This window comes from Salmo trutta, chromosome 39 (genome assembly GCF_901001165.1).
Source record: "Salmo trutta chromosome 39, fSalTru1.1, whole genome shotgun sequence".
In the NCBI taxonomy this organism is placed as follows: Eukaryota; Metazoa; Chordata; class Actinopteri; order Salmoniformes; family Salmonidae; genus Salmo; species Salmo trutta.
Genome location: NC_042995.1, coordinates 20,703,715 through 20,765,281, shown reverse-complemented (window position 1 = coordinate 20,765,281; position 61,567 = coordinate 20,703,715). Strand labels below are relative to the sequence as shown.

The 61,567-nt window shown below is 42.5% G+C and overlaps 1 protein-coding gene across 5 annotated transcripts; it reads right to left on the bottom strand.

Moving 5' to 3' along the window:
* Nucleotides 1-7,937: 7,937 nt before the first annotated feature.
* On the bottom strand, nt 7,938-51,110 carry LOC115179829 (activin receptor type-2A-like). 5 transcript variants are annotated; one of them, XM_029741648.1, is made up of 12 exons: nt 50,204-51,107; nt 49,967-50,111; nt 24,294-24,501; nt 23,306-23,427; nt 22,322-22,476; nt 15,532-15,681; nt 15,092-15,235; nt 14,122-14,267; nt 13,274-13,388; nt 12,856-12,994; nt 12,423-12,553; nt 7,938-11,583 (listed from the first exon to the last, which is right to left on the bottom strand). In XM_029741648.1, the coding sequence occupies exons 2-12, from the start codon at nt 50,019-50,021 to the stop codon at nt 11,389-11,391; spliced, it is 1,560 nt and encodes a 519-aa protein (XP_029597508.1). In that variant the 5' UTR covers nt 50,022-50,111; nt 50,204-51,107; the 3' UTR covers nt 7,938-11,388. The 5 variants fall into 5 exon arrangements, with proteins under 5 accessions (XP_029597508.1, XP_029597509.1, XP_029597511.1 ...); XM_029741649.1 differs by having other exon boundaries at nt 23,306-23,424; nt 49,967-51,110; XM_029741651.1 differs by having other exon boundaries at nt 23,318-23,424; nt 49,967-51,108.
* Between the last annotated feature and the right edge of the window lie 10,457 nt (nt 51,111-61,567).

The window sequence follows — 61,567 nt, the reverse complement described above, 5'->3', positions numbered from 1 at the left end:
ACTCGTTTTTCAACCACTCCACAAATTTCTTGTTAACAAACTATAGTTTTGGCAAGTCGGTTAGGACATCTACTTTGTGCATTACACAAGTCATTTTTCCAACAATTGTTTACAGACAGATTATTTCACTTATAACTCACTGTATCACAATTCAAGTGGGTCAGAAGTTTACATACACCAAGTTGACTGTGCCTTTAAACAGCTTGGAAAATTCCAGAAAATGATGTCATGGCTTTAGAAGCTTCTGATAGGCTAATTGACATACTTTGAGTCAATTGGAGGTGTACCTGTGGATGTATTTCAAGGCCTACCTTCAAACTCAGTGCCTCTTTGCTTGACATCATGGGAAAATCAAAAGAAATTAGCCAAGACCTCAGAAAAACAATTGTATACCTCCACAAGTCTGGATCATCCTTGGGAGCAATTTCCAAACGCCTGAAGGTACCACGTTCATCTGTGCAAACAATAGTACGCAAGTATAAACACCATGGGACATCGCAGCCGTCATACCGTTCAGGAAGGAGACGCGTTCTGTCTCCTAGAGATGAATGTAATTTGGTGCGAAAAGTGCAAATTAATCCCAGAACATCAGCAAAGGACCTTGTGAAGATGCTGGAGGAAACCGGTACTAAAGTATCTATATCCACAGTAAAACGAGTCCTATATCGACATAACCTGAAAGGCCACTCAGCAAGGAAGAAGCCACTGCTCCAAAGCCACCATGAAAAAGCCAGACTACGGTTTGCAACTGCACATGGGTACAAAGATCGTACTTTTTGGAGAAATGTCCTCTGGTCTGATGAAACAAAAATTGAACTGTTTGGCCATAATGACCATCATTATGTTTGGAGGAAAAAGGGGGGCTTGCAAGCCGAAGAACACCATCCCAACCGTGAAGCACGGGGGTGACAGCATCATGTTGTGGGGGTGCTTTGCTACAGGAGGGACTGGTGCACTTCACAAAATAGATGGCATCATGAAGGAGGAAAATTATTTGGATATATTGAAGCAACATCTCAAGACATCAGTCAGGAAGTTAAAGCTTGGTCGCAAATGGGTCTTCCAAATTGACAATGACCCCAAGCATACTTCAAAGTTGTGGCAAAATGGCTTAAGGACAACAAAGTTAAGGTATTGGAGTGGCCATCACAAAGCCCTGACCTCAATCCTATAGAAAATATGTGGGCAGAACTGAAAAAGCGTGTGCGAGCAAGGAGGCCTACAAACCTGACTTAGTTACACCAGCTCTGTCAGGAGGAATGGGCCAAAATTCACCCAACGGATTGTGGGAAGCTTGTGGAAGGCTACCCGAAACGTTTGACCCAAGTTAAACAATTTAAAGGCAATGCTACCAAATACTAATTGAGTGTATGTAAACTTCTGTTGCCACTGGGAATGTGATGAAATAAATAAAAGCTGAACTAAATCATTCTCTCTATTATTCTGACATTTCATATTCTTAAAATAACGTGGTCATCCTAACTGACTTAAGACAGTGATTTTTTTACTAGGATTAAATGTCAGGAATTGTGAAATACTGAGTTTGAATGTATTTGGCTAAGGTGTATGTAAATTTCCAACTTCAACTGTACACAGTATATATATATTTTACGGACACAATCTATTTTACAACAGTTATATTTTGTTTGTTTTTAGTCCTGGTCTCCCTCTATGTCTGATGTACATCCAGTTTGATTTCTATTTGCCATATATTTGTAACTGTGCTATTTCAAAAAAGTTCTGAACCTATATACATTTTACAGACCCTGTATGTTTTACATTGGTTCTCTTGTTCTTATTAGTCCCACCCTTCAGCTCCATTCAACCCCTCCCATCTATCCCTTAACACCATCCATATTGGATTTCTATTTGCCATATATTTTTCAACTGTGCTGTGATACTTCATAAAAGTTCTGAACCTTTCTATTCTCATTGTTTCTACAGATTGTAAATTAAAGATAACATTTTTTGCTAAAATAATTTTCATATTATTGATTGACTATGACTTTTTAAATCACCCAGTATTGCTATCTGCATGTCACGGCTGTCGAAAGGAGCGGACCAAAGTGCAGTGTGGTTGTAGTTCCATATTTTATTTAATCCATGAAACTTTGCAATACATAAATAACTGAATATGACAAAACAACAAACCGTGATGCAGCGAGAAACAAACACTGCTCAAAATAATAATAACCCACAAAACCCAGGAAGAAAAACCCCTACTTAAATATGATCTCCAATTAGAGACAACGAGGACCAGCTGCCTCCAATTGGAGATCAACCCAAAAAACAACAACATAGAAATAGAAAACTAGAACTAAACATAGATATAGAAAACATAGACAAAAAAACCACAAAACACCCCCTGTTACGCCCTGACCTACTCTACCATAGAAAATAACATCTTATTATGGTCAGGACATGACACTGCAGCGTTAGATCTAGGTAAATATTACAATTCTTCATCCATTCCTGGACCTGTGATCAAAAACGAGCTACAGTTCATATGGACAGTACCAAAATAAATTATCTAATGACTCTGCCTCCTCACAGCAAAATCTGCAGAGCTGGGAAGGTTGTATCCCGCATATAAATAACATTCTATAGGTTGCAAGAATTTTGTATAGTCATTTAAGCTGAAAAAGTTTTGGAATCCGGGTCCATTTTGTGTGTCAATTTATAAACCATGTGCCATGGAATTGGTACATCGAAAATCTCTTCCCAACTATTTTGCAATTTAAACGGTACAGCTGTCATTTATTTGGTTCTTAAATGAAACTGGTATATACTTTTAATTATCCCAATTTTCTTTAACCAATTTTGGTCTTTAATGCAGGGCCGACAGACAAGTTCCTTACTTTTTCCCCTTTCCACTTGCTTCTTCTATTTTTGTGGTAATGCTGCAATTAGTTGGCTGTAATTTTGGGTAGAGCAGACATTTCCATAAATCTGTGTTAGCTGCATGTGTGACATATAACTCTACCAGTCCCATTTATGATATAATTTACAAAGATTATACCTAATTTATACTTTTTTTGTGAAAAAAAAATATTCTTCAATTAGTATATTTGAGTTGAACCACAATATTTGTTAAAGAACACAGACACTGGACAGAGGAACTCTGCCTAGAAGGCCGGAGTCGCCTCCTCACTGTTGATGTTGAGACTGGTGTTTTGCGGGTACTATTTAATGAAGCTGCCAGTTGAGGACTTGTGAGGCATCTGTTTCTCAAACTAGAGACTCTAATGTACTTGTCCTCTTGCTCAGTTGTGCACCGGGGCCTCCCACTCCTCTTTCTATTCTGGTTAGTGCCAGTTTGCGCTGTTCTGTGAAGAGAGTAGTACACAGCGTTGTACGAGATCTTCAGTTTCTTGGCAATTTCTCGCATGGAATAGCCTTCCTTTCTCAGAACAAGAATAGACTGACGAGTTTCAGAAGAAAGTCTTTGTTTCTGGCTATTTTGAGCCTGTAATCAAACCCACAAATGCTGATGCTCCAGACACTCAACTAGTCTAAAAAAAGGCCAGTTATATTGATTATTTAATCAGAACAATGGTTTTCAGCTGTGCTAACATAATTGCAAAAGGGTTTTCTATTTATAAAATTGCCTTTTAAAATGATAAACTTGGATTAGCTAACACAACATGCCGTTGGGACACAGGAGTGATGGTTGCTGATAATGGGCCTCTGTACACCTATGTAGATATTCCATAAAAAAACTGACGTTTCCAGCTACAATAGTCATTTACAACATTAACAATGTCTACACTGTATTTCTGATCAATTTGATGTTATTTTAATGGATAAAAATGGGCTTTTCTTTAAAAAACAAGGACATTTCTAAGTGACCCCAAACTTTTGAACGGTAGTGTCTCTAAAGCTTAAATTGACAGATTTTTATGGTGACCTTTTTATCATGCTAAATTGATTTCAGCGGGGACGCGGACATCGACCCTAGGGGGTTTAAATCTTTTGTCTTGCCCAGTCACCCTCTGAATGGCACACATACGCAATCCATTCCTCAATTGTCTCAAGGCTTAAAAATCCTTCTTTAACTTGTCTCCTCCCCTTCATCTACACTGATTGAAGTGGATTTAATAAGTGGTATCAATAAGGGATCATAGCTTTCACCTGGATTCACCTGGTCAGTCTGTGTCATGGAAAGAGCAATGTTTTGTATACTCAGTGTATATTCCTCAATGTTGAAAGATGAAACCTGGTTGGATGACTCTTTGAACATATTCATTTTAACATTTAACATTTTAGTCATTTAGCAGACGCTCTTATCCAGAGCAACTTACAATTAGTGCATTCATCTTAAGATAGCTACGTAGGTGAGACAACAACATATCACAATCGTATCAAGGTGGACATTTCCGAGTTTCTTAGTTCCGACTAGTGGCATGAAAGCGGCATAAATAAGCTATTTGCAACTTCCTGTCTATTTATAATGTTATTTATAATGTTATTTGTCATTGGGGGGTTTTTTTCACTGCCAATTTCTCACACAATGTGTGCCACCAAAGCCCCATATATTACCCACCACTGCGACCTGTATGCTCTCGTTGGCTGGTCCTCACTACATATTCGTCGCCAAACCCACTGGCTCCAGGTCAGCTATAAGTCTTTGCTAGGTATAGCTCCGCCTTATCTCAGCTCACTGGTCACCATAGCAACACCCACCCGTAGCACACGCTCCAGCAGGTATATTTCACTGGTCATCCCGGAAGCCAACACCTACTTTGGCCACCTTTCCTTCCAGTTCTCTGCTGCCAATGGCTGGAACGAATTGCAAAAATCACTGAAGTTGGAGACTAATATCTCCCTCAATAACTTTAAGCGTCAGGTGTCAGAGCAGCTTACCGATCGCTGCAGCTGTACACAGTCCATCTGTAAATAGCCCATCCAACCAACTACCTACCTCATCCCCATATTTGTTTTTCTGCCCTTTTGCACACCAGTATTTCTACTTGCACATCCTCATCTGCACATATACCACTCCAGTGTAAATTGCTAAATTGTAATTACTTCGCCACTATTGGCCTATTTATTGCCTTACCTCCTTACTTAATTTGCACGCACTGTATACCGAATTTTCTGTACGATTGTTTATTCCATGTGTAACTCTGTGTTGTTGTTTTTGTCACACTGCTTTGCTTTATCTTGGCCAGGTTGCAGTTGTAAATGAGAACTTGTTCTCAACTGGCCTACCTATGAAGGTGAAATATATATATATATTTTTAAATAGACAATTATTTGGTTACAAATTTAACTGAGTTCCTAGTTCCGACTGGGAAATTTCACTTGATTGACCCTCCAAGTCAGAGTTACAAATGAGAAACTACTGTATAATGGATATGTATTTTAAGTATCATCTCACCACATCATATGTTAAAGCAATTTGTCAGTCTATGACACAGTCGATGACGTGGCATGCAACCATTGGTTGTTGCATCGTCTTGCCTTAGCTGTGGAACCATTTTTCTGAACGAGCCCTTTCACATCATGTCGGAAACACAGACATTTCTGACTTGCTTACTCGTTGTAGAAAGACGATACCCGAGTTTCCCACTTGGGAAGCATCGGAATCAACAAATAGGAAGTCACGCAAATAACTTAATTTTAACTCGGAGGTCCTGAGTTTCCGACATGATGTGAACGCGCATTGATATGTTTTAGGCTATTTTCAGATGTTAAGGAGCATCAGGTACTCCTGGAATGTCAATGAATGGCATGTCCATAATTTGGTGAGAAATTACACTGGTCACTCAAAACATTAGTAAAAAAGTATTAATAAAGTAAAGTATAAAGGCCACACAAAAATACATAACTAATGATTTAGTAAATGGTTTATAAGGACCTATATTAAATATCTTATGAATGGAGTAATACATTAACAATAAACGTTTTACTAATCCATTCTAATTGCTTTATTGTGTGGAGCTATTATAAAGTGCTACCCTTGTATATTTTGTTTATCATTTTTTTTGTTAAATTATAAACCAGTTGTACTTGCAATTCAGCTGTTGCTACAACTTGTACAATGTTTTGGTGAAGAACAATAAAACCCATTCTCTCTAAGGTGTCTGTGGAGAAGCATCTCTCTCCTTTTAAGGAAAGGTTTGTCTAAGAAGCTGTCAGCTCTTCTTGATCCTTACTTCAAGGCATTCTGATGCCCAGAGCAGGTAGGCTACCGGCAGTAACCGACTTTGCTCCACAACCTCCCCAGCCTGCCATTGCACAAGAACTACCTGCAAAGGCAAGCAGGTTTTTTGCCTTGTTCTTACCCCTCAACCCCACACCTGCTGTTGTCCCCACAGAGGTATCAAACTACCTCTCTGCTCCTTGCCTGCTGGAAATGTCAGATCCCCTTGTGTTCTGGAAGGACAACGCCCCCGTTACCCGAACCTATCAAAGTTGACTTCAATGTACCTCCATGTCCCTGCATCCTCAGACCCAGTGGAATGGGTCTTCAGCATCGCTAGTAGAACATTCAGGCCTGACCGTTGCTCAATGAGTGACAAAACATTTGCGATGGATGTTTATCAAACGCAATCACCATCTTAAATGATTAACCACCATCTAAATGTACCATTAAAGAACCATAGGATATGACCATGATGTAAAGAAATTCGGGAAGAAAAAAAATTCAACAATAAAATCTGTTTGGTTTACATTTGTATTACTTTCCATTATTTCAATTGATAAATGCTTGTTTAACATGTACATTTTTTCCCTTCTTCAATTTTCTTTAATCATTAAATATTTAATTATAGGCTATACATTAAGATTCATAACAGAAAGCCCTCCAAACCATGTGCTAATGATCATATATATTTTGAAATAACTTGCATATATTCAAATACCTTCAAATATGATTTATCTTTCTGAGAGGTATTCAAAATACTTTCAAATATTATTTCTTTTTCTGAGACCTGTATTCGAATATCAAAGGAAATAGTTGCCTTCAGTTGATTCTCTAAGTTGGCATTTGAAATAAACGATAAAATACATTTATTTTCTGCCAGGTCTGCTGTGTATGGTGGACTCCAAAGCAATCATACTCCATGGTCATTTAAAGCCTGCTACTAATATCACTATACTTTTCCCACCACTGCTTACTGGTGCTGTAGTTATGAGACAGTGAGCAAGACTGTGTTGAGCTCAGAACTTCAGAGTTATCATAGTGAATGAGTAAACATTGTTTTGGGGGGATTTATTCGAAAGATTGTGAGGCAGGGTTACTATCTTATTACACATCAATGATTTGGCCTGATTTTCCCCCCCAGGTCTGTCCATTCATGAACTTTGCCTGATAATTGCGATGAAACACTTGAATGACATCTACAAATGCTTCACGATGGTAAGGATGTATGAACAGAAGGCTACGCAAAAGCGGGCATATTATTGCTGGGAATTACAGTACATACATTTACGCCACATTTTCTTTCGTTTTGTAGTTCCTCCTGAGGAACTCCCATTCTATACATCATTTTGACAGGCAAGTTGTCATCAAGGTGGGGTCCGCATGACATTATCATCTCAGTAGAACACAATTTCCTACACACTATCCATCGTATGTTTTTATGTTTCTATAGATCATTCTTAAGGTATCTGAGTCAACAATGAAGAAAGGTCTTCTTTCAGTTTGAAGAGAGTCGATATATTGTCAAAGGTAATATTCTTTAATATTGGGTCCAGTTTGAGGGTTGGTTTTGGACAACCACTGAAAGACACGGGGCCCCAAACCAATCCCCTCATGGACTGACAATGAATGACCTGATCAAAATGTTTCTGGCATGTGTATATTCCCTGTGTGTAAATAAAATAAAACCTAAGACCCATTCGGTGCTAAATGCTGCTATCTAGTGGTTTGTTTTGGAACCAACATTATTAGGTAAAAACAATTCATAGATGATTTCCGATAGACAACATCAGCAATGAGCAGTCACTATACTTTATTTGAGGGACAATAGCATACAATTTCTCTGTACAATATTTAACATCCACTTCCAACCAGGCATCTGAAAAAGTTTGTTAAATAAACTTGCAAAGCATAAAAATTATTGGCAAGTCCACTTGCCAATAGAACAGTCATTTGTGCCAAGTCACACTGTTCGACTATCAGCAAATACAGAACCGAAGCTAACCTAGGTTTAGCTTTAGGGTTGTTTTGAGAGGAAGTGTGTTACAGAAAACACTGTCTGCTGGTCACATACAAGGGATAACATTCTTGCAACACTGCTGGAACATTGTAGCAATGGTATCTCAATGCTGTAGTGTAACACAAGGGTCTGAGCTAGGATGTCTGAGGTAAAACAATGACTATTTTCACACTACTGAGCCAATCCGAACCATACTTTGCTGGCTCTGATATTTTCCGATCACATTGTCATTTTCAGCTTTCTTCCAGCAACTATGGTGGATGCTTAACCAGGCCACCCCAGACCGACTCGGTTCGGCTTAGTTAGGCTCAACTCAGTAGTGTGAAAATGCTATAACTGTTGATTCAGGGATCCATTTGAGGGGATTTTCATCAGACCACCTTAGAAAGAAATTAGTCTCATCTGGGGAAGGAAGAGTGACCGTTTCGGGCCATTTGGGCCATAAATTGATACAATTTAAAAACATAGATATACAAAATAAACAGGTACAATCTTATTATTTAATAATTCTTTTATCAGGGATTTTTTTTCTTCTTTGTGATATATTCTAAAAACAATAGAAACAACCTCATGCTATATCCATCATCTACAATCTAAAAATGACATGTATATTTACATAATGTGCATTTCAATATTCCAGTCAATCTGAAGTCAAATGTTATTGGGCTTTCTGAAGTTTATCTGAAAGAAATCAACTCTCACAAGAAGGCCAAGGTCTGATCAACTAAGAAGATTGTAGTGTGGTTCGGGGGTTTAAAACGTATGTACAGTGAAATCAGCTCTGTACAAGTAGCTGTGGTTTAAAAATAAAATCAGGTACACAAAATTATACCCTCAAAATACCAGAAAGCATCAGAGGATCACAACATGGCTACATATTTTCTTCTTCTTCTCAGAAGCACATACGACAATCAAAATAATGCAGTAGTAGTGTAGTGATTGTATATCAGACTGTTGGTTCACCACTAACTGTTTGGAAACTGGTGCCCCTTCCACTCTTCCTCCAATGCCCTTTGCTTGCTAGTTGCTATTGCTGAGCACTACAGGGTTCCAGTGTGTAGCGAGGGAGGGATTCACAGTAACGGCCACCATTCTATGGCTTTCTCAATTCAAATGTCCTTGAATCTTCGCATCCCCTCTCCTCCTCCTCAACCATATTAGGCAAGGAGATAGGATGTGAGGAATCAAGGAAAGACGAATAGCGATAAGAGCCTACATCCGCTGCGAGACCACTGGCCAAATGCAGCCTTTACCCCCAAGAGTACAGACACAACCTAGTAATACAGTTGGGCCTTCCCTAAGTCCGTTCCACTGTCTTTCAGATAGAGGTAAAGTAATAATTGTTTGAGTTGGCACCTGCCCACCTGCTCTCTGTCTAATACCCAAAAGCTCAGCTCAACAAATCAATAAAACATCAATAGACAAGATGAACTGTTTAGAAAATGCTACAGTGGTGTGAAAGTCGCTCCTGCAGCAGCGCAAGTACGTACGCACTTGCGCGATTCTGTACGGGTTGCATATACTGTAGTAATTACTGAAAAGCATAGTATTGAATCCCTGAACGTTGTTGAAGATGTTGTAGTTCCAGTTAAAACACTGACTAGGTGTGAAAAGAGAGAACGCAAAAGATGAACGCATCATCATCAGTGTCAATGTCACCCAGGAGACAAGTCTGAGCTCATACAACAAGCTAGAAATGGAATATAGAACACATTCACAAATCTAATTCCGGAAGGACGACGAGAGACATCCTTGTTTGGCCCGGGGTGGGTCTACAGTAGTCATGTCGTCACACTGATTAAAGATGACAGAGAGGCTAGAAGTAGAGATGTTTTAACGCTATGGTTGAGATGGCGCCAGGAAGAGAGAGAGTCTGTGTGAAAGGTCACCCGCATCTCAAAGCAGAAGGGTAGTAGCTAGGGACTGGAGAGACAGAAGGGTAGTAACTATGGACAAGGAGAGACAGAGGGGTAGTAGCAAGGGACTCGAGAAGTAGCTAGGGACTGGGTGACGCAGATAGGTAATAACTAGGGAGTCAAGAGAGACAGAAGAGTAGCTTCCTGAGCTTTTTTTAAAAAAGAAGACCAAAGGATAACCAAAAGGCATGCTCACATCATTAAATACTCGGTTGACACAGCAAGCCAAAATAAGGAAGTGCTTTTTAAAAATCTTTTTCAATGAGTTAGGGGGTTATTGAAATACTCTTAAAATATAGGATTAACATGTTTTCAATAAAAACTAATTAAAACCGCAAGGAAGGACAAAATAATGCACCCAAAAAAAAGATTGCAAAGAAGATAAACAAGAAGGCAGATATACGTGTGTAAATGTATGGTCATACATCTCTTGGTGGACTAGTTTTAAAAAGTGTGGTGATAATGATTCTATTTTCACCTGCCACAGCTGTACAGTATACAGCTCAATAATACCAAAGTAATGATGTGGTTTACAGAGAGGTTGTTGTCGTCATAGAAATATACTTAATAGAACTAGAAACAATAGTAGTTCTGTTTCTAGAGTTGCAGTGTTGTAATGAAGATGGAACTGAGGTATACCTTGTTGATTTGAGGGAGGTCTATGGTTTTGCTTTCAAAGTAGTAACGCTTGGAAATGGATCCCCCCCCCCTAAAACAAACCTTGATTACCCTTGTTTTGATATTATGTACAGCAGAAGTACACGTGACATTCAGAAGCTGTTTCTTATTGGCATTACAACTGTCATTATCATGATCATATAAACACAGAGAGAAAACAGCAAAGGAATTTTAAAACAAGTTGCCCTTTTTTCTTTACTGAGCCGTGACAGTTCGTCTTGGAGAGGTCGTCCTCTTCCTCTTCTTTTTCATAGAAAACAGACCAGAAGTCTGTTAGGAGGTCCTAGTGTTTTCTTCATATATAAAATATCCCTTTTGCCCAACTCACAGGGTTCGTTACGACCTAGTGTTGTTCTTTTGAAGGATTCTGTTTTACAGTTTGAGGCTCGCTATGGGAGTCCAACTGAATCCAACACATGAATGACAGTAGTGTAGCGCCCAGCACTAAAACACACCACGCCATGCCAGCACGCCCATCTGAGGGGGTCAGGGGTCAGAGATTAACCCGGGATCATCCAGAGTTCATGATCCTGAATGGGCCACTCTGGTCGATCAATGTATACCTGAAAACATCCAATCAAAATAGCTCCATGTCCACCACCTGACGCGTCCAGTCAATGTCCGTCCATTCATAGGCTGGACTCTTTGGGAGGGAAGTCCACGTTGGTCACCATGGTGACGACGGTGACAATCTCCTCGGGGGCGATGATGTTGGTCTGGCGTTGCATCTGGATGATGCGCTCCTCCACGCAGCCCGCCGAGAGCCGCGCCTCGGCCTCGTGATCCCAGCACTCCTCGATGGTCTCACACAGCATCACCAGGCCCTGGGACAGGTCATTTAAGCAGAAGCTTTTATCCCAAGCATCTCACAGAACCGTCAACATTGACACACGCAGGACTTGAACCCATAACCCTGATGTTGCTAGCTCTATGTTCTAACCCATTGGTTTCCAACCTTTTTCGGTTACTGTATCACCAACTGAATTTTGCTCTGCCCGGTGTACCCCTGAAATATCCCCTCATGTGCATTTTACCAGTAAGCATATGGTCTCATGAGTCCTAATACACTTGGTTGGGAACTGCTCTAACCTACGGAGTAATTGGAACCACATGCTAATAAACAATGAATGATCTATACGTTTGAATGGTCATCCTATCCAGTAACACCCCCAGCAAACCCACAATACTCCTAGTGTGTACTTACTTCACTATACACTTTTCATGTGACAGTGTGTCCTCACCAGTGGTGTAAAGTACCTCTGTAAAAATACTTGAAAGTACTATTTAGGTAGTTTTTTGTGGCATCTGTACTTTACTATTTATATTTTTGCCAACTTTTACTTCACTACATTCTTAAAGAAAATAATGTACTTTATACTCCATCCATTTTCCCTGACACCCAAAAGTACTCATTACATTTTGACAGGAAAATGGTTTGCTTAAAATGTGAAACCATTTTTACTCTTAATACTTAAGTATATTTTAGCAATTCCATTTACTTTTGATACTTAAGCATATTTAAAACCAAATACTTTTAGACTTTTGCTCAGTTTTGACTGGGTGACTTTCACTTTTACTTGAGTCATTTTCTATTAAAAGGTATCTTTACTTTTACTCAAGTATGACAATTGAGTACTTTTTCCCACCACTGGTCTTCACTCACTGTGTGTTTCTGCCAGCACTCTCTGAGGCAGGGCCGTAGCTTCTTGTGGACGACCACCTCCTGCATGTCCTCTAGAGACGGGTGTTGGCCGACCTCCTCCTCGAAGGGCAGTGTGTACTCATCCACAGGACCTGCAACAAAACACACACACACTGCGTGAGAATACAGAGAAACCACACACACACACAAACACACCAGCAGAGAAACCACACACACACACACACACACACACACACACACACACACACACACACACACACTCCTTTGGGATCACATTCGGCACTGTAAGTATTCTGGTCACTTCCGTCAGCTCCACATGGAGTCAGCAGTCGGCCGTGTCCCCGAGTCACTGATCCTTACTGAGACGCACAAGGTCAACACACCCGCTGCAAACACACGAGGACACAAACACACACACACGTTTTTCTCTCACCGTCTGCAGCGGTGCAGCGAGCGGCCAGCTCCCACAGCACCAACCCCATGGCGTACATGTCTATCCTCAGGAAGGAGTCTCTCTGGAAGTTGATGGCACCTTCCAGCACCTCAGGGGCCATGTAGCGCCTCGTGCCCACCTGGAGAAGCACAACACAAGGCTACAAGGTTACACTCTGTCTCGTGTCAACAACACACTGCCCTAAGGTCATAGTTCACTCCGAAATCAACGGTTGTCCGATATTTACACACCTCTTACGGGCCTCAACGTGGGATATTACATAGATTTTGAAGTCTGAACATGTATTTGATTTTGGAGTAAACTACAGTATCACTACATTTGCGGATAATGTATTCACCAATTCTGCTCTTTTCTGCAGGTTAATACAGCATCAGAATAACCAGCGTCATTATTTTACCTGTCCGTGGGTGTCTCCTGCTGACTTCCCAGCTTCAAACTTCAGGGCCAGGCCGAAGTCCGCTATGCAGGCTGTCAGGTTGTTCTTCAGAAGCACGTTCTTGCTCTTCATGTCCCTGTTGGAGCCAGAAAGAGAGCGATAGAGAGAGGGATAAGTAAACAGCAGACAGAGGAACAAGGGGAGTGGGCCTCAATTATATTGATGTGATGGAATGTATTCATTCTACCAGCTGTAACATTTATGCCTGTGTGTGTTTTTGTCCCTGTGTCCTACGCTGGTGACAGACCCAATCCCCCCCAGAAACAATAACGTTTTTTTTTTGTATTTATTTATTTTAGTTCAACTTTATTTAACCAGGTAGGCCAGTTGAGAACAAGTTCTCCTTTACAACTGCGACCTGGCCAAGATAAAGCAAAGCAGTGCGACAAAAACAACAATACAGAGTTACACGTGGGATAAACAAACGTACAGTCAATAACACAATAGAAGAATCTGTATACAGTGTGTGCAAATGAAGTAAGGAGGTAAGGCAATAAATAGGCCAATAGTGGCGAACCAATTACAATTGAGCAATTAACACTGGAGTGATAGATGTGCAGGTGAGGATGTGCAGGTAGAAATACTGGTGTGCAAAAGAGCAGAAAAACAAATATGGGGTGAGGTAGGTAGTTGGTTGGATGGGCTATTTACAGATGGACTGTGTACAGCTGCATTGATCGGTAAGCTGCTCTGACAGCCGATGCTTGAAGTTAGTGAGGGAGATATACGTCTCCAACTTCAGCGGTTTTTGCAATTCGTTCTGTTTTTGATTCAAGGTAGGGCCGGGACGATCCCACCCCCCCACCCACCTGTGTGCGACGGCGGGCTTGTGTCCGTCCTTCAGCCCAGGGATGTCCTCGTGGAGATAGGCCAGGCCACGGGCCAAGGTCTGGGCGATGTGGCACAGCTCGTTCCACGACACCGCGTTGGCCTTCAGGTAATCAGTCAGAGAGCCCTGTGGGGGAAACACAATTAGTGTTTGTCTTTTTTCTATTCACCCTGCAGGATTGTACACAGGAAAATGAGGACATCTCTGATCCTGCTACAGCTGTGACATGGAGGGGGGGGTAAAGTAGTTGTAGTAACACTGTCCAACCACTGGAGGGCAGACAACCTGTCGTTGCCAGTCATTGGAAACCTGCTTCAGGGGCTGATCCTGTGCTGCTTCCAGCCTCTTGTTACATGTGTGGCAGAGGAGGCTGGTGAGAGGAGTTATAGGGGGACGGGCTTATTGTAATGGCTGGAATGGAATTCACGGAACGGAGTCAAACAAGTGGTTTCCATATGTTTGATGTGGAACCATTTATTCCATTCCAGTTGTTACAATACCCCTATAGCTCCTCCCACCAGCCTCCTGTGGTGTGTGGTGTCTGGTCAATTGGAGTTTTAACAACAAATAGACCAGGGTTCCCCAACCGGCAACCAGCAGGCCAATTTTATTTTCTCCCCGCAAGTTGTCTGAGACAATTTTTGGGGGGTCTTTTCAGCTCCAAGTGATTTTAATTTTGGAAATCTCTTCCAAAATATTCTCACGCATAATAGAGAGATATGTGATTGTATACAAATGTAAGCAAGGTTTCAAATTATACATTTTTTTTGCCAAATATATCTGTTTGGGCTTCTTGTGGTCAATTTGCAGTCTACAAATGATTTGTAATTATGTTCCGGCCCACTGACCATCCTGTCAAGAAAAAATCGTCCCGCAGCTGAATCTAGTTCATGATCCCTGAAATAGACAAATGTAAATTTCAACGGACAATCAAGTTTACGTATTCGTACGTTGTCGTGATAGGCTGTGATGAGCCAGAGGTCTATGTCCATGTTGTTGCCTCTCTTCTCCACACCGATAAAGTGGAGCAGGTTCTCGTGTTTCATCCCACTCAGGCTGTAGATCTCATACTCGTTCTGCCATGACAGCTTGTCCTGCAGGCGACACCCCAACACACAACATTAGGTTCTCCGTAGCTCAGTTGGTAGAGGATGGCACTAACTACGGCAGAATTGTGGGTTTGACCACCCATACGTAAAATGCTTGCACACATGACTAAGTCGCTTTGGATAAAAGCGTCTGCTAAATGGCATATATTAGCCATTTCACCTTGTGTGATGTACAAATATGACATAAACGAAACACGATAACTAATAGAGCTAAACCTCAATCAATTATTTATATAAAGTAATTTTTATATCAACGGTGTACCTCAACTTCCAACTCATACCTGAATGGGGAAGACCTTGACAGCCACGTAGTCGTTGAGGAGCTGAGCCTTCCACACACAGCCGAAGCGGCCCCTGGCTTTGATCTCGATCAACTGCAATGGCTTCTGCCCCATGATGGGCGAGGGAGGGGTGTGGGGCCCCAGTTGTTCCTGTAGCAGAGGGCAGACAGGGAGATAGACAGCAGGTTGGTACTGGGATCAATGAAAACACTCATACGCTCTGTACTAGCCCTGTGCCATAGAGGCTACATACTCGGTGTTGGGCTCAATTCCATTTCAATTCAGGTCAATTGATTCAGGAGGTAAATTGAAATGCCAATTGTAATTTCCATCATTGCTTCTCAGTTGAGAATAGCGGAGAGAGAACAGGTATACGTCCTCACGGTATTCAGTCCCCACGTGATGCCGACACACCGGATATCATTTTATTGTATCTAACTTGTGCCGTCGTTGCGCTAACAGGAGCAGCATTTTTAAACCCTAAAAGCTGTGTAATTGCTGGGCACACACTCGGGAAGACAGATCATTATTATAAAGGGTCCAGACTAGACAAGACATTGGTGAGAACTTGATGAGATTCATCAGATTTCTATCATGGAAAACTTAGTCCAGACATAGAGTGGTGTGGACGCTTAAAACACCATCTGCAGGGATCATTCCAGAACAAGGGGAGGCCATTGCTGTATTCTACTTCAGTTATGCGGCTCAGTTGGTAGAGCATGGCACTTGCAACGCCAAGGATGTGAATTCGATTCACACAGGGGACCAGTACGAAAAAATCTCAAGGGCCTCTGTACATACTAGTGACAATGGCTAACCAGGAAAGTATTGTCCTCCCTGAACTGCCTGCGAGAGAAGCTACTAAATGATTGAGACAGAAGGTCGCTCTGGATAAGACCGTCTGATAAATAACTAAAACTCTATAAGCTGAACGCAACGGTGATAGAGGATGCCTCCCTACGTGGTGCACTACTTTTGACCAGGGCCCATAGGACTCCGGTCAAAAGTAGTGCACTATATAGGGGATAGGGTGCCTTTTGGGGCTGCACACAGAGTCTTCCCAAAGATATCTCAAGGCCTTCACAGGGCATTAGCTCTGTCAGTCCTACCGTCTCTTCAAAGAAATGGACCAACGTCCGCTTTCAATTAGATCTTTTCATGTTATTACAGGTCTATCTGAAGACCAAGGGTATCTTTTACCAATCCTCCCACATAAAATATAGAGGAAATAAGAGAGAGGAGAAGAGAGGTCTGGGACTTAGATGAAGCTAGGTAATAAAGAGAGGGGAGGGAGCCTTCAGCCTTAGATTATTGTGACGCGTCCAAATGGCTCTCTATTTTCTGAACTAATTCTGACCAAGGCCTATATGGTTCTGGCCAAAAGTAGTGCATTATATATGCAATAGGGGGCCATTTGGGATGCCGGCGTGATCGGCAGGGTTGAAAACAAGGAGGGCGTGGCAGTGGCTGCTGTCAGAAGTAGTGCCATGTATATAGCATATTTATATCTGGGTAGTGTATCGCATGAAGAGCAACATGATACGAGTGGCCTGGATGGGTCAAGCCTCTCCCTCTGGTGATGGCTTAGGGCAGGGTTAGTCTCATATCAACAACGTGGTAGAGGGAGCCAGTGTTACAAAATTGTGTGTGTGTGTGTGTTCCAAATATAAAATGGGTCAAGTCAGCTGGTCCGCTGGATTAAAACGAATCACTTCCACGTGTGACTTTCGAGAGAGAGTGAGGGAGTAAAAGATGTCACCATCGATGTGGGGCCCCAGAACCGAACAATACGTAGTGGCTGGTTCAATGGCAACCACTGATGGAAAGCGGAACAAGTGAGGGGTGTTCTGCAGAGCTGAGGAATGGTGAGAGGGAGGTTGGGGCAGACTCTGACATTGAACACGGTCTCAGTAAACACACCGGACGTCATCCTGCCCTACACGCTTACGCCTGGATTTCCCCATAGTTTCAATAATTAATCAGACGCTTGAATGCTGAGTCGTAAAAGCAGGTTTGAAAACCATATTGTGTTTAATGGAGAGACGCCCCTGGGTGGAGAGACGCCCCTGGGCGGAGAGACGCCCCTGGGCGGGGAGACGCCCCTGGGCGGAGAGACGCCCCTGGGCGGGGAGACGCCCCTGGGGGGAGACGCCCCTGGGCGGGGAGACGCCCCTGGGCGGGGAGACGCCCCTGGGGGGAGAGACGCCCCTGGGCGGAGAGACGCCCCTGGGCGGAGAGACGCCCCTGGGCGGGGAGACGCCCCTGGGGGGAGAGACGCCCCTGGGCGGAGAGACGCCCCTGGGCACTAATAAAAGGCCCTCAATAGAATTCCACCCCGTTTATGATATTCCACCCCATTTATATCGCATGACAATAATCATGCGATACAGTACCCAGATATAAATGAAATTAAATAAACAATTGTGTTGTTTATTTACGGCCAATTTACGATCTGGTCCGTCCTTGGTGGTGGTAAGACGGTTATGAATCGTGGTGTGTGACCAGATTGGCACCCTATTCGCTATATAGTGCACTACTTTTAACCAGAGCCCTATGGGCCCTGGTTAAAAGTAGGGCACACTATAGGGGATAGGGTGTCATTTCGGAGGCATCCTTGTCTAGCACTGTAGTGACACATGCGACAAGGAGTGATCACATTGAAGGAGTGTTTTGTTTCTAAAAGCCTAAGTCCTCAGGAACCATGACACAGCCAAGGAGGCTAAGGACCATTCACAATAGATACCAGCTGTACCACAGGACAATTGGGAAGAGGTAAGCCTAGCTAACCCTGTTAGTGAGGTGAGGGCAATTCCATCAGATCCACTGACCACAGATCCACTCTAAAGACCTAGGAGGAGTCTGAAATGGCACCCTATATTCCCTATTAAAGTGCACTATTTTTGACTGGGGCCCACGAGCTCTGGTCAAAAATAGTGCACTATTTAGGGAATAGGGGTGCCAACTGGCGCGTAGTTCATGTCTTGTGCGAACACATGGATGATGGGCCCCCGGTCAAAAGTAGTGCGCTATTTAGGGAATAGGGTGCAAATTGGGACGCACCCCTAGGCCTGCATCAGTGGCAGACAGTTCAAGTAAAGCACTACAAAAGCAGGAGCGGCATCTCTTTCTCTAGAACTGTTATGATCCCCTTGGCTGTGCACAGTGACCAGTCAGTCACAGTGTCACCAGGTTCGTTCACCAGGTGGCTGGGCGGCTGAATGTCGTGCATTACACTTTGTCAGCACACCACACCGTGCCGTCATCTGCACAAACCCACCCAAACCTGATGCATGAGGCCCTCAAACAATCCAACATCTCCGCTACTTCAATTACAGCAATTGACATATGACATTGAAAGCACCACATGCTGCTGGGGGTTAACAATAGTCCTTTGTTGCGAAACGTTGGCTAAATGTTGACCAGCGTCACATCAAAGGCCATATTTTGTATTTAAATTGGTCCAATGCCTCTTTCATCCATGTATTAGCACAAGACACAGAGTGCGTCCCAAAAGGCACTGTATTCCCTACATAGTGCACTACTTTTGACCAGAACCCTACGGCCCATGGGCAAAAGTATTGCGGTGTTTAGAGAATAAGGTTTCATTTCAGAGGCAGCCTTTCCGTATTCAGTGGATTCCAACCCCTCTTTCATGTACATGTCGGCACAAGACATCTTAGTTGGTTGCATTGCAACAGGCAAAAAGTGCAAAATATTACCATCCAAAGTGGACATCCATGCTCATAGAATGCATTTTCTACATTGACCGATTCATGCACTTTGATTGGTCATTGGTTGATTCCATTGTATTTTGCATGACAAAGGATTCAAAAAAAACACATGACGTCCATGCAAAAATAGAATTAAAAAAAATCGATAAAAGCAACGATGACTCACATAGAGGACATTTCAAAAATACATAAAAAAATAAACCCATCCCAAAGAAATAAAAACAACAATCGGGAAGCAGTCAGAAATGAAATGGGCTCAGTTATCAAGCTCCCTCCCAACCAAAACCCGCTGAAATTGAAAAGTGTTGGAGTTTAATTAAACGTATCTTACCTCTATCATTATATGAAAGGCGTGCTTGTTATAGGATAGAAAAGAGGCAAAAAGAAATGATTGTTTTCAGTGGGAGTGAAATGGGGGGTAGATAAAGAAGCAGCAGTCGCGTCCCGGATGACAGATGACTCTCTCTCTCCCGCTTTCCTCTTGGGCCTGTGGTGTGAAAGCTGTGGGCCCCCTCCCTTTTCTTCCCTCTCGCCCCTCTCTCTCCTCCTGGGTCTGGCATGTGAAAGATGTGGACCTGTGTGTGTAGTCAGCTACTGAATCAATTCCAGCTTCCCATGACCTCTCATGGCTGTGTGAAAAATAGAGCCCTGATAACAAATATGTGGACAGTATCGCCTGGCGCCGCAGCATGTGATGACCATGTGTTTGTGCTTGTGTGGGAAAGTGAATATATACTGAGTATATGAAACATCTTTCCATGACAGAGACTGACCAGTGAGTCCAGGTTAAAGCTATGACTCCTTATTGATGCCACTTGTTAAATCCACTTCAATTAGTGTAGATGAAAGGGAGGAGACGGGTTAAATCAGGATTTTTAAGCATTGAACAGGGCTTGGTGGTAGGTGCCAGGCGCACCGATGTGTCAAATGCAACACTGCTGGGTCTTTCACGCTCAACAGTTTCCCGTGTGTGTCAAGAATGGTCCTTCCAGCCAACTTGACAACTGTGGGAAGCATTGGAGTCAACATGGGCCAGCATCCCTGTGGAACACTTTCGACACCTTGTAGAGTCCATGCCCTGACGAATTGAGGCTGTTCTGAGGGCAAAAGGAAGGAGATGCAACTCAATATTAGGAAGGTGTTCTTAATGTTTTGTCCACTCAGCGCAGGCTAGTATAGAAGTTAAAATAATAATAATAGAGCGGCCATCTCCTTTTCTGCCTGAGCCTTTTTTTTTTTATACTCAAACTGTTTTCATACAGATGTAGGATCTTAATTTCATCACCCTGTTGCAGGAGATCTTTCCTGCGAGGTTTAAAAGTTTGTAATTTCCACTTCCACCAAATTTCAGACTTGTTTTTCCCTAACGAGAAATGTATCAACCCCTACGAAAATGTCAATTAATTCTAATCTACATTTCTTGTTGCTGCAGGATTATTTTCCAGCTGTAGCATACTGGCTCAAATTAAGATACCACACCTGGACGCGATCGTGATTGTGGCCAATCCCTTCTCGCTCACTCTCACTCTGTAACAAAGCACAGTTAAGTGTTCACCTTTAAAAAGGCTCATTAATAATGGAGAGGCCTCAGCTCATGTTCTATACAGTAAGACAGGTGGTTAGGAGAGTGGCTACAGTGCCCAAGCAGGACAGTCCTAAATTACGTCCCTCTCAGAACTAGTCCTGAGGCCATGTATGCATGTACAGTACTGCTGCTAGACTCTTTGGCAACCTCTAGGACATAGGCTAACAGTTTCCTAGCATTTCCTGTATTCCATTGTCGTATTCATAACGAATAGACGGATGCTCTTAATGCACATTCTCCAGGCTCACCTCACCTGTGGCTACAGCAGAGCTTTAAATAAACCCACGTGAGGGCAAATGATACGGAGGGGGGCGCTTGTTGTAACAAATCAGACATGACACGGTGATTAAGAGTCGAGGTGGGCGAGTTTAGTCCGGTGTCAGAGATCAGCTGCTCGCAAGGCACGGCAATCAGCACTTCTGTTCAAAGGAGATGTGTTACGGATTAAACATGGATGCTTTAAGGGCCCAGGGTTAGAGCCAGCCTCCAGGGGAACGGGGGAGAAAGAGGGAGAGAGCCTGACTGCATTATTTATTTGTTTGTGCTTTTCCCCCTCACTTTCCCTTTCAGGCCAAAACCGCACCCAGGGTGCTATCTCCTCCATGGTATCGTAGCCACGTAGTGCTGGGCTAGCGAGGCCAGAATAGTTCCAGCTCACCCCAGAAATAGATGACAAACACAGGGAGCCTGCCTGGCCCTGGGATGGAGGTGGAGGAGTGGGGTCAGGACACACTGTTCTGTATGACGCAGTAATCAAGCACAGTAACCAAACATTTCACGGCATCGCGGGCTCCCTCTCGAACACACTGCAAAGGGCAACAGGCGGAGGGAAGGCAGTGGCAGTGTGCTGGTGATATGTGTGTTGATTGAACGGCAGTTTACAAAGAGCTGTACTGGAGCAGGCTTGAGAGAGCCACCCTTCTCCGACCTACGACCACAGAGCCCTATCCTCAGTGAGCCTAACCAGGGTGAACAAACGACAGCTTTGTGTGTGTCCGTCGTGTGCCTGTGTGTATGGCCACAGTAATGGCTGGAGCGCTAAGCAGATACACATTTCACAGTATTAGTGGCAGGCTGTGCCCACATACACTGCAGGGACCCCACGCACACACACACACTGCCGCACGCGGTCTGAGTCGGGGCTAGGCTTCCTGTCACTCTTCAGCGAATCACATTTGTGTTTGCTTCAGATCAGCAAGTTCCAATGTTCTCTTCTGCTATCCATTGTTTTGCATCCGTTTTTCTTGCCAATGTTGGTGAGTCACTCCTATATCAAGATTAAAATTCCAAGCAGCGAGGGGTACTTCTTGTGCTTTTTCTGTACAGCCGAGACAAGTATGACGAATCATCGGACATCGCACGCACACACACACACACACACACACACACACACACACACACACACACACACACACACACACACACACACACACACACACACACTCTCTCTCTCTCTCTCTCTCTTCAGTCTTACCTGTGTTGGCACCAGGACGGGCGGGTATGCCAGCTTGTGATGCCGGTACATCCAGAAAGAGAAGAGGATGATGGCGGCGACGCCCATAATGGGCACCAGAGCGTACAGCAGGGTGTTGAACAGCTGAGGCTTCTGGGTAAACGGGTTGGAGGTCGCTGTGGACGGGGGACCGGGGGGAGAAGGCGGTAATGGGGAGGAGGGGGAAGAGGGAAAAGGGGGTTGGCGAGGAGGGGGCAGGGAGATGGAGAGAGAATACACCTTTATACAGGTATGCAAATGTGCTTTGTTCCCCTAATATTTTCATCACACCATACACAATGGTATCAGAAGACTAGTTGCGCAACACTCTAAAAATAGTTCCAACAAAGCTCAACACATCTGGGTCGCTTCAACAAAATCCTGTAAATAGTGAGATTAATAGTTACATGCAGTTCATGAGACCGTAAGCCAGCAGCCAAAAATAACCACCGAAACAACCAAGTGACCCAAAAAACAAATAGCTAAGCCTTACTGTGCAGTGCACCCCCTTGTCATATCACAAAGATGTAGTATTTGATGTGATCAGCCACTGCTATGCCATCACAGTTCTGTGCCATCACAGTTCTCTGCCATCACAGTCACGGCTGGATTGTATTATTGCTGCGGTTTCCCTTCCTGTGACACTGAGGTTGTCTGGGGCTGGGCTTGGTGGCCCCGACGGACCCCACTAGTTGCTACACTCTGACTGGGCGCAGACAGGTCCCTGCTGGCCCCCATAGAGAGGAGGACAGTGGCTAGTCCAGACACAGAGTTTCAAACGAAAGCAGTAGATCTCTGGGCCCTGGTAAAGCAGAACACCTTGTGTCTCTAGTGTTTGTGAGGGAATGTGCCCCAGTGCCTCTTGGGTTAGGTTGGGTTATTCTTACTGACTGATCGTCTGCGTTCGGCCGGAAAACTGACAGAGGAGGATGTGACATAACATCCGCTTCCTGTGTGTGAACTTACATGATGACTTACTTTGGACAGCCTGCGTGTCGGGGCTGTATAGGAACTTCTCGTTACACATGTTGCCTTCGCAGCAGCAGAAGAAAACGTCCGGACTCTCTTTCGTCTCCACACATTCACTACTGCAGCAGAGAGAGAGAGAGAGAGAGAGAAAGACAGAAGAAAGAAAAGAACACCTCTGTCACAAAGGTAGAGAGATGAGTGCTGGCAGCCCTCCACTGAACCGATCCCCCTCTTTCTCTCTCTGGGGAGGACGAACTACATCTTTACAGGAAGGGCCAGACAACCACTCTAAAAGCCAATTGATGCTTGATCCGAAAATGTGGTCGGAGGCGCCGTATGGATGGCGTGACGCAATCGCGGAGCCTCCGGAGGCACGCAGAGGCCAAATTGAGCTCCGTACCGCATCGCCACGGGCCTCTCAAATTCTGTAACAATGCGGAAGGCTCTGTATGGCTCCGCATTGACATGATTGGTTGACGGTAGGTGAGGGCGGGAGGTCCTGTATAAACACAAACTCACTTCCTATCAAAACAGCTTTGGGCTGCTCGGTGAAGCGCAAGAAGAGTGGTTGCCCTGACTTCTGCAGAGGCCGTATCACCGTAAATTCTGCACGGCCAATGCAGACGTCGGATTGACCACGCAGTGCCTTTAAAAGATGTACTAAGTCAACCGTCATGCAAAGGACAGTATGACCAAAACGAATAAGGGTTAGTCACTATCTGCAAGAAAGTACTGAAGTACAGTGCTTCAGACCACCTACCCTTAAACTTAACCACTAGCCCTAAGTCTAATAAGAATATATGCCATTTAGCAAACGCTTTGATCCAAAGTGACATTTTTCGTGAATACATTTTCATATACCGGAGGTCCCGGGAATCAAACCCACTATCCTGGCATTACAAGCGCCATGCTCTACTAACTGAGTTACAGAGGACCACTAAGCCCTAAGTCTACCGTCTTGCCTCAGAATAAGACACTACCTAACCTGTCATAGCAGTTGACATCGTCCAGCCAGCAGCCCTGCTTGACGATCTCGATGGTTCCCGAAGTGTTTTTCCAGGTGGCGAAGCAGTGGAGCCTCTTGTCCTTGTCTCCGTAGCAAGGCTCGATGCCACTGCGGTTGGTTCGCTCCTTCTCCCAGCTAGAGTTGTAGTAAACGCACTCCTGTTTCTCAGAGCGACCCAGGATTGCACCTACAGGACATAGCAAGAGACACACCAGCAGAACAAGTCATTCACAGCCTGTATTCTACATATGTCACAGCCTTATTCTAAATTGATTAAATCAAAAATGTTCATCAATCTACACACAATACCCCATAATGTCAAAGCAAATACTTTTTTTTCTCGAATTGTTAGCACATTTTTTTTAATACAAAAATACCTTATTTAAATAAGTATTCAGACCTTTTGCTATGAGTCTCGAAATTGAGCTCAGGTGTATCCTGTTTCCATTGATCATCCTTGAGATGTTTCTACAACTTGATTGGAGTCCACTTGTGGTGAATTCAATTGATTGGACATGATTTGGAAAGGCACACACTATAAAAGGTCCCACAGTTGACAGTGCATGACAGAGAAAAAAACCAAGCCATGAGGATGAAGGAATTGTCTGTAGAGCTCAGAGAAAGGATTGTGTCGAGGCACAGATCTGGGGAAGGGTACCCAAAACGTTCTGCAGCATTGAAGGTCCCCAAAAACACAGTGTCTTCCACCATTCTTAAATGGAAGTTTGGAACCACCAAGCCTCTTCCTACAGCTGGCCGCCCTGCCAAACTGAGCAGTCGGGGGAGAAGGGCCTTGGTCAGGGAGGTGACCAAGAACTCAATGGTCACTCTGACAGAGCTCCGGAGTTTCAGAGCTCCTCTGTGGAGATGGGAGAACCTTCCAGAAGGACAACCATCCCTGCAGGACTCCAACAATCAGGCCTTTAAGGTAGAGTGGCCAGACCGAAGCCACTCCTCAGTAAAAGGCACATGACAGCCTGCTTGGAGTTTGCCAAAAGGTACCTAAAGGACTCTCATACCATGAGAAACAAGATTCTCTGGACAACGGCTTCGGGACAAGTCTCTGAATGTCCTTGAGTGGCCCATCCAGAGCTCGGACTTGCACCCGATTGAACATCTCTGGCGAGACCTGAATATAGCTGTGCAGCGACGCTCCCCAGCCAGCCTGACAGAGAATGGGAGAAACTCCCCAAATACAGGTGTGCCAAGCTTGTAGGGTCATACCCAAGAAGATTCAAGGCTGTAATCACTGTCAAAAGGTGTTTCAACAAAATACTGAGTAAAGAGTCTGAATATTTATGTAAAGATGATATTTCAGGGTTTTTTTTACTCTAAAAACATGTTTTTGCTTTGTAATTATGGTGTTTTGTGCGTAGATTGATGAAGGGGGAAAAAACGATTAAATAAATGTTAGAATAAGGCTGTCATGTAAACAAAATGTGGAATAAGACAATGTGTCTGAATACTTAACGAATGCACTGTACAACATAAGCGAACAGAGCTCATAACAGGGCAGGAAATGCCTCAACTAGTGGTCATTCGCGTCATTTGTTCAGTTCACTGGACTGTAGTGTACAGATGTCAAACAGGTCTGCTTTTACTATCTGACTGATTGATTAACTGACGGGAGGCTAAATGTGGCATTCTGATTACAGCCTACGTGTCCTTAAAAGACACAGACAGATGCCGTGCACACACGGGAAAACAACACGTGCATTTTGAAATAGAACAGCTAGGCTATTGATGTGTACAGCAGCTTCCATGTAACTGAGGTAGGGGTCTAACTTTAGCTACGTCATGTATTTTTCAGCAGGGCACTGACTGAATCAGGCAGGCTGAAATAAAAAGGGCTACAGAAGTCAAGTGCTTTGGGCCAGAGTCATGCTGCGGTGGTAGATTGTTTTAAACAACTACGTAAACAGGATCCAGGCTGAGGGCACATTCTAACAAAATGGTGCTGGTTAAGGTGAGTTTCCCCCTTACTATGTAAAGCGCTTTGGGTACCTCCGTTCGTAGGAAGGCGCTATTTAAATCCAATCCTCGCCTTTGGTGTGCTTTGCACTTGCCTCACACAGCTAGAGAACTGCACACACAGGAAGGGCCAAAGTCCAGCAATAATCATTAAGAAAGGAGCTTTGCCTCTGATGCATGGGGGATTTGTTAATTCGATTTATAAGTGGTCAAAAAAAGATGATTCCATACAAACAGACCTCAGTTTCCACCTATTAAACAGGTGAAACAAAATTGTTCCAGCGGGTAAGAGAAGGAGCACTGCACTCAATGCTCTGTCCTACTGCTCTTAGCTACCATTCTTCCAGTGGGAATCCTCTAATTCCCGCCTCACAACCCTGAGAAGACCCATGTTCGGGAACCAGACTCCCAGCCCTCTCTCTCTTGGCTTGAGTTGGCCCAGCCTGAAACTGACCCGGCCCTGGTCCTCCTGCCGCTTCAGCTTGCTCTGGTTGGTTCTGTCACTCAGGAGCTAAGAACAGCTCTGGCAGTGGGCTGTGCTGCTCTGTGCCCAGGCTGTAGGCTGTTGCAGGGCCGTTTGTATCTCTGGCAGCCTGCCTCTCTGGTATCTCATACCCTGGCTCGGCTTGGCAGACCTGGGCTCAACAACACCATGTCACTGCCTCACTCACAGCCTGCCAGGGCTGCTGTGTGTGGGTGGGAGGCCAAACTCTCTCCCTCTCTCCTCACAGGGACGAAAGGCAATGCTGGGAATCAGACGCAGGTGGTTCTCTCTTCCTGTATACAAGAATATGCTGTTTTATGGAAGCCTTTTGGCAAGTCCATGGTAACGGAATTACGCTTTGACTCAGAGTTTTCACTTACAATTTATGCTAAACAAAAAACATTGATTTCAAAGTTTAACAAGCCATACAACTCTATGTACAAGGTCTACATTTAACAATTTCCACAAAAAAAAAAAATTACTGTTAAGAATGATGCAAAGATTGGTAAGAGAATTATGGTAGAATCTCCCTCTGTTTATGCACATTTTCCAAAAACTCTTAAATATCTGCTCCGAACTAAGATTGCAAAATATCTGCAGAAAGAATGTGGTGTCAGCTATGACATGACACCAATTTATTTTGGTTATTGAACTACGGTAGGTAGTAAGTGGATTTACATACGTTAACGGAATTACGAGAGAGGCAGAAAGCGAGAGAGGGAGAGTGGGAGGTTGTCCAGACGGTTTTCACAGACTTGCGATGACCACCAGACAACAGAAGAAAAAAAAAAACAGTTAAGAGCTGAACATAACAGTGTGCCAGTGGAAGTGAGGACAGTAGCAGGTAACCCAACTGTGGTTTGTGGCTACTATGATTTCTATTAATTCTGCTACTGATTTGGAAACAAAATTACCAGTTTTAATCACAGCCTAATAATTAATAAAACACATTTGATATCAGTTAAAACACTATAACTAATTGGTAGGTCTACCTTCCCTTGTTACTTCTGTGAACTTTCATGATCCTCCCTCTTCATGAGAGAGAGAGAAATGTGAAAATATCTTAAAAAGATCCAATGCAGCCGTTTTTATCTCAATATCAAATCATTTCTAGGTAACAACTACAGTGACGACAGAAAGTATTCACAGTCCTTGACTTTTTCCACATTTTGTTGTGTTACAGCCTGAATTTAAAATGGATTCAATTGAGATTGTGTCACTGCCCTACACACAATACCCCATTATGTCAAAGTGGAATTATGTTTTTAGAAATGCTTACAAATTAATACAAGCTGAAATGTCTTTAGTCAATAGGTATTCAACCCCTTTGTTATGTGGAGCCTAAATAAGTTCAGGAGTAAAAATGTGCTTAACAAGTAACAATACGTTGTATGGACTCACTGTGTGCAATAATAGTGTTTAACATGATTTTTGAATGACTACCTCATCTCTGTACCCCACAAATACAGATAATTGTAAGGTTCCTCAGTCAAGCAGTGAATTTCAAACACAGATTCAACCACAAATACCAGGGAGGTTTTCCAATGCCTCGCAAAGGAGGGCACCTATTGGTAGATGAGTATAAAAGACATTGAATATCCCTTTGAGCATGGTGAAGTAATTACGCTTTGGATGGTGTATCACCCAGTCACTAGAAAAATAAAAGGCCTCCTTCCTAATGCAGTTGCTGGAGAGGAAGGAAACCGCTCAGGGATTTCACCATCAGACCAACGGTGACTTTAAAACAGTTACAGAGTTTAATGGCTGTAAAGAAAACTGAGGATGGATGCACAACATTGTAGTTACTCCACAATACTAACCTAAATAACAGAGTGAAAAGAAGGAAGCCTGTACGGAATAAAAATATTCCAAAACATGCATTGTGTTTGCAATAAGGCACTAAAGTAAACCTGCAAAAAATGTGGCAAAGAAATTAACTTTATGTCCTTAATACAAAGCATTATGTTATGGGCAAATCCAACACAACACATCACTGAGTACCACTCTTCATATTTTCAAGCATGGTGGTGGCTGCATCATGTTATGGGTATGCTTATCATCGGCAAGGACTAGGGAGTTTGTTTGGGATAGAAATAATAATGGAATAGAGCATTCCAACTGACACTGGGACATACATTTACCTTTCAGCAAGACAATAACCTAAAACACAAGGGCAAATATACACTGGAGTTGCATACCAAGAAGACATTGAATCTTCCTGAGTGGCCTAGTTACAGTTTTGACATAAATGGCTTTAAAATCTCTGGCAAGACTTGAAAAAGGCTGTCTAGCAATGATCAACAACCAACTTGACAGAGCTTGAATAAGTTTTAAAATAATAATGTGAAAATATACAGTAAAATCCAGGTGTGCAAAGCTCTTAGGGACTTACCCAGAAAGACTCACAGCTGTAATCGCTGCCAAAAGTGATTCAAACATGTATTGACTCAAGGGTGTCAATACTTATGTAAATTATATATTTCTGTATTTCATTTAATACATTTGCAAACATTTCTAAAGACATGTTTTCCAATTGTCATTATGGGGTATTGTGTGTAGATGTGTGAGAAAAAAATAATATTTCATCCATTTTGAATTCAGGCTGTAACAACAAAATGTGGAATAAATCAAGGGGTATGAATACTTTCTGAAGGCACCTTACTGTGATTGTTTTCAAGTAAAATGGTAATAAAAAATAGCATCTCAGCAAAGAGCAATTTCTCAAGCAAGAATTTTGCTAGGACTGACAGGAGTGGTTTGAGTGGAGAGGGGGGGGAAATGTGCTGTTCTTGGCAGAGAGGTTTTTAACTCTTTCTTATTGGCCTAATAAACACATGGTGATGTCACCATGGAAGGTGAAAACTCCATCCCACCAAAACAGGCTGAAATTTTAGCAGTCTTTTCAAAACGCTCTTACACTAAAAGGGACTTTTACACAATTTCACAATATTATTCCAACCTTAGTGTGGAAATATATATAAAACACAATAAAATCTAATTTTCGACTGCACTGCCTTTAACCTCTACGGGATTGGTGTCTCTCAACAGGGACAGTTGTTGCTAACATGCGCTATTGTGACTAGAACGACGTTGTAAACAACAGTCAACTTTCCGGGACATGGACATGTCTTATATGGGCAGAAATCTTAAATTCTTGTTAATCTAACTGCAGTGTCCAATTTACAGTAGCTATTACAGTGAAAAAAATACCATGCTATTGTTTGAAGAGAATGTACAAAAACAAAACACTTTTATCACGGCAACTGGTTCGATACACTCACCTCTGAAGGTAAATAATGTACTTACATTCAGTAATCTTGCTCTGATTTGTCATCCTGAGGGTCCCAGAGATAAAATGTAGCATAGTTTGTTTAAAAAAAAAATTATATTCAAATGTAGGAACTGGGTTCTGCAGTTTGAACCCCTGCACCATTTTCTAATTAAAAAAAATGTATGGATAGCCAGGGTTACAGTCAGACATCAACACAAACAAAGCTTGAGTTTAGTGAGTCCGCTAGATCAGAGACAGTAGAGGTGACCAGGGATGTTCTCTTGATAAGTGTCTGAATTAGACCATTTCCCTGTCCTGCTAAGCGTTGAAAATGTAACGAGTACTTTTGTGTGTCAGGGAGAATGTATGGAGTAAAAAGTACATAATTTTCTTCAGGAATGTAGTAAGAGTTGTCAAAAATATAAATAGTAAAGTAAAGTACAGATACCCCAAAAAATGACTTAAGTAGTACTTAAGTATTTTAACTTAAGTACTTTACACCAATAATGTCGTCTAAGACTCCTATTCCATTTGTTTGACCAGAAATCAAAGCCTTTCCTTACTCCACATTTTTAGGATAAAAAATGCTTGTAAAATCTACAAATGCCTCAACTTCTCAAATATAGACTAGCTTTCATTTGACACCCAATTTGACATGCTCCTATCAACGTCACGTTGGTGCTCATGGGTCCTTTTTAGATGGAAAATACCCTTTACATAAAATAGCCAATGTAGCTCTACAGTGCAAACTAAGCAGTATTGCACACAATGTTCCTGCATCCCATAGGCTAAGTTGAACACTAGACTACTGAACAGAATGGAAGCAAAACACTTCCAACAGAAATGCTCAATCAATCTTCTGACTCGATCGCTAGTTACAGCTCCTTCAGATACCAATCAGGGTGAGTGCATAGCATAGCCCACACAAAGCGGCAGATATGCCTTAAGAACACATTCCCTCCCACACAAACAGCACACAGCAGCTCTGCGTCTCAAATGGCACCCTATTCCCTACATAGCGCGCTATGTAGGGAATAGGGTGCCATTTGTGACACAGTTTAGCTTTATGGTGCCATTTGTGACACAATTTAGCTTTATGGTACAGAACAACGCTTTGTTAGAACAACATCAAAAGTGTTGAAAAAGGATGATTTGTTTGTCTGCAGAGAGATAATATATGGGAGGGAGTGAGAAACTTCTCGGAAACATCTCAAAGAATTTCAGAATGACTCAATTAGTAATGACTCAAGTGATTTGTGGGATTCAGGTTAAACTCAAGATTAAACAAATGATGGGTGGATGTTTATAGCGTCATGCCATTTCCTTACGAAATACTGCAATGAGGATTTCTGGGCAGGCGTGGGAATGAATAAACATTCAACAGAATAAACAGGCCGCAATAAAACAAACAGCCTGAAAACAAACAGCCTGAAAACAAACCAAATAGTTTATAAACCTAATATCCAGAGATTGAAGTTCAGAGGAAAAACTAAAGAATGACTGCAGTCCAGGCTCACTGTTTAAAACCAAACCATTCCTAACCACAAGCCTCTGTTAAACAGAACAGATACGTGTGACATGTTTTCAATGAAAGTAGTTCATCCTGTTTAACGAAAGTCATCGGCCGGAATTAATGTAATCCACAAAGCACGTAACAGAATAGTCACAACACTTTGCAAAACTAGCCTGGAGGAACCATATGGTTTCAAGCCTCATCATAATCGGAGCTGTTTTTTTGTGGTTAGCCAAAACAACATTCGAGAGCCAGGCATTCAGACTTAACAAAAACATCCCTCACCGCAGGTTTACAATGAGCTAACCCGCAAACCTCTGTCAACTCATGATCACTTGTTAGAAGGAGCTGTAGTTGAAGTGTTAAGATAACACAACGTCGGAGGAAATGTCAATATACAGAGGTCTTTGCGCTACAGAAGACATGGTGGTACTACTACTGTACATGGAGAGAGACCAGCGTTGCTCACAACAATGCTTACTCTGATTTGCCTCCTGCTCAGAGTGTAGCCTAACTATCACTCTGCCCTGAGTGCCCTCCATTTCTAGCTTGGAGAACATCTTTGTCCTTAGATGTACTGAAACATGCCCACAGTATAAACATTAACTAAGGTCAAGGGAACATTAATTGGCTACTTTCAGTACAAGCAGATGCAAAGTGAACATTGCCCACCAGACGACCTCCCATTCCCCACTCAACCTAAATGCAATCAAATGTCGTGGTTTAGATAGACAGGGCCATTGCCTTTTATGTACAGCACACTGACTGACTGGCAGGCTGGTGGACTACAGTACAGGAAGTGAGTCTGGACATGGCAGCCTCACCAAAGGCTCCCCGACACGCTGCCTTCCTGACTTGCTGCCTGTCCAGAAACCAAAAGGTTATGCTGGGACTGACAAGGTAATCATATGAGCTTGAGGCCCGGAGCATTTCAGAGTTAAAGGGCTCCGCTCAGTCCAGTGGCTCTGGGACGGGTCTGAGAGACAGACAGGCAGCATGGATGGATGGGTGAGAGGGCGATAGTGAGAGGAGAGAGAGAGGGTGAGAGAAAGCAGCATCTGAAGATTTGAGGCAATTCTACACAGTCTGTAATGGCTTATGCCATGTTAATATATCTGAATGAGAATGACTAACAAAATCAATGTGGCCCCCCTAGAGATCATGGCCCCTGGGCAGGTGCCCGGTCGGTATTCGGCCATGATTAATACAAGTTTGGATAGCTGGCCAGACTAACTACCAATCTAAAAATTGTTAGTCGACATGACTAATTGAGTGACGTAAGAGAAAAACTGCTGATACACAACCACATTTCGAAATTGCACTTGGTGTATTCTACTATTCTTACTCTCAACAGTAAGTTGAGACCCTGACTGAGTTCCTTAACCTCACAGAAATGTCCCTTATGTCTCTAACGTCTGGAACCAGCCCTGCATGGGGGACCTCCTGTACTGCCGTGTGTGTGTGTGTAAACCAAACTATTCATTAAACACTTGGCATAGTCATAGCACAGGGTGGAATTGCTCATGTCGTTGACGAAATGAAATAAATCATTTACTAACTGCCGTAAGCAGAGATTAAAATGATTAGCTGGGATGCGTTTGTTCAGAGACCGTAGGTTATGATGTTGGAATCTTGCAAGAATATTAAATCGGCACAAAGACACAGAGCAAATATCCTAACGAATAATGATTATTGACGATTCGCTGGTTGATTTTGTGAGAGATTGGCCGACAGAACTCCACATAGAATTGCTTCAAGCTGGGTGCATCTTTACCCTTAAAAACAACAATCCCTGTTCTCGTGAAGGTGCCCAGCGCTAAGACGAAGTGAAAGGGAATTCATTTGAGAAATCGCCAGTGAGTCATTAATTCAGTCGCTCCCAGAGTACAACAATACACCAGCCTTTACAATGGACTGATTTCAGGGGTCACCCCAGGATAAACTGGAGTGAAGAATATATTTTTTACCCCTTTTTCTCCCCAATTTCGTGACATCCAATTGGTAGTTACAGTCTTGTCCCATTGCTGCAACTCCCGTACGGACTCGGGAGAGGCGAAGGTCAAGAGCCACGCGTCCTCTGAAACACGACCCTGCCAAGCCGCACTGCTTCTTGACACACTGCTCGCTTAACCTCTCTTGGGTAGGGGCAGTATTTTCACGGCCGGACGAAAAACGTAAACAAATTAAATGGCCTACTACTCGGGCCCAGGAACAAGAATATGCATATTATTAGTAGATTTGGATAGAAAACACTCTGAAGTTTCTAAAACTGTTTGAATGATGTCTGTGAGTATAACAGAACTCATATGGCAGGCAAAAACCTGAGAAAAATCTAACCAGGAAGTGGGAAATCTGGTGCTTGTAGTCCTTTCAAGTCATTGCCTATCCAACACACAGTGACTTAGGGTTCATTTTGCACTTCCTAAGGCTTCCACTAGATGTCAACAGTCTTTAGAAAGTTGTTTGAGGCGTCTATGGTGAACAGAGAGCGAACAGAGGAAGTTGGAAGTTGTTGACTCAGGAAAGCACATGAGTTCATTGGCGCGCATTCACGTGAGGGGTAGCTGTGTTCCAAAACATTTTTTCAAGACATTGGAATCGTCCGGTTGGAATATTATTGAAGTTCTAAGTTAAAAAGGCCCTAAAGATTGATGCTATACAACGTTTGACATGTTTGAACGAACGTAAATATAACTTTTTTTAAACTTTTCGTTGTGACATTTTATATGCATATTATAATATGCATATTCTAGTTCCTGGGCCCGAGTAGTAGGCCGTTTAATTTGGGTACGTGTTTCATCCGGCCGTGAAAATACTGCCCCCTACCCTAGAGAGGTTAATGTTCAGCTTACCAAGCCTTCAGGTAACCTCCCCTCAGGCAATGCTGCTAGTGTACAGGAATGGCAAGAAGTTAAACGGTAATGATTTTACCTCCAAAAGCACTGGAGCTAGCCAAAGGCAAGCCAAAGGCAAGAGTGCAGAGGTCTCACGAGACTTACCACTGGCTTGGTGAGGAGAGTAGTGGACATGGGTTGAGAAATACTTATTGGACAAGTTCAGATACTACCTCCCCGTTTCACTCAGTTACTTTGGATCTTGTTCTAGCGTTTTGTTCCTACTGAATACAACCCAGGTTCTTTGCAGTTGACCAGGAGCAGCTTTTACTACTACAACTTTCTAGCTGTAAGTCGCTCTGGATAAGAGCGTCTGCCAAATGACTTAAATGTAATGTAAATGTAGCTGGAAAATTGGGGCAATTACAGCCAGCTGTTTGTCTGATTGGAGGCACAGCAGCTGCCGAGGCTCGTAGCTGATACGTAGAAAGCATCACAATTAGCACCCTTTTCCCTATATAGTGCACTACTAGTGACCAGGCCCCATTAGAGCTGCCTGGTTGAAACACTGCTTACTTCTGCAGAGCTGAGATCCTACGGAGTCAGCACTAATTGTAATGACATAATTATATATAGCCTAATGTTTCTTTTTCCAGGACCATCATGCTTTCACGTGACGTTAGGAAAACCCTTTACACGTCAGGCATTTTAGGGTCCAGTTTAGATAAATAAAGCAGTGTCAAGAAGCAGAGCAGCAGACGCCTGAAGAAATTGTTTTTCTTTCTCTTCTCGGCTATGTTGAGAGTACCGGGGCATCCTATTACAATTCCAACAACAACTGGCAGGAAAAGATATGGGGTGTAGAGAGGGGTCCCTTAAACAGCTAACAGCTCTACTGACACCGGGGAGTGTTCAACTTCTAGAACCACTTGTTACTACTCAGTTACACTCAATTGACTCCTTCAATCCAATAACTGTATTGCACAATTACAACCAGCTTGAGTATGAAGATGCAGCGTTATCTGATTAAGAAAAAAACCTTTGGTTCTGTTCTATGCATTACAGATCTACTAGTCTCTCACCACAGCCGCTGTGGAGGACCCGGAGTCTGGCGATCGAGACTACAGATATACCTACTATATCCTGGACTTTGCACCCACTGAATAACATGCCCCGTGTTCTGCCATGATCAACGACATAGGAGGAGCTATGGAAAAACACTGGGCCTAGTTTCTCTCTCTCTGTGATGTGGCTGAGGGACAGGAGTGCCTAGATACACAGCTGCAACTGCTGCAGTGTAGGGTTGCTGCTGACTATCGGCCAGCTTGCATTATGCAATGACTAGAGACAGGAGACTCACTGCAGGCGGAATCATGTGGTTGTGCACCCTGCTGCTGCAACACACACAAACACACACACACACACACACACACACACACACACACACACACACACACACACACACACACACACACACACACACACACACACACACACACACACCCCTATGCGGCTGGTTTCCAGGGATTCGGTTACAGTTATATAATATACAGTAGAAGTGCCACTGTAGCCCATCAGGAGGAATATTGCTCTCCACTCTGCCTGCCTGGTGTAATCACTTTACTGTGACAGGGTGAGGGATGCTGGACCCTTGGAATCAGCCACTTATGGCCAAATGTCGAGCAGCATCTCTAGTGACTGTTAAGTAGCAACTAACAATACTTGGAAATGGCTTATGTATCCTTATTGGTTATTCAATATAAATCATTTCTCTATTCAAAATAAGTTGATACTGACTTCAAACAAAGAACACTGAACCGGTTAGTCGCTAGCTAGACCCGGTCACAAAGCCTGCAGTCTTTCCATACAGGCCAGTAAAACCAGCAAACTCAGCAACAGCATCCAATCCCCTTAATCCTTGCTGGAATGTCCGACAGCCTATCAGTCTCCACTTCAAATATACTGCTGATGGCCAGTTGCTTTGCTTACGGCCAAGGCTACAGCATTTAGGGCACCGAATGAACTAGTCTACTGTACAGGCACCAATATTCCAGAGCCCTGCGCCAGCCTTATAGGCAGCCAGCTCTGTGCATAGTGTACATTCTTACAGTTTATTCTACATGAAGGAAATACAATTTTAAACAGCTAATTATCCTCCGCAGTGTTGGGTGTAGGGGCAGGGGGTTGGGGTAAGGGCACTAACCCCAGCTAGCTAAATTGTCTGGAATTATCTTGGAGGAAAATTGTGGCAAGAATAATTTATGACCAGAAGGGAATAGGGAAAGCAAAATTCTATGCAAATGACTGCTCACAACCATGTATAGCTAGGACTATTTCAGGCCTACTTGGGGCCTAGTTGATAAAAAGGTCTTCCCCAGCATCTCTTACTACACTATTGTACTCTATGTCGCTTCTTTCATCCACAGGGTTCGAAAATACCTATGGCTCAGTTGGTAGAACATGGTGTTTGCAACGCCAGCATGGTGTGTGCAACGCCAGGGTTGTGGGTTCGATTCCCACGGGGGGCCAGTACAAAAAAATGCATGAAATGTATGCATTCACTACTGTAAGTCGCTCTGGGTAAGAGCGTCTGCTAAATGACTAAAATGTAAATGTACCTACCTGCACAGTGCTCATGTTCTACAGGAAAAGCCTACATTTTCAAATAGGTCTTTAAATAGGCCATGATTATTAGTAATGGGTCCCTATCTAACCATTTAGTGTGCATTAGCCTACTGGAAGCAAATCAACCTGTCTGTTCAACAAGCAGCAGATACATATAACCCAGACTTCCCTTTGTGCTTTGGAGGCCGAGTCAGTGAGAGAGAGAAGTCTTATCGGGAGCAAAAAAGAGCAAGGGGAAAGAGAGTCATGAGAGACTTGAAACCAGAACATGATAAAATGTACAAATACCAGTTTTAATCAGCCTGGATCTAAGCAAGGCCGTACGCTGAGCAGCCAGTCTGTCTAGACTATTGCAGTCCTGCGGAGCATAAGGCAACATCTGCAGGACACATTAATTACACTTAGGACTAAGCCCTTTTTACTTTAGGCCTCCCGAGTCCTGAGCGCTGAGAAAATTGCAGTGGGCTGAAAGTGAAACTCATGGTTTACTAACGGCAACCTTAGACTAATTATGGACACGTCTTGCCATACACATCATACCTTTGTGTACAGTACATACAGTGGCAAGAAAAAGTATGTGATCCCTTTGGAAATATCTGGATTTCTGCATAAATTAGTCATAAAAAATGTGATTTGATCTTCATCTAAGGTCACAACAAATACAGTCTGCTTAAAGTAATAACACACAAACAATTATACGTTTTCATTTCTTTATTGAACACACCGTGTAAACATTCACAGTGCACGGTGGAAAAAGTATGTGAACCCCTGGATTTAATAACTGGTTGAACCTCCTTTGGCAGCAATAACCTCAAGCAAATGTTTTCTGTAGTTGCGGATCAGACCTGCACAACGGTCAGGAATTTTGGACCATTCATCTTTACAAAACTGTTTCAGTTCAGTAATATTCTTGGGATGTCTGGTGTGAACTGCTCTCGAGGTCAAGCCACAGCATCTCAATCCAGAAGGCGTATTTTCTTCTGTTGAAGATTTACTTCTGTGTTTTGGGTTGTTGTCCTGTTGCATCACCCAACTTCTGTTGAGCTTCAATTAGCGGACAGATAGCCTTACATTCTCCTGCAAAACGTCTTGATAGTGCAAAATGACAACTCAACTGTAGTTTCATCTGTCCACAGAATATTTTTCCAGTAGCGCTGTGGAACATCCAGGTGTACTTTTGCTAACTTCCGATGTGCAGCAATGTTTTTTTTGGACAGCAGTGGCTTCTTCCCATGACCACCATTCTTGTGTGGTGTTCTACATATCATAGACTCGTCAACACAGATGTTAGCATGTTCCAGAGATTTCTTTAAGTCTTTAGCTGACACGAGGATTCTTCTTAACCTCATTGAGCATTCTGTGCTGTGCTTTTGCAGTCATTTTTGCAGGACGGCCACTCCTAGGGAGAGTAGCAACAGTGCTGAACTTTCTCCATGTATAGACAATTTGTCTTACCATGGACTGATGAATATGAAGGCTTTTAGAGATACTTTTGTAACCCTTTCCAGCTTTATGCAAGTCAACAGTTCTTAGAGATACTTTTGTAACCCTTTCCAGCTTTATACAAGTCAACGGTTCTTAATCTTAGGTCTTCTGCGATCTCTTTTGTTCGAGGCATGGTTCACATCAGGCAATGCTTCTTGTGAACAGCAAACTCACATTTTGTGAGAGTTTTTTATAGGGCAAAGCAGCTCTAATCAACATCTCCAATCTTGTCTCATTGATTGGACTCCAGGTTTGCTGACTACTGACTCCAATTAGCTTTTGGAGAAGTCATTAGCCTAGGGGTTCACATACTTTTTCCAACCTACACTGTGAATGTTTAAATGATGTATTCAATATAGAGAAGAAAGAAAAAAATGTGTGTGTTATTAGTTTAAGCACACTATGTTTGTCTATTGTTGTGACTTAGATGAAGATCAGATGAAATTTGATGACCAATTTATGCAGAAATCCAGGTAATTCCAAAGGGTTCACATATTTTTTCTTGCCACTGTAAGTGGGTGTAACTCCGCCAATTGACAGAATATGGGAAGTGCATCCCTCCCTTTCAAGACGGTTCTATACTGAACAAAAATCTAAACGCAACAAAGTGGTGGTTCCATGTTTCATGAGCTGAAATACAAGATCCCAGAAATGTTCCATACGTACAAAAAGCTTATTTCTCTCAATATTTGTGCACAAATTTGTATATATCCCTTTTATTGAGCATTTCACCTTTGCCAAGGTAATCCATCCCCTTGACCGGTGTGGCATACCAAGTAGCTGATTAAAAAGCATGATCATTACACATGTGCACCTTGTGTTGGGGACAATTAAAGGCCACTCTAAAATGTACCATTTTGTTACACAACACAATGCCACAGATGTCAAGTTGAGGGAGCGTGTAATTGGCATGCTGACTGCAGGAATGTCCAACAGAGCTGTTGATAGGGAATCGAATGTTAATTTCTCTACCATAAGCCACCTCCAATGTCGCTTTAGGGAATTTGGCAGTATGTCCAACCGACCTCACAACCGCAGACCACGTGTAACCACGCCACCCCAGGACCTCCACGTCCGGCTTCTTCACCCGCAGGATCGTCTGAGACCAGCCACCCGGACAGCTGATGAAACTGAGGAGTCTTTCTGTCTGTAATAAAGCTGTTTTGTGGGGGAAAAAATCATTCTGACTGGCTGGACCTGGCTCTGCAGAGGGTGGGCCTTGCTCCCAAGTGTGTGGGTCTATGCCCTCCCAGGCCCACCCATGGCTGCGCCCCTGCCCAGTCGTGAAATCCATAGATTAGGGCCTAATGAAATTATTTAAATTGACTGATTTCCTTATATGAACTGTAACTCAGTAAAACCATTGAACTTGTTGCATGTTCTGTTTCTATTTTTGTTCAGTATAAATGTCTTTTTTTTTTACTTGTATTTTATGCACTAAGATTGTTCTTCTATAATGCTGTACAAATGTACAAATTATTATTATTACTAATTAGTCATTTCTGCAGGTTCCAAGAGTTTGAGGTAGTAATGTATCAGTATTTATCTCCAAAAATGAGCTATGATATAGCATAATGAATATATGCATATAGAATTTCTGCTCAAAATGGGTTAAGACCGATTGGAAGGTTTCTTTTCCTCCTGCTTCAACCGTCCAGTGCAGGTAGAAAAAGTGATTGTCCTTGTTATGAAATTATCAACTTTACCCTGTATACAGTGCATTCGGAAAATATTCAGACCCCTCGACTTTTTCCACTTTGTTACAGCCTTATACTAAAATGGATTAAAAATATATCTTTCATCAATCTACACACAATACCCCATAATGACAAAGCAAAAACAGGTTTTTAGAAATGTGTGCAAATTTATTTAAAAAATATCCTACTGAAATATAACATTTACATAAGTACTCAGACCCTTTAGTCAGTACTTTGTTGAACCACCTTTGGCAGCGATTACAGCCTCGAGTCTTCTTGGGTATAACGCTACAAGCCTGGCACACCTGTATTTGGGGAGTTTCTCCCATTCTTCTCTGCAGATCCTTTCAAGCTCTTTCAGGTTGGATGGGGAGCGTCGCTGCATTGTCTTGGCTGTGTTCTTAGGGTCATTGTCCTGTTGGAAGGTGAACCTTCATCCCAGTTTGAGGTCCTGAGCGCTCTGGAGCAGGTTTTCATCAAGGATCTCTCTGTATTTTGATCTGTTCATCTTTCCCTCGATCTTGACTAGTCTCCCAGTCCATGCCGCTGAAAAACATAACCACAGCATGATGCTGCCACCACCATTCTTCACCGTAGGGATGGTGCCAGGTTTCCTCCAGAAGTGACGCTTGACATTCAGGCCAAAGAGTTCAATCTTGGTTTCATCACAAGAGAATCTTGTTTCTCATGGTCTGAGAGTCCTTCAGGTGCCTTTTGGCAAACTCCAAATACCCTTTACTGAGGAGTGGCTTCCGTCTGGCCACAGATGGTTGTCCTTCTTGAAGGTTCTCCCATCTCCACAGAGGAACTCTGTTAGAGTGACCATCGAGTTCCCTTCGGCCCTTCAACCCTGATTGCTCAGTTTGGCTGGGCGGCCAGCTCTAGGACGAGTCTTGGTGATTCCAAACTTCTTCCATTAAAGAATGATGGAGGCCACTGTGTTCTTGGGGACCTTCAATGTTGCAGAAATGTTTTGGTACCCTTCCCCAGATCTGTGCCTTTGACACAATCCTGTCTCGGCGCTTTACGGACAATTCCTTTGACCTCATGGCTTGGTTTATTCTCTGACATGCACTGTCAACTGTGGGACCTTATATAGACAGGTGTGTGCCTTTCCAGTCAATTGAATTTAGCACAGGTGGACTCCAAGTTGTAGAAACATCTCAAGGATGATCAATGGAAATAGGATGCACCTGTGCTCAATTTCCAGTCTCGTAGCAATGGGTTCTTTGTTTTTTATACATCTGCAAAAATGTCTAAAAACCTGTTTTCGCTTTTTTATTATGGGATATTGTGTGTAGATTGATAAAAAAATATATTGAATCAATTTTAGAATAAGGCTGTAATATAACAAAATGTGAAAATGGTGAAGGGGTCTGAATACTTTCCGAATGCACTGTATCTAAAAATGACCACTGTGGTTTAAAGCAAAACTACCAAAACTATTGACGATGGAGAACCTGAACCATCAAAATAAATCAGAATGATCAGCAGTTAGGCTATATAGCCAGATGAGAGTCGTCTCAGGCAGTTGCTTAGGCTACTTTATACCGGTAAAACACCATTTTTATCAACAGCATATTTGATAACAATAACCTAGTAAATTACAATGGTTGTCACTCAACTAATAAAGCCTAAAATTGCACAGGCCATTTTCCAAACTTTTGAATGCTGAAGACCGCTCTCAAAATCTCACTTTTTTAAAATAGAAAAACCAAAAATGATGCTTAAAACACATCAGGAGACCACTTCTGAGGTCTAGGAAAAATCGAAGAAATTTTCATTTTTGGGTGTTAGATACCCTTTAATTCAAGTGCACGGCAGTAGAATTGTTTGGTTAGCGGTGTTTCTGTAGTGCATGTGATTGCAGAGTTTGCTAAACAAATCGCCACTGGATTGATTAAAATAATCCCGATATCATTCTGCCAGGTAAACAGAGGCAACTTTGTAGCTAACATTTAATTTAGATGGTTTTTGGGAAAGCCTTTCCATCTACCAAAAGACGGTTATCATTAGCATCATTGTTAACGGCTATACAAAGTAGACAAACGCATACACACAGGCTGGGGAATTCCCACGTTGCCTCTTCAAAAGGTTATAGGAAAACACAAAATCCCTGATGCATTTTAAATCAAATCTAATTTTATTTGTCACATGCGCCAAATACAACAGGTGTAGACTTTACGTGAAATGCTTACTTACGAACCCTTTCCCAACAACGCAGTTAAAAAGTAAGAAAAAGTTGCTCTAATTAAAATAACGGAAGAGGGCCGGCACCGAGTCAATGTGCAGGGGTACGGTAATTGAGGTAATATGTACACGTGGGTAGGGGTAAAAGTGACTAGGCAATCAGGATAGATAATAAACAGGGTAGCAGCAGTGTATGTGAAGAGTGTGAAAGTGTGTGTGGAGTCAATACGAATGCTTGAGTCTTATTTTTTTGTGCTTTTTGAGGTCGGTTCGGTTATTAAAAATTAAATTGGGGTTTTTGATTTCAATAAAAAAATGGACATTAAATGCACTATGCATTATGTGGGTGAATGCTTTAACAACAAGGAGTAAAACAATAACAGTTCAATGATGATAGTGACTGCCAATTAATGCTCATCACTTAATAACTATCATTTATTCACATTACTTTAATAAAATATTTGTTTTATTTGATAACCTATATTCACTTTAATCTGTGCACAGTAGCCCCGAGACTGCATCGCAAAAATATCCGCCCACTGAGAGATGCAAGAGATTGAACTTCATTCATCTCCAAGGCATTCCTAGACGATCGGCAAACATTTTTGTAAAAAACCCAACTATAAATCCTTGTGTTCCTATTTTTTTGTATTCGTCTCGGGCTGTTGGCGGTAGATACACCCGATTGAGATGCCCTGCGCGCCAGGTAGGCAAACTGTTGCCATTTTGAACCATTTCATGTGTCTGAAGGTACAAAAACTCTGCCTTCCCGGCAGGCCCAGAGAGAAAATCATGTGCACTATAGGCCTACCACTGGCCAATCGGATGGCTCAGATGATCGTGTCTGCAGTAATGTAGCAGGTGTAAAAGAAAGCTACAGCAAAGTTGATATTGTGAGATTTCAGAATGTTTAAAACCATGACTGCAGAGACTGTCAACGAATACAGCAAAGAGATGCCGTTTTTATGAGTGACTTCATGTTTAAGATCTTACTCAGCACTGTCAACACTTTGTATTCAACACTTTTATAAGCCATAAAATGCACATTCTTCCTATTTCCACTCTGTGCTACAACAAGCACTGCAGCAGTAATGAATGAGCATCTATAGGCTTGCGTTGCTGTTATTATTAGCGGCTTGGGTCTTTGTTAATGTCAAGGAATATTTCACTTTCTCTGTTCATAGGAGTAGCAACATTAATTTGTGCATGAAGCAGAAATAATGCGGTGCGACTTGAGTTTCCATCATCTGGAAGACGGTGTCCCTTTTTGGTCAGTGTCAGTGGAGGAAAAGGAGAGCGGAGGGATGTTGAGAGGTGGACACTCAGTCTGCTGCTCTCTACCTCTGGTGAGAATGAATGGCCATCAGATGCAGGCACCATCAGCCCAGTAAAACAAAAAAGCTAATTATTTAAATGTATGCTCACTCAGCTGTGTTTCACAAGTAATACAACAACCGATATATTACCAGTGTGATAATACAGCCTACCTCAAATATAATTTTTAAAAATGGCCCGAACAACAATGCATTGGCAGGGCAGTTCAAGCAAAGCCAATATGCGGTGATAATGTATAGTTTATAGTCTACAGTTTACTCCACAAACCTCATTGCTAATTGGTTAATATTGCATATGCTTACGTTTCTTAAGTCATGTTAAAAAAAAATCTAACCGGTAGATCTCGGCTTGCATTTAGTGGTTTTCCTACTAAATTCAATACATTTTTGAATATTGTTGAATTCAGTTTTAATGTCTAGATTCCGTGATTCTGTCCGCATCACAGATTTTATAGGGCCCTAATTATTCAGGAAGGTCACAAGAAGAAAACTGGGACACAGTGCCAGTCAACTCCAGCAGCTCCTTAAACTGTGAGCGACCAAAATATTGCAGATGAGAGAAAGACTTTAACCCAAATAACAAACTGTAAAAGTTTGGAACGAGTTCAACATTTTTGGACATGTGAAGAACTTTAGTGCAACTCCCCTTGCTTCTCAAAAACTGTGCTAGCCAAAACTAAGATGTTCTCCAGCTGTGCCATCCATCCATCCATCCTGAAGCCTGGACCTAATGGAGCCTGTGAGGGGAAGGGGGAGACCTAGGCCTGCTACATCTGTCTGGCTTCATCATTTCTCTAGTCTGGTTTGCTGGTGGTTGACAGTGTCAACATGAGCCCTGGTAGGGGTGGGAGCATGCTCTTTTTCACTAACTGACACGGTGAGGAATGCCTGGGCTCCACTCTGGGGCCTCCAGGGTTCCCTGGAGACTGGTGACTCCGAGGGACGCTAGCAGACCTGGGTTCAAATAGTATTTGGCCTCTTGAGAATGCTTTGAGTGTTTACTTTGAGCCTGCCTGGAGTATATGAAATGGAGTGGAGTTTGCACTTAGGGGACTATTCCATTGGCCCTGATGCACCAGGCAAGCTTAATCAAACACAGATTAGGCTTGAATGATTTCAAATATTATTTCAACCCAAGTCCAGACTCTAGAGAGCGAGGCAGCAGGTAACCTGAACCGGATCCAAAGCCTGGAAAGGAATGGGCCATGGGCAGGCGAACGACAGCATCTGAGCGGTTTATTATTCCACACCGATGACACCAAACCTCAACCACTTCAGTCAGTCAGAGCAGAGTTTGGTTTCAGTTTTAGTAACACAACTAAAGTCCAGCAGAGCATGTCTGTATTACTGTACATGACATGTCAAGATGAGTGTGATTCAATTATAGTGCTGTTGCTTGGCTTTGGTGAAGCCAACATAAGTCATTACACATTTTTGAGCGGAGGGTTTAAGCGACTAGAGCTACTTTACCCTCAGCATATGGCTGTGTAGCCTAACCTCTTTAGCCTTGTTTTAAAGAGGATCAAACTCTACATGGGCCTTTGTCCCAAATCAGAATCAAAGGACTGTTTGAGGCTACACCATTTGAATTCTTTATTGAGTGTCACACTGCAGTACATTCTTCAGGGTCTAGGGTATGCATATGTACTGTCCTCATAATTCCTACTCACTTCAGTATACAAACACCCACGTTTAGTGACAGATATTCAGGTTTAACACAGAACGAAAGATGCAGATGAAACAATGTAAATGTGTAAGTTGGCCAGAATAGTTAATACTTTTACATGTCACCAAACCTTGAAAATATGACCTTGACAGTATTTCCCCTAGGATTTTTTCAGCAGTGGTGGCAAAGGTAGAAGGGTAGCTGTTCGCATAGACTTCCAGTCATTGAGCCAATGACTATCCCTTTAAAAGCGCGTCTCAACTGCTAAATTAATATAGGGGAAACACTGCTTGACCGACCAACTGTAAGGGCAGCAGCAGCTTTCAAAAGCAGACAACATACAGGATTATCTAGGCAGCTTGCTCCCCAGTGAGGATTCTGCATTTAATTCCATATAGTCTCAAGTCAGCAAGTTGTAGTCTTTATTAAATGAGACAAAGATGCACGAGGTCCACCACCACCAGACAAAAACATATAGACCCCAATGAAATGAGGACCAAGTTAAAATAACTTTACATTAAGATATGTATGGCACCTTTTCTCATTTATGGTGTTATTTTGCATTTCCAGTATAGGCCTAGAGGTTGTGATGCCACAGTATGACAAAACAGTGGCACAACACTCAAATGAAAACAGTACAGGTCAGGATGGTATTTCCCATCTAAGATACCATATATTGACAGTGGGTACTTAGCTGGCAAAATGTAGGGTGTTAGGTGACAGGAGAAACAACAGATGCTATGCGTAATCAAATACACTTTCACTAAATGTCTTCGTTAAAATACATAAAATCATTTGAAAGCATGAATGTGGAAGTTAACCATGTCTAAAAATCCCAATAATGTACGCTTTATTTACGTGATGAGCCCAAATGTAAAGTGCCGTGCTGAAAACGGTCAAATCTGTGGGACAGCCTTCCTGAAACCCCTGTGCTCATATTTGTTCTTTGCCATAGGTATTACTCCCTCTTCCAGAGTAAGATTAATGTGACATTGTATTGCCAACAAGTATGGGAACGTTCTGAGGGTGTTTTACGGTCAACAGACGTCCTTGGACTGAAATATAAGGTTAAATGTTTTTTCTTCGCTTCGGTCATTCAGATGTTTTCAGAGACACTAAAAAACACAACAGGTTACAAAGTAGAGCTTTGTATCTACATTTTGGTGTATGGGGTGTCAGAGATAAGTCAAAATTCACATTTTGCCACCTGTTCTCATGACAAGATGCTAGCTAGCTGTATGAGGGAGTATGTTGGCTTGACGCCGTTCGCTGAGGTAATGCTCTGTGAGAGAGGCAGCGTTGCTCTGCAGTGGCTGTATCAGCGTTTCGTTTAGGAAAATGTGGCGCCGAACAACGTGACCCGGGGAGATTTAAATTTAGCGGTCATTGGGTGCATAACCCATTTTTTATATTTTTAACCTTTATTTAACTCGGCAAGTCAGTTAATTAGGGCGTCCACCCACGGTGCTCAGAATGACAGAAATTGCATTTAAATTCTGGTAACGCATCTTAACAGAACATGCAACTCATGTAATAAACAGCCAATAAAACATTATTTTCAAACATTTCCAAAATGCAATTCGCGGGAAAACACCATTCTAAACAGCGCACCTGATGGCGCTTCCATATGTGACAGAGATTAAAATATCTGTTAGAAACTTACAAAAACAGTGAATCTAAAGACGCAATAACTAGGATGGGTTGCCAATATGACTAGGGTTGTGCTATTGGCTTCTGGACAACAAAATAAAGTTTAAAAGTTTATATGAAATAAACATGCTAAAATAAATAATATTATTCAAAATACTTCACCAGAAAGCATGACTTAGCCGCAGAGGAATCGAGAATCATTAGCTTCTTAAAAAAAATTTAAAAAAATAACCTGTGTATTGTCTCAAATCACAAGCTCGGCTGTCAGTGACAAGCATCTAAAATGTGTGTGAAAATGTGACTTGAGTATAATTTAAAAAAGTGCACTAAGCTGTGAAATGTCTTTTCAAAAATATTGTATTTGCAACTGGTGTACAAAAAGTAAAAAGACGCAACAAAAATAAACAGGAAGCATAGAAATAGTGGACATAGAACAGATCTATCGCTTCTTAGACGTGCTTTCAATGAGAATGACATATCTATATACTTACATTTCTATGTGAATTTGGTCAGGTAGCCCAAATAGTTACATATTGCAGCTTTGAAATGTTGCGACAGGAAGAGGGGTGTGTCGAAGATATAGGTGATGATTTGTTCCACGAAAATGTGCATATGAAAATCATTACCGGCACGCAGAACAGTGGAAATGGTTGGATAAATTGTAAGCTTCCTCAAACTTGAAACTCTCTATGAAGTCTTTATAAAATAATTGCATCCCAGTTTCCATGGTCAGATTTTTCTTATAGGCAGCTTTGAAGCAAAGTAAGACATGCCTCATAATATGAAAAAAAACATTCAGGGTTTATAAATACATGCATAGAGTACCCGTCAAAAGTTTGGACACACCTACTCATTCAAGGGTTTTTCTTTATTTTTACTATTTTCTACATTGTAGAATAATAGTGAAGACATCACAACTACTAAATAACACATATGGAATCATGTAGTCACCAAAAAAGTGTTAAACAAATTTAAACCAAATGTTATTTGTCACATGCGCCAAATACAACAGGGCCTTACAGATGAGAGCCAGTTTCATCATAGCGCTTAATGGTTTTTTCGACTGCAATTGAAGAAACTTTAAAAGTTCTTGAAATTTCCAGGTTTGACTGACCTTCATGTTTAAAGTAATGATGGACTGCAGTTTCTCTTTCTTATTTGAGCTGTTCTTAACATAATATGGACTTGGTCTTCTACCAAATAGGGCTATCTTCTCTATACCACCCCTACCTTGTCACAACACAACTGATTGGCTCAAACACATTAAGAAGGAAAGAAATTCCACAATTTAACAAGGAACACCTGTTAATTGAAATGCATTCCAGGTAACTACCTCATGAAGCTGGTTGTGAGAATGCCAAGAGTGTGCAAAGCTGTCATCAAGGCCAAGGGTGGCAGCTTTGAAGAATCTCAAATATAAAATATATTTTGATTTGTTTAACACTTTTTTGGTTACTACATGATTCCATGTGTTATTTCATAGCTTGATTTCTTAGTACATAGTAAAAATAAGGAAAAACCCTTGAATGAGTAGGTGTCCAAACGTTTGACTGGTACCATAAATATGCACACATGCACCCACGTAATCATTTTTAAAGTTAGTTTGATGTGTCTAGCTTAAAAGGTTTAAGAGCAGAAGCGTAAAAAAATTATAAATCCCATTTAAGTGAATGGAACTGGGTGGCTAATTGGGAAAACAATTCCCAATAAAAAAAAATTAAAAATACATTTGGTATTGCTTTATTAAATTGTTACAACCTCCCAGTTCTGCATAAAACATCAATATATGTTAACAATATGACCATTTTACTTTAAATGAATGGGCTTAACATGCTGTATTTCTTCAATTGTGCACATACTAATTAGCATATTACGTATATCCCTTGCATAAAGTAGTATAACAAGTTGCATTCTAATTTCATAAATTCGTTCATATTTTTACACAATCTCAGTTTTGCATAAAGCATGATCATTTGTTAATATGACCAACCTACCTTAAATTATTGGTCTTATGTTACTGTAATTATGTACACCGTACTGTCTCATTTGCATATTAAGTGCAACATTTGCATAATACTGCATTTTAATTTAATACAATTTATTTGAATCATCTCTGTTCTACACCAACCCTAAAAATTGCATAACAATATGACCACCCCATCTTATTGGGAAAAAAACATGTTGAATGTAAGGATCCAGACAGGTGATTTAGTGCCATTATTGACTAGGGATTAACATTGACCAGCCACAACCTTTTGACCTTTTCCGATCACTTGAAAACAAGACCTCAGCAAAGGTAAGTCCTATCCTCATGAAAAAGTGTTGTTTTCCTGAGAAGCTTCTATATGACATGGAATACAAAGTATAACACCATAACCAGTTTCAATTTGACCCCTAACACTCCACAAAATGGTAGATTGCTTAGCTAAGTATGTGATTTATGGCTAGTTCCCCTCAGATGATAGCACCATGGATGCTTCTTCATGATTTTGTTTGTTTTGTCAGTGGTCTTGGCGCACTGGAAATGTAATGCTGCACACACTGAGGAAAAGGCATATTCCAGGTATATCCACACACAGTGATTCCTCTTACATTATGAATCAACAGATACCTTCCCACTTATACAAGGCCCTGACTGAGAAGACACCCAAGTGCATTAAAGTATTCAATCCCTATTACCGCTGTTGCACAGCCTGTTTGCCATGCAACAAATTGCCTATTTACATTACAGGAGGTGTCAGTATACTTGTTAATGAGAAAGACAAACAAATCGGATCTCTGTTCAAGCAAAGTGTAATAAACTTTAAATCGAGGCAAGTGTCACTGTCAAAAGCCAAGGCGCATTGTATCATTGACTGTGTACAGTAGTACAGTATTTCTAACACAACCATACATACAAAGCCAGTTATTTTACCAACAGATATCCACCCACCTGAGGAAAACGAGATGAGAAAAACAGCAAACGCCAGCTCGCTAGCGGCTCCCATTTTCAATCCAATTGAAATCCTTTTATTTCCGGGAAATAAACACAACACACAGCTGCAAAGGTTTGCTCCTCCACTGTGTGTTATGAAGGTCTGTGCAACAAAAACAAAAAAAGACAAACGTAACTAGCCAGCTAGTTTGCAAGCTAGTATTGTCAACAACATAGTGTGGTATTGACACTGACTTTCCAGCTGACAGGTGTTTGTTGAGAAGACCCAGTCCAAAATATCCACTGGCCAGCCAAGAGGCTTGCTACTACGTTACACCGTTGAAGGTCCTGACGAATTATGTCCACAAATATGGAAGAGGTGATACTTGTGTAGCTAGCTAGAGACTACAAAATGGTTTAAACCATAGCTGTGGACTGACTTGTTGCAGGTTGGTCTAACGTTAGTTAGCATGTTACAGTACTACTAGTAGCTAGCAATATTACTAACGATTTCCAATTGTTTAACATTGTTATTTTACCTAATTAGACTAAACCAGGTACATTTAGCAACAATATCATGGAACATAGCTAATTAACCCTCAATTTTAAAATGTGTACGTTAGCTAGCATCAGGTAGTTTAAATGACTTAGTTTTAGTTATCGTAAATTATCTAACGTTAGCTAGCTAAATAAGACGTTTCAATACACCGCATGTCGTGGACTAACGTTGTATTTGATACATCTAATTTCTTGGTCCTCACAACGCTGTCTTCACCTTCCAAAATGTAACGTTATGCTAGCGCATAATCCGATTCCAAACAGAAACATTGTATTTTCCCTTCCCAATGGATTGCAACGTGTTCTGTCCGTTGACTTTTGCGAGCTAGTTATGCATACGGGAAAAGCTGGCAACCAGTGTCTGTAAAAATCGTATCCAATTGCAGCTTTGGAGCAACCAAGATTTAATCAGAAACGTCGTTGGGAAACACACATGAGATCAACAGTTAATTCGTTTAGTCAACACGCTGCTGTCAAGTCATGAGCGTATCCAAGACAAGAACGGCAGTACAGCATTTTCCCAAGCGTGCAGTATCCTCAACGTTTTCCTCTTCTGTGACCAGTGCCACAGTTTCAAGATGGCGTTTGGTGAGGATTGTCTTTGTTTTTTTCTTTACTCCACCCTCAGACCCCTCCCCTCCGTTTACTCGAACCCCCTCTTGTCAAATCGAAAGCGAGCTCGGGCAGCCTAAAGATGACTGGAATCCAATCAGAGAGGAAGAGAACCGTTCATATTTGGGATACATCTCAATAGCCTCGTGGATTCCTCCTTTTATGTCCTTTCCTTCATCTGCTCAGATCGGAAAACATTTGATAAGTGAAATAAATATGATGTATTCTTAAAGGAAGGTGTTTTACCTGTCCTGTTCAGTTTCAGATCAACCCATGAAGGAAGAGAGTCAATGTCAAAAAACAATATATCCCCTAGCTGACTAAACTAAACTCCATGAAGCAATTTTCCCAGTAAGCAAAATATGTTGAAAATATGTCTTAGATGTATTTTCCAGATGTCGACGTCAGGTGTGTTTTAGGTGCAGAATGAAAAGTGAAAAACGTATTTTCCGGACGTAACAAATACGTATTTTCCGGATGTCGAAAATACATATTTAACAGACGTTGGAAATACCTATTTTCCGGATATCGAAAATACGCCTTTTCTAAACATCGCAAATACATATTTTGTGGACATTAAAAATACATATATTCTGGATGTGAAAATACATATTTTACGGACGTAGAAAAAACGTATTTTACAGACTTAGAAAATACGTATTTTCCGGATGTTGAAAATACAATACGCCTTTTCTAGATATCGAAAAAAGTATTTTGTGGACGTTGAAAATAAATATTTTAAGGATGTTGGAATCAGGTGCATTTTATATGCTGAATGAAAGGTGCAAATAAATATTGATTCTATGGCCAAATTTCAACTGCACATACAGTACCATTCAAAGTTTGGACACACCTACTCATTCAAGGGATTTTCTTTATTTTTACTATTTTCTACATTGTAGAATAATAGTGAAGACATCAACACTAGTCGGAGTCGGAGGCCGAGACTTCTCTGGTCTCTGCTCCTCCCGTTGTGGTGTCTGAGACGCCGACGGCTCCCACCATTAGCTCTGACAAATTGAAAACCCTAGTCATTGGCGACTCCATTACCCGCAGTATTAGACTTAAAACTAATCATCCAGCGATCATACACTGTTTACCAGGGGGCAGGGCTACCGACGTTAAGGCTAATCTAAAGACGGTGCTGGCTAAAGCTAAAACTGGCGAGTGTAGAGAGTATAGAGATATTGTTATCCACGTCGGCACCAACGATGTTAGGATGAAACAGTCAGAGGTCACCAAGCGCAATATAGCTTCAGCGTGTAAATCAGCTAGAAAGATGTGTCGGCATCGAGTAATTGTCTCTGGCCCCCTCCCAGTTAGGGGGAGTGATGAGCTCTACAGCAGAGTCTCACAACTCAATCGCTGGATGAAAACTGTTTTCTGCCCCTCCCAAAAGATAGAATTTGTAGATAACTGGCCCTCTTTCTGGGATTCACCCACAAACAGGACCAAGCCTGGCCTGCTGAGGAGTGACGGACTCCATCCTAGCTGGAGGGGTGCTCTCATCTTATCTACGAATATAGACAGGGCTCTAACTCCTCTAGCTCCACAATGAAATAGGGTGCAGGCCAGGCAACAGGCTGTTAGCCAGCCTGCCAGCTTAGTGGAGTCTGCCACTAGCACAGTTAGCGTAGTCAGCCCAGCTTTCCCCATTGAGACCGTGTCTGTGCCTCGATCTTGGTTGGGCAAAATTAAAAATGGCGGTGTTCGCTTCAGTAATCTTACTAGTATAAAGACCTCCTCCATTCCTGCCATTATTGAAAGAGATTGTGATACTTCACATCTCAAAATTGGGTTACTTAATGTTAGATCCCTCACTTCCAAGGCAGTTATAGTCAATGAACTAATCACTGATCATAATCTTGATGTGATTGGCCTGACTGAAACATGGCTTAAGCCTGATGAATTTACTGTGTTAAATGAGGCCTCACCCCCTGGTTACACTAGTGACCAAACCCCCCGTGCATCCGGCAAAGGCGGAGGTGTTGCTAACATTTACGATAGCAAATTTCAATTTACAAAAAAAAAAACAATGACGTTTTCGTCTTTTGAGCTTCTAGTCATGAAATCTATGCAGCCAACTCAATCACTTTTTATAGCTACTGTTTACAGGCCTCCTGGGCCATATGCAGTGTTCCTTACTGAGTTCCCTGAATTCCTATCGGATCTTGTAGTCATAGCAGATAATATTCTAATTTTTGGTGACTTTAACATTCACATGGAAAAGTCCACAGACCCACTCCAAAAGGCTTTCGGAGCCATCATCGACTCAGTGGGTTTTGTCCAACATGTCTCTGGACCTACTCACTGCCACAGTCATACTCTGGACCTAGTTTTGTCCCATGGAATAAATGTTGTGGATCTTAATGTTTTTCCTCATAATCCTGGATTATCGGACCACCATTTTATTGCGTTTACAATTGCAACAAATAATCTGCTCAGACCCCAACCAAGGAAGATTAAAAGTCGTGCTATAAATTCTCAGACAACCCAAAGATTCCTTGATGCCCTTCCAGACTCCCTCTGCCTACCCAAGGACGTCAGAGGACAAGAATCAGTTAACCACCTAACCGAGGAACTCAATTCAACCTTGCGCAATACCCTAGATGCAGTTGCACCCCTAAAAATTAAAAACATCTGTCATAAGAAACTAGCTCCCTGGTATACAGAAAATACACGAGCTCTGAAGCAAGCTTCCAGAAAATTGGAACGGAAATGGCGCCACACTAAACTGGAAGTCTTCCGACTAGCTTGGAAAGACAGTACCATGCAGTATCGAAGAGCCCTCACTGCTGCACGATCATCCTATTTTTCCAACTTAATTGAGGAAAATAAGAACAATCCGAAATTTCTTTTTGACACTGTCGCAAAGCTAACTAAAAAGCAGCATTCGCAAATGGAGGATGGCTTTCACTTCAGCAGTAATAAATTTATGAACTTTTTTGAGGAAAAGATCATGATCATTAGAAAGCAAATTACGGACTCATCTTTAAATCTGGGTATTCCTCCAGGGCTTCATTGTCCAGAGTCTGCACAACTCTGCCAGGACCCTGGCTCAAGGGAGATACTAAAGTGTTTTAGTACTATATCTCTTGACACAATGATGAAAATAATCATGGCCTCCAAACCCTCAAGCTGCATACTGGACCCTATTCCAACTAAACTACTGAAAGAGCTGCTTCCTGTGCTTGGCCCTCCTATGTTGAACATAATAAACGGCTCTCTATCCACCGGATGTGTACCAAGCTCACTAAAAATGGCAGTAATAAAGCCTCTCTTGAAAAAGCCGAATCTTGACCCAGAAATTATAAAAAACTATCGGCCTATATCGAATCTTCCATTCCTCTCAAAAATTTTAGAAAAAGTTGTTGCGCAGCAACTCACTGCCTTCCTGAAGACAAACAATGTATACGAAACGCTTCAGTCTGGTTTTAGACCCCATCATAGCACTGAGACTGCACTTGTGAAGGTGGTAAATGACCTTTTAATGACGTCAGACCGAGGCTCTGCATCTGTCCTCGTGCTCCTAGATCTTAGTGCCGCTTTTGATACCATCGATCACCACATTCTTTTGGAGAGATTGGAAACCCAAATTGGTCTACATGGACAAGTTCTGGCCTGGTTTAGATCTTATCTGTCGGAAAGATATCAGTTTGTCTCTGTGAATGGTTCGTCCTCTGACAAATCAATTGTAAATTTCGGTGTTCCTCAAGGTTCCGTTCTAGGACCACTATTGTTTTCACTATATATTTTACCTCTTGGGGATGTCATTCGAAAACATAATGTTACATTTCACTGCTATGCGGACGACACACAGCTGTACATTTCAATGAAACATGGTGAAGCCCCAAAATTGCCCTCGCTAGAAGCCTGTGTTTCAGACATAAGGAAGTGGATGGCTGCAAATTTTCTACTTTTAAACTCGGACAAAACAGAGATGCTTGTCCTAGGTCCCAAGAAACAAAGAGATCTTCTGTTGAATCTGACAATTAATCTGGATGGTTGTACAGTCGTCTCAAGTAAAACTGTGAAGGACCTCGGCGTTACTCTGGACCCTGATCTCTCTTTTGAAGAACATATCAAGACTGCTTCAAGGACAGCTTTTTTCCATCTACGTAACATTGCAAAAATCAGAAACTTTCTGTCCAAAAATGACGCAGAAAAATTAATCCATGCTTTTGTTACTTCTAGGCTCGACTACTGCAATGCTCTACTTTCCGGCTACCCGGATAAAGCACTAAACAAACTTCAGTTAGTGCTAAATACGGCTGCTAGAATCCTGACTAGAACCAAAAAATTTGATCATATTACTCCAGTGCTAGCTTCCCTACACTGGCTTCCTGTTAAGGCAAGGGCTGATTTCAAGGTTTTACTGCTAACCTACAAAGCATTACATGGGCTTGCTCCTACCTATCTTTCCGATTTGGTCCTGCCGTACATACCTACACGTACGCTACGGTCACAAGACGCAGGCCTCCTAATTGTCCCTAGAATTTCTAAGCAAACGGCTGGAGGTAGGGCTTTCTCCTATAGAGCTCCATTTTTATGGAATGGTCTGCCTACCCACGTGAGAGACGCAGACTCAGTCTCAACCTTTAAGTCTTTACTGAAGACTTATCTCTTCAGTAGGTCCTATGATTAAGTATAGTCTGGCCCAGGAGTGTGAAGGTGAACGGAAAGGCTGGAGCAACGAACCGCCCTTGCTGTCTCTGCCTTGTCGGTTCCCCTCTTCCCACTGGGATTCTCTGCCTCTAACCCTTTTACAGGGGCTGAGTCACTGACTTACTGGTGTTCTTCCATGCCGTCCATGGGAGGGGTGCGTCACTTGAGTAGGTTGAGCCACTGACGTGGTCTTCCTGTCTGGGTTGGCGCCCCCCCCTTGGGTTGTGCCGTGGCAGACATCTTTGTAGGCTATACTCGGCCTTGTCTTCGGACGGTAAGTTGGTGGTTGTAGATATCCCTCTAGTGGTGTGGGGGCTGTGCTTTGGCAAAGTGGGTGGGGTTATATCCTGCCTGTTTGGCCCTGTCCGGGGGTATCATCGGATGGGGCCACAGTGTCTTCTGATCCCTCCTGTCTCAGCCTCCAGTATTTATGCTGCAGTAGTTTATGTGTCGGGGGGCTAGGGTCAGTCTGTTACATCTGGAGTATTCTCTTGTCTTATCCAGTGTCCTGTGTGAATGTAAATATGCTCTCTCTAATTCTCTCTTTCTTTCTTTCTTTCTTTCTCTCGGAGGACCTGAGCCCTAGGACTACCTGGCATGATGACTCCTTGCTGTCCCCAGTCCACCTGGCCATGCTGCTGCTCCAGTTTCAACTGTTCTGCCTGCGGCTACGGAACCCTGACCTGTTCACCGGACGTGCTTGTTGCACCCTCGACAATTACTATGATTATTATTATTTGACCATGCTGGTCATTTACGAACATTTTAACATCTTGACCATGTTCTGTTATAATATCCACCCGGCACAGCCAGAAGAGGACTGGCCACCCCTCATAGCCTGGTTCCTCTCTAGGTTTCTTCCTAGGTTTTTGGCCTTTCTCAGGAGTTTTTCCTAGGGAGTTTTTCCCAGCCACCGTGCTTCTTTCACATGCATTGCTTGCTGTTTGGGGTTTTAGGCTGGGTTTCTGTACAGCACTTTGAGATTTCAGCTGATGTACGAAGGGCTATATAAATAAATTTGATTTGATTTGAACACTATGAAATAACACATGGAATTATGTAGTAAACATAAAACTGTTCAACAAATCAAAAAAATATATACACTGCTCAAAAAAATAAAGGGAACACTTAAACAACACATCCTAGATCTGAATGAAAGAAATAATCTTATTAAATACTTTTTTCTTTACATAGTTGAATGTGCTGACAACAAAATCACACAAAAATAATCAATGGAAATCCAATTTATCAACCCATGGAGGTCTGGATTTGGAGTCACACTCAAAATTAAAGTGGAAAACCACACTACAGGCTGATCCAACTTTGATGTAATGTCCTTAAAACAAGTCAAAATGAGGCTCAGTAGTGTGTGTGGCCTCCACGTGCCCTACAACACCTGGGCATGCTCCTGATGAGGTGGCGGATGGTCTCCTGAGGGATCTCCTCCCAGACCTGGACTAAAGCATCCGCCAACTCCTGGACAGTCTGTGGTGCAACGTGGCGTTGGTGGATGGAGCGAGACATGATGTCCCAGATGTGCTCAATTGGATTCAGGTCTGGGGAACGGGCGGGCCAGTCCATAGCATCAATGCCTTCCTCTTGCAGGAACTGCTGACACACTCCAGCCACATGAGGTCTAGCATTGTCTTGCATTAGGAGGAACCCAGGGCCAACCGCACCAACATATGGTCTCACAAGGGGTCTGAGGATCTCATCTCGGTACCAAATGGCAGCCAGGCTACCTCTGGCAAGCACATGGAGGGCTGTGCGGCCCCCCAAAGAAATGCCACCCCACACCATGACTGACCCACCGCCAAACCGGTCATGCTGGAGCATGTTGCAGGCAGTTCTCCACGGCGTCTCCAGACTCTGTCACGTGCTCAGTGTGAACCTGCTTTCATCTGTGAAGAGCACAGGGCGCCAGTGGCAAATTTGCCAATCTTGGTGTTCTCTGGCAAATGCCAAACGTCCTGCACGGTGTTGGGCTGTAAGCACAACCCCCACCTGTGGACGTCGGGCCCTCATACCTCCCTCATGGAGTCTGTTTCTGACCGTTTGAGCAGACACATGCACATTTGTGGCCTGCTGGAGGTCATTTTGCAGGGCTCTGGCAGTGCTCCTCCTGCTCCTCCTTGCACAAAGGCGGAGGTAGCGGTCCTGCTACTGGGTTGTTGCCCTCCTACGGCCTCCTCCACGTCTCCTGATGTACTGGCCTGTCTCCTGGTAGCACCTCCATGCTCTGGACACTACGCTGACAGACACAGCAAACCTTCTTGCCACAGCTCGCATTGATGTGCCATCCTGGATGAGCTGCACTACCTGAGCCACTTGTGTGGGTTGTAGACTCCGTCTCATGCTACCACTAGAGTGAAAGCACCGCCAGCATTCAAAAGTGACCAAAACATCAGCCAGGAAGCATAGGAACTGAGAAGTGGTCTGTGGTCTCCACCTGCAGAACCACTCCTTTATTGGGGGTGTCTTGCTTATAGCCTATAATTTCCACCTGTTGTCTATTCCATTTGCACAACAGCATGTGAAATGTATTGTCAATCAGTGTTGCTTCCTAAGTGGACAGTTTGATTTCACAGAAGTGTGATTGACTTGGAGTTACATTGTGTTGTTTAAGTGTTCCCTTTATTTTTTTGAGCAGTGTATATTTGAGATTCTTCAAAGCAGCCACCCTTTGCCTTGATGACAGCTTTGCACACTCTTGGCATTCTCTCAACCAGCTTCATGAGATAGTCACCTGGAATGCATTTAATTAACAGGTGTGCCTTGTTAACAGTTCATTTGTGGAGTTTCTTTCTTTCTTAATGCGTTTGAGCCAATCGGTTGTGTTGTGACAAGGTAGGGGTGGAATACAGAAGATAGCCCTATTTGGTAAAAGACCAAGTCCATATTATGGCAAGAACAGCTCAAATGAGCAAAGAGAAACGACAGTCCATCATTACTTTAAGACATGAAGATCAGTCAATCCGGAAGATTTCAAGAACTTTATTCAAGTGCAGTTGCAAAAACCATCAAGCGCTATGATGAAACTGGCTCTCATGAGGACCGCCACAGGAAAGGAAGACCCAAAGTTACCTCTGCTGTAAAGGATACATTCATTAGAGTTACCAGCCTCAGAAATTGCAGCGCAAATAAATGCTTCACGTAGTTAAAGTAACAGACACATCTCAACATCAACTGTTCAGAGGAGGCTGCATGAATCAGGCCTTCATGGTTGAATTGCTGCAAAGAAACCACTACTAAAGGACACCAACAAGAAGAAGAGGCTTGCTTTGGCCAAGAAACATGAGCAATGGACATTAGACCAGTGGCAATCTGTCCTTTGGTCTGATGAGTCCAAATTTTAGATTTTTGGTTCCAACCGCCGTGTCTTTGTGAGATGCATAGTGGGTGAATGGATGCTCTACGCATGTGTGCTTCCCACCATGAAGCATGGAGGAGGAGGTGTGATGGTGTGGGGATGCTTTGAAGGTGACACTGTCTGTAATTTATTTAGAATTCAAGGCACACTTAACCAGCATGGCTACCACATCATTCTGCAGCTATACACAATCCCATCTGGTTTGCGCTTAGTGGGACTATCATTTGTTTTTCAACAGGACAAACACCTCCATGCTGTGTAAGGGCTATTTGACCAAGAAGGAGAGTGATGGAGTGCTGCAACAGATGACCTGGCCTCCACAATCACCCGACCTCAACCCAATTGAGATGGTTTGGGATGAGTTGGACTTCTGACCCACTGGGAATGTGATGAAAGAAATCAAAGCTGTAATAAATCATTCTCTCTGCTATTATTCTTACATTTCATATTCTTAAAATAAAGTGGTGATCCTAACTGACCTAAGACAGGGAAATTTTACTAGGATTTGTGAAAACCTGGGTTGAAATGTATTTGGCTAAGGTGTATGTAAACTTCCGACTTCAACTGTACATCTATGTTTGGGTCAAATCAAAGCCGGTCTGAATCAGACCAAATTTGAACCAATTATAGACGTCTGTGTTTGGGCCAAATATTGGCCTATCCGGACTGGACCAAATCTGAACCAATTATATACCTCTACTGTATGTTTGGGCCAAATAAAGGTCTGTAGACGTTTAAATCAATGCCGGTCCAGACAAGACAAAATCTGAACCAAATATAATCGTCTCCTTGGACGTTGAAATCAAGACCGGTCCGGACTGCTCCAAAAAAAGACGTCCAGACAGGACCAAAAAAAAGACTTCCAAAAGATGTCACCGTTGGTAAGTGCTTAATGGGTTTTGATGAACTCCACCAGGAGCGGAGACAAATATTGTTTATTATATTGACAAGATATTTGAGTGACCGCTCTAACAATGGAAATACATGTCTTCAAAGATGGAAAGCAAACAGGAGGAGGCGAAATCAGGTGTGACCATTCAAGCCAATGAGAGGGCAGATACACATGTGAACGCATGTGAACAACAGGCCATAGAGATATATGGAAGACTCATCTTTGTATCTGTGCCATTGTAGCATTTGTGACAGCATGGACAATGCTATTTTAAAGCTGTCAATTTTCTTTTTCATCAATGGCTGATTACTCCCAACTCATAGCAATCCCCACCCAAATGACTACTTTAAAATGGTGGAAGCCCTCAATGGCAATGTCCATGCTCAAACAGGTTATATCCATGATGAGTCCTCTATTTATGACAGGCAAAACTCAGATACTGTTTAAAGTAGTTTTTTTTTTCTTCAAAGTTGCCAAAGTGCCACGTGTGTCCACTTATATCAGTGCATTCGTAACAACCTAACCATTATAAAACTTATCTTTGATCAAATACGCCTCATGCAGCAAATTAGCAATTACAATATTTGTTGACCAAATTCAAAACTCTAATTGATCTCCATGCAACTTCTTCTTCTTTACCAGCAGTTGGCATCCAATATGTTGCATTACAGGTTGCAACTGAACTATAGTTGTGATACAAAAGGTGAAATTGGAAAAATGTAATTTCAAATGTAACATATATTAACCCTATCTGATCCTAACCCAGGACAACGACTTGAGAGGACGGGACACTACCACTCAACACACCCTGTAACTCTTCTGAAGTCAACTCTCGTAAACCCCAAGTACTTCTCTGCAGCTGCCATCACAACATCTATTACAAATCAAATCAAACCAAATGTTATTAGTCACAGCCGACTACAACAGGTGTAGACCTTGCAGTGAAATGCTTACTTACGAGCCCCTAACCAACAATGCAGTTTAAAAAAATATATATGGATAATAATAAGAAATAAAATTAGCAAGTAATTAAAGAGCAGCAGTAAAATCACAAAAGCAAGACTATACACAGGGGGGTACCGGTACAGAGTCAATGTGCGGGGGCACCGGTTAATTGAGGTAATATGAACATGTAGGTAGAGTTATTAAAGTGACTATGCATAGATAATAAACAGAGAGTAGCAGTGGGGGTGTAAAAGAGGGGGGAGGGCAATGCAAATAGTCTGTGTAGCCATTTGATTAGTTGTTCAGGAGTCTTATGGCTTGGGGGTAGAAGCTGTTTAGAAGCCTCTTGGACCTAGACTTGGCACTTCTGTACCGCTTGCCGTGCGGTAGCAGAGAGAACAGTCTATGACTGGGGTGGCTGGAGTCTTTGACAATTTTTAGGGCCTTCCTCTGACACCGCCTGGTATAGAGGTCCTGGATGGTAGGAAGCTTGGCCCCAGTGGTGTACTGGGCCATTCACACTACCCTCTGTAGTACCTTGTGGTCGGAGGCCAAGTAATTGCCATACCAGGCAGTG

Excerpts from the sequence above, each read along its gene's own strand:
- LOC115179829 (XM_029741647.1), bottom strand. The coding sequence starts at position 50,021 with ATGGGAGCCGCTAGCGAGCTGGCGTTTGCTGTTTTTCTCATCTCGTTT. Across the intron at positions 14,268-15,091 it reads TCACAGCCTATCACGACAAC|GGCTCTCTGACTGATTACCT; the intron begins GTACGAATACGT and ends TTTCCCCCACAG. Across the intron at positions 12,554-12,855 it reads TCGCTGCACCGCTGCAGACG|GTCCTGTGGATGAGTACACA; the intron begins GTGAGAGAAAAA and ends GTTTTGTTGCAG.